The sequence below is a fragment of the Apium graveolens genome, chromosome 9, assembly GCF_009905375.1.
Source record: "Apium graveolens cultivar Ventura chromosome 9, ASM990537v1, whole genome shotgun sequence".
NCBI classification, from domain to species: domain Eukaryota; kingdom Viridiplantae; phylum Streptophyta; class Magnoliopsida; order Apiales; family Apiaceae; genus Apium; species Apium graveolens.
Genome location: NC_133655.1, coordinates 63572873 through 63644961, shown reverse-complemented (window position 1 = coordinate 63644961; position 72089 = coordinate 63572873).

Here is a 72089-nt window from a genome sequence, read left to right as displayed (position 1 = left end):
AGGGGCATGTCCTGAAGGACCTGCTTCATTAGCATCTGCATTTGGAGCAGCATCACCAGTATCTCCAACATTTGCAGCATCAGAACTTACAGAATCAGTATCTTCTGATAAAACAACAGTGTGAGTAGCAATGGAGGCTTCACCATCCTCTAATTGCTGATCTAGTTCCAAGTTCTGATCAACAGCCATATCCTGATGCTCACCTATATTCTGATCATCAGCATCTAGATGCAGAGAAGGTGTAGTAGATAATTCTGGATATGAGCAACATCAGAAATAGGTGTTGTTGATGGATTAGTTGCTGTTGGAGCTTCTAAGCAAAGGACTTCAGGTACAACTAAGGTCTGGATATTAATATCAGCACTTGTGCCTATATTAACAGGAGATACAGACTTTTGAACAGGAGACACATATGGTGTGTTGGCCTTTTCAGTAACAGCTTCCTGAGATGGAGTTGATGGAGAAGTAGTGACTTTAGCAAATTCCTTTTCTTGTGAGATCAGAGATTCCTGATCTCCTTCCTTAACTGCTGTTTCTTCATCATCTGAAACTGGCCTTTTTGCCCTCTGTTTTTTGTATCTTTTTGAAGATATGGATTCCTTGGGAGTTTCAGCAACAGTCATTCTTCTAAGCCTTTTGAGAAGCTTAGATCCCCCAATTTCAGAATCCTTCTGAGAAGAAACTTTCTCAGCTTCTTTGACAACAGGTTCTGATGTAGAAACCTGTTCCTCACTGTCTGACTCATCTCTTAAAGTAATCTTCCTTCTCTTTTGAGGTGTTTGAGGAACAGTCTTTGTCCTCTTAGGCTTGGAAGATGAAGGTTTCACAGTAGGTGCTGAGGATGAGGGTTGAACTGTCTGTGAAGCGGAGAGATATGATTTGATATATTGCCTGAGGGTTGGTTGAGTAGTATGAGTGGTATGTTCTGATGGTTGTTGTGGTGTTTTGGAGGTGGTTGTTGGTTGAACATCAGGATAAACAGATCTATAGGAATCAGGATCAGCATTTACTAAGATCTGTTTTACAGACTGAGGAATCTGTAAAGGTCTAATCATTTGTTTCTTAGTGTCAGCATTTACCAGGTCATTAAAGTAACGTTTTGCAACTTTGAAAGGTGGAGTTAAGGTACTGGTTAGTCGAGGTTCATCAATACAAAAACTATATATAAGTTGACAGAATCTAGCAAAGTAGACAACATTCCTATCCTCTGTCATCCTATCCCCAATAAAACCTATTATAGCAGTTGTAAAATCAAAATGAGTTTGGTTTATAATGGCATACCCGATGTGCTGACTCATTATGGGGATGGCATCAAAATTCGAACACTTGTTCCCAAAAGCTTTAGTGATGCAGTCGAAGAAGAAGCTCCATTCCCTTCTGATATGAGCCCGTTTTAACTGCCCAAGCTTTGCCAAACTCTGTTCATACCCCAAACTGACCATTAACTCCTGAAGAGCTGATTCCTCTGGAATTGAAAAAGTACATCCTTCTGGGAGATGTAGAGCCTTGCGTATTGTACCAGGAGTGACTGCATATGGAGAATCACCCACTTCGAAAATAATACTAGGAGTACCATTTTGACCACCATTATCAAATTTTTCAGTCCTCCAAAGTGTCAAAACTTGTTGGCTTGAGAAGACTGAAGGTTGGGTCAATGCATACCCGATGTCACTGTGTGCAAGAAGATCTTGCACAAAATACAATTCAGACGGAGCTTCAGCATTATCAAGAATTGCAGCATAGTTGTTTGGAACAAATTTAGCTCCATCAATGATTAAATCCTTAGGTGCCATGAAATTAATCGAGATTTATAAGTGCCTGTTAGGTGTTTGATAGAATGTCTATATGAAAAACCAACGTTAGAAGAAGAAAGAGAGTAAAAGGAAATAGAGAGAAAAAGTATGAAAGGAAATAAAAGATTAAAAAATCCTCTCTCTGTCTTACTTATACTTTTGAAAAAAAATGTAACCGTTGGACACCTGTCAGACATGCAGTAAAAACGAATAGTTAATGGGCATGAGAAAACAGTAATCATTACTTACCCACTTACAGTTTTTCAAGGAAAAACCGTTTCACTTACCCAGTTATTCCATTAATCAAGGTGAATCAGTTTTAATTCAAAATTGAAATTGTTCCCACTTATTTAATTATTTTTCACTGCAACATCAGTATTCTGAAAAAAAAATCTAGTGAAAATGACCATAATAAATCGGATTAGCAAGTACTGATAAAGTAAAATCAGAACTTAAGTTAAAATATAATTTATATGGTCATCAGAATATGAATATGTATCAGGATTTATCAATGCATTACAAAATATCTCAGAGACAAGATCTTGAAACAAAAACAAATTTCATTAATATATCAAGAGAATACATTCATGAAATTTAAATTACATCAGAACTTTTTACAAGATTGCCCTAAGCTGCTAAACCTAACGTCAACAGCCTTTGTCCTAGCTCAAGAAGCAGGGCAAGGCTGATGATGAAGAAAAACATGAAGAAGAAAATAAATCATTTCTTCTTCCTACTCTCGACAAACAGAATAGCGAGTTGAATGATTCGCTCTTGCTGGCGGAGAGCTTCCAGCCTTTCCTCCTCCAATCGCTCCAGATGGCGATGGTAGTCCATGTAGAAGAACAGAAGGTGGGTGAGTACCTCCTGGGGAACTGAGTCCCATATCTCATCAGGAATGGTAGTGACGTGCCATTCCTGCTGCCAATCGGCACATCTTAGCTCCATGTTGAATGTTTCGTAGTTCAAAAACATATTATAATTGACCATGGTGTTTTTGATATAAAGATTATGAAGGTGAGTTTATGATAAAAGATTTGATGGGAAGGCTGATGTGAAGTGGTTGCTAATATAGGCAAGAGAATGCCAGGAGACGCAAAGAAATTTAATGCTGACAGGTAGAATTAATTCTACCTCGTCTCCCCAGACTTGGAAAAAGAAAAACATTCATTGGAAAGGGAAAAACATGGTTTAATGCGCACAAGAAGCAAGTAAAAGTTGACTGTTCATGTACGAGTACCACTATCCCTAAATATAGTGACTATTAATCTTCCACTTCAACATATTCTGGTTTAAACTGAGACTGTTTTCAAATTTTATCCACAAATAAGTCAAGTAAAGAATCAGACTTTAATATCAGAACTTACACTTATATCAGAACTTAACGGTCATCAGAACATAATTTCTTAACTCGAAAAATGAATGCCTATCTTAGTAAGTCCTCACACAAATTCTGATTTATATTCTTCAGAACTTAATCATCAGAACATGCAATCAGAACTTGTCCTCAGAATTTGTGCAATGTGACACAATGACTGTTCATCTAAAACAACATAGATCACCACAGTGATTTTCATCATTCATATGGAGTGTTTAGTGTGTGCATTAAGCTAAATATCAGACAAGGAGTAAAGTCTAATTCACTTCAGTACATCTTAGAAATAAGGCATAACTAAAATTTTACTAAAAACCTGTCATTATTCTGAAACCTTCTATTGAATGAATTCATACCTGAGTCCACCTCAACTATTTTGTGCTAATTTTATGCATCTTTTTAAATTCTAGTTTACAGTGGCTTCTCAGTGTAAGTGAGTCACGACTGCTTATCAGAATTTATGCTATTATTAGAGTATTTCTCCAGTAATCATAGAGTGTCAAAAGTCACCAAGAAAATATTTTGCTTTTCTGATGCATATTTACTTAATACCTAGCAATGCACTTGGGTCGTTCCTTCCACATTTGTACTCTAGATCTCAAAGGAGTACCTGAATTTTAATCCTTGATTCTTTTGCTTTTTCTTTTGATAAGTGAGGTTTATCAGCACTTAGTACATTCAACAGATTTACTAGCATCAGAACTTAACAGATGAGAAGCAATATTCTAGTTTGTGACTTAGGAATAAGATAGACAAAGTAAACTCAACTAAGCTCAATTATCAGAATTTGCTTGTGTCAATAGATTTCCACAGAAATAATTACTTCTTACATGGGATCCCTTATTTATTGAAGACTACTAGGTCAGCATCTAGCACAATTATCCTCATAGGATTGAATAGTTACACAAACAGACATATCATTTTTAGAGTTTAGAAACATATATCAGACAACAGTCAGTACTTAAGCACTATTTTTCAATTAAGCACAGAATACACAAGGAGAGTAAATTCTGTAAATACTGATCATAAAGTCTGATGCATCAGAACAAAACTAAGCAGATTTAGAGAAAGAACCTGAAACCATTCCAAGTTCATTTACCAATCTTGTAAAAGTAGCTTCACACAATGGTTTTATGAAGATATCTGCTAGTTGTTGATCTATTGGAACAAAGTGCAATTCCACTGTACCTTCATCCACATGTTCCCTGATGAAGTGGTACCTGATGCTGATGTGCTTTGTCATAGAGTGTTGAACTAGATTACCTGTCATAGCAATAGCACTTTGATTATCACAGTAAATAGGGATTTTGAAATATGTTAACCCATAGTCCAGTAACTGATTCTTCATCCAAAGAATCTGTGCACAACAGCTTCCTGCAGCAATATACTCTGCTTCTACAGTTGATGTGGAAATTGACTTTTGTTTCTTGCTAAACCAAGAAACCAATCTGCCTCCAAGAAATTGGCAGCTTCCACTTGTGCTTTTCCTGTCAATTTTGCAACCTGCAAAATCTGCATCTGAGTAACCTATTAGTTTAAAATCTGATTCTCTGGGATACCACAATCCCAGATCAGCTGTTCCCTTAAGATACTTGAAAATTCTTTTCACAGCTGTTAAGTGAGGTTCTCTTGGATCTGCTTGAAATCTTGCACAAAGACAGGTAGCATACATGATATCAGGTCTACTAGCAGTTAGATAGAGTAGAGAGCCAATCATACCTCTGTAATCAGTAATATCTACTGATTTACCAGTATCCTTATCCAGTTTTGTTGCAGTAGCCATGAGAGTGGATGTACTTGAACAATCTTGCATTCCAAATTTCTTCAGCAAGTTTCTGGTGTAGTTAGTTTGACAAATAAAAGTGCCTTCTTCATTCTGCTTGACTTGAAGGCCCAGAAAATAGCTAAGTTCCCCCATCATACTCATCTGATACCTTGACTGCATCAGTTTGGCAAACTTCTTGCAAAGTCTGTCATTTGTAGATCCAAAAATGATATCATCAACATAAATCTGGACCAGAAGTAAGTCCTTTCCATGGTTGAGATAGAACAGTATTTTGTCTATAGTTCCTCTGTTAAATCCACATTCCAGAAGAAACTGAGCTAAAGTCTCATACCATGCTCTAGGAGCTTGCTTAAGTCCATAAAGTGCTTTATCAAGCCTGTAGACATAATCTGGATGTTTGGAATCTACAAATCCTGGAGGTTGTTCAACATATACTTCCTCCTCCAATTCTCCATTGAGAAAAGCACTTTTCACATCCATTTGAAAGACAGTAAACTTTTTGTGAGCAGCATAAGCCAAAAATATCCTTATGGCTTCTAACCTAGCAACTGGTGCAAATGTTTCATCATAATCAATTCCCTCCTGTTGAGAATATCCTTTTGCAACCAGCCTTGCCTTATTCCTTGTAATTATGCCATCACTGTCAGTTTTGTTTCTGAATACCCACTTTGTACCAACAACAGATCTATTCTTTGGTCTTGGCACTAGGGTCCAGACTTTGTTTCTTTCAAATTCATTTAACTCTTCCTGCATTGCTTGCACCCAATCAGCATCTTGAAGAGCTTCTTCCACTTTCTTTGGCTCAGTCTGAGAAAGAAAAGAATTGTAAAGACATTCGTTTGAAGTACCTGTTCTAGTTCTGACACCTGCATCAGGATTTCCAATTATCAAATCTGGTGTATGTGATTTAGTCCACTTCCTTGCAGATGGAAGGTTTTCTCTAGAACTGGATGCTCCCCCATGATCCATGCTGTCTTCAACTTCATTTTCTGATGCTCCCCCTGAAACTATGCTCTCTGAGTTGGATTCTTCAGAATTTAGATTTTCAGAACTATCAGAACTTGGCTTATCAGAACTTGACGAATCAGAACTTGAAGAGCCAGATGTATGTTCTGATGCTTCTTGAGATGTGGTAAGATCTTGAGTATGGCTCCCCCTGCATAGGTGGCATCTTTCTTTGACGTAGTCACCATAGTTTCAATAACATCAGAGTTTAATCCATCAGGAGTTGGCATTATCAGGACTTAGATTGTCAGGATTTTCAGTATCAGAATTTGAGTCTTCATTTTCAAATCTCAGCTGATTCATGATCAATAAAATCTTCAAGTCCAGTAATCTTCTTGTCATCAAAGGAGACATTGATAGATTCCATGACCACTCTTGTTCTCAAATTATAGACTCTGAAGGCTTTTGTGGAAATTGGATATCCAACAAAAATTCCTTCATCAGCTTTTAGATCAAATTTGGATAGCTGTTCAGGATGAGTCTTAAGAACAAAACACTTGCATCCAAATACATGAAAGTACTTCAGATTTGGCTTCTTTTTCTTCACCATCTCATATGGTGTTTTTCCTTGCTTGTTAATGAGTGTTGCATTTTGAGTAAAACAAGCAGTCTGCACAGCTTCAGCCCAGAAATAGGTTGGAAGCTTTGCTTCTTCAAGCATTGTACGTGCAGCTTCAATGAGAGTTCTATTCTTCCTTTCAACAACTCCATTTTGCTGTGGAGTTCCAGAAACAGAAAATTCCTGCTTAATTCCATGGTTTTTGCAGAACTCTTCCATTATCAAATTCTTGAACTCAGTGCCATTATCACTCCTTATAGTTTTCACAGAATCTTTGACCAATTTATCCAGATGTTTGACATGATCAATCAAGATAGATGCAGTTTCACTTTTTGTGTGTAAGAAATACATCCATGTATATCTGGTGAACTCATCCACTATGACCAACGCATATTTCTTCTTTGCAATAGACATGACATTCACTGGACCAAATAGATCAACATGTATTAGATGATAAGGCTCAAGAATTGATGATTTAGTCTTGCTCTTGAATGAAGATTTTCTTTGTTTGGCCTTCTGACAAGAATCACAAAGGCCATCAGGAGCAAATACTGACTTTGGCAGTCCTCTCACAAGATCTTTCTTGACTAGTTCATTTATATTGTTGAAATTTAAATGAGAGAGTTTCTTGTGCCAATTCCAGCTTTCTTCAATTGATGCTCTACTCATCAGACAGATTGCAGAAACATCAATACTTGTTGAAAGCTTAGCTTCATAAATGTTACCACGCCTGTATCCTTTCAGAACAACTTTGCCTTTACATTTACTCACAACTTCACACTGTTCTTCAAAGAAATCAACATGATAACCTTTGTCACAGATTTGACTTATACTCAGCAGATTGTGTTTAAGTCCTGAGACCAGAGCTACTTCATTAATGATGACATTCCCAAGATTGATATTTCAATATCCCAATGTTTTTCCAATGTTTCCATCTCCATAAGAAACACTTGGGCCAGCTTTCTCCACAAAGTCTGATAGCAGGGCTTTATTTCCAGTCATATGTCCTGAACATCCACTGTCCAGGACTAGGATATTTTTCCTGTTTCCCTGCAATCACAAAGACCACTAATGATTAGTTTTAAGGACCCAGACTTGCTTGGATCCTTTGGCCTTATCAAGTTTGTTAACATTTGCAGCGGATTTAGCATCAGAGTTTATGTTAACATTTTTCTTATTAGAATTTACACTATCAGACTTTGAATCAGAATTTACACTAGAAGGAACAATGGAAACTTTCTTTAAAGAAGGTTTTATTTGATAATAATTATAGTACAAACTATGATATTCCTTACAAGTATAAATGGAATGCCATAAACTACCACAATGAAAACAAGGATATTGTGGCTTATATCTAACAGACCGACTCTTAACCCCTGACTTTGAAGGTAAGGAGTTTATGTTCTTATTCTTCCTGCAAAAAGAAGCCAGATGGTTAGAACTTCCACAATTATGACACGTTTTCCTAGGAGCATCAGGAACAGGCTTATAATCATTGCTTTTATTCACACCTTCCTTTCCATTCCTATTTTTCCTAGGTGATTTTACCTTGTTTGCATTCTTAACATGTTTCAGCTAATGCTTAAGCTGCTTCTTTGTCATTAAGCCTATGTTTACTTCAGCTGTTTTTTCCTGTTTTAGTTTGTCAGAAGTTAATCCCTCTTTAACTTCTGATTGCTCATTATCAGACTTTACAGTTACAAACTTAACAGGTTTTAACTTTGGTTTTTGCTTAACAACAACAGGCTTAATTTCTACAGTTCCTTTATCATTCTTATCCTCTCCATAACCTAAGCCCTCTTTCCAATTTTCACTACTTAGCAAATTTTGAGTTGTTTTGCCAGAGTTAGTCCAAGTCCTGATAATCTCTCTTTCCTTTTCTAACTCAGTTTTTAGAGATTCATTCATTTTTAGCACTTCATCCCTAACATAAAAAGCATCATCTCTATCCTTCTGAGTTTGATGGAACATAACTAACTCTTTTTCTAAGAAATCATTTCTTTTCTTAAAAGCAAGATTTTCAGAAGTTAATCTTTCACATGTTAAAGTTTGATCTCTATAACTAACAAACATGGTTTTAAGATATCTTCTCAACTCATTAATATCATCAGTATGAAAAGCATAAGTAGTCTGAGGTACCTTTGTTTCAGCAGCTTCTGAACTGCTCTCAGCACTTTCTTTATCAGCATTTGCCATCAAATCATAGTTCTCCTCACTTTCAGAGTCTGAGGTGTCTGTCCAGCTTTTCTTCTTTGTGACAAGAGCCTTGCCTTTGTCACCCTTCACTTTCTTACAATCAGGAGATATGTGGCCTTTCTCACCACAGTTATAGCATTTGACATTGGTATAATCTCCTCTATCAGACTTTCCTCCTCTGCCCTCAGATCTTCTGAAATTCTTCTTATCAGAACTTATGCCTTTCCTGGAAAACTTCTTTCCCTTCCTGAACTTCCTGTATCAGTCTCAGGCAAGCTTTCAGAATCTGAGTCATCATCACTTTCAGAACTTGATGACTCAGTATCAGACTTTGTGAAAAGAGCTTTACCCTTGTCTTTCCTTGAGGTAGCTGCCTTGGGGGATTCTTCTTCAGCCTTAAGAGCAACTGTCCTTGACTTTCCTCTTGCTTCTTTGTTCCATCTCAAGTTCATGAGTCTTGAGCATTCCATAAATTTCATCAAGAGTTGTTTCATCAAGATTGTAGTTGTCTCTTATTATTGTTGCCTTCAAATCCCAGCATTCAGGAAGAGCTAACAGGAATTTAAGGTTTGAATCTTCAAGATCATACTCTTTATCAACTAATGACAAATCATTCAAGAGTTTGACAAATCTATCATATAAATCAGTCAATGACTCATTTGCCTTTGAGTCAAAGTGTTCATACTCTTGAGTGAGTATTGTCTTCTTGTTCTTCTTAATTGTATCAGTTCCCTAACACCTTGTTTCCAGAGCATCCCATATCTCCTTAGCAGTCTTGCAGTTAATTACCCTGTTTGACATTACATTATCAATGGCACTATGCAGTAAGTGTCGTACCTTAGCATCCTTAGCAATTGATGCAATATCTTCAGCAGTATAATCATTCTTCTCCTTTGGTACGGTCTTTGCTGCTTCACCTGCAACTGCAACAACGAGCTTGGTTGGTTTGTGAGGCCCTTCCTTGATTCTATCAAGATATTCTGGATCTGTTGCTTCCAGGAACATGGTCATCCTTACCTTCCATATGGGATATTCAGATGGTCTCAGTATGGGAACTCTGATGGTCTCATACCGACTTTGAATTTGTGTCTTTGGTGGTTCTTCAGTTTTGGTAGGCTTAGTTGGAGTTTCTGTGTCAGACATGATTGTGTTTGGATCTTAAACTGTATGTGCGTTAACAGATCGGCTCTGATACCACTTGTTAGGTCATACACACTGTAGAGGGGGTGAATACAGTGTAAAGTACAATTAAATCGAACTTTAATATCTCAAGTAACAGAAAACAAACTTTATTGAAACAATAAACTCTGTTACAGTATGGAACTGTTACCTCTCAGTGATGAACAAATATCACGAGAGCTGCTAGGGTTACAATGAATAATCTTCTCGAATATGATAACACTTATAGTGTAAACCCTATGTCTGTGTTTATATACTACACAGTTACAAGATAATCGCTAATTGATATGGAATATAATTCTGCTTCCTAAAATATATCAATCAGATATCTTTTCTTCCAAGTATTTTATTCTTCATAGAATTCCTTCTTCATGCATATCTCTTCTTATGTTTATCTCGATCTTCTTTCCTTTAATCAGCTATTGTCCTTATCTGAACATCCTTCAACACTTAAGTTCTGATATCCATCTTCTGATGATTATCTCCTGATAATATAAGTACTGATATCCTTAAGTCCTGACTTCCAGTAAATACTGATTTATCATGTTTAAGTAAGATCTGAAAACTAAACATAAATCATATTAACCATGACATTATCAAATATATCTAACAGAAGAAGATGAGTTCTACACCCTAGATGAACTTGATGAGCTTAATCAGTCAATGGCCTATATGGCAAGAAAGTTCTCTAACATTAGAGTAAAGAAGCCAAGATTCTTCAAGGGTAAAGGACAATCATTCAACAAAGAGAGCAGCTGGAAAGGAAAAGGGAATTACACATCTAATAGCAAAAATGGTTATAAAACTGGATTTGTTGAAAGATTAAAAAAAAGGTGCTTCAACTGTGATGAACTAGGTCATTTTTTTACAGAATGCAGGAACCTCAATAAAGCAAAGAAAGACAAAGCTTATCTTGAACTAGAAGCAAAGTATGAAGCTGTTCTGAAGAAATAGCAAACCAAATCTTATATTACAGAGGGAAAAAGTTGGGATGACTCTGATAATGATAAAGATGAAGAAGTTGGGAATTATGCACTAATATCCTTGGAGCAAGGAGAATCATCCTCATCAAAATTACAGGTACCAACTCTCACTACCATTGATTTAAATGTAAGTCAATATAAGGAAAATATAGAGAAGATGAGCACGAAAATGTTTCACATTCATACAAGTATGGTTGCTGCTAATGAAGAAGTTAGCAGACTGAAACAGATAAATGAGAAGCTTGAAAATGAAAAACAAGAAACTGAATTATTGCTGGTAGAACTTAAAGTTGTAAGACGAGAAAATGCATATCTGAAGAACAAGCTTAAGTGTGCAAGTAAAATTGAAGCAGTGTTAAGGGAGAAGCTGGAAATGAACGAAGTGAAGTTGAAGTCCTTCAAGAATGCATCTGAGTTGGTTAGACAATATCATGAGAAAAATAATGTAACACCCCCAGATCCGGGGTCGGGGATCCGGGTCGTCACGGTCTTTCTTTCCACAATATCACTTCACTTAATTAATAATAATAACCTTATGCTGTGACCCCACACTAACTCACACCACAACCGGTTATAGTCTCAGAGATGAAATTTAAATAAGTACAAGTCTTTGAATCCACAATTTAAAAGTTATTGCAACCCAAAATGATTTCTTGATAAATTTATAGTTAATTGCCATTATCTGCCACAAGTTATAATTATACATAATTGATTCTCAAAAGTAGATGGTCTGATCTACAATAGATCTACCTCTGCAGCTATAGCAGCTACAACATCAACGGGAAGACGCGGGACGCTTCCCACGCGCTTGCGCTGGGTCTGCTGGAGTCTGGCCATCTTTCCTAACTATTGTTGTGTGATGAAGAAATAAAGCAAGGGTGAGCAGCAAGCCCACCAAAATAATATGTATAATGATTTACAATATATGAGCCTTCTCATAGTACTCATGAAAGTCTTGATCAAAAGAAATGAACCAAGTTTGATATCTTAATGCGATGAAGTCGCAAAATATTCAGTATATATACATATATACTTTTCAAAATCTTGGAAGTCCTCTTCCATGCATAATATACACAGAGTTCTAGTGTATAACTGTATAAAAATATCGTTGCCAGGTGATCTCATATATCTACCCTTGTCTCAACGTTTTTCTGAAAATCTTTGTCATGCATAAGATAATCATTAACTAGATATAAGTTTAAAAGATGAAGTTACAAGATACCCCAAAATACTTATATCTTTCCCAAATACTACTTGAACTACCCCCGTTCAAGTTATAATCAGTTTCAAAGGTTCATCACATAGATGAGACTACAAGACAAGATTTGAATAGATTCAATCTTTGAATATCATTATAAATAATGAAGTTACGAGATACTTCATTAAGTCCCGATATATAATATATTCATATATATCTCCCATACATTTCCTGAAAACCTCTGTCATGTAAAGTATGAACAGAGTTGCAATATCCAATGAATTTGGAAGGAAAAGAATTTTGGCATAAACCAGATATCTTGCTGATCAGGCAAAGATACCAATAAGTAACCTTTTCTACTAGTAGATGGACGAATTCCCCACTGGTCATCACCCTGGTCATAATAGGACCTTATGCTGGACTGCCACTCAGCCACTTATACATTTGATGGACTCCCACTGAGCCACTTACACTATCATGGACGCCCACTGAGCCCATGTTGCTTATGCCGACTCAATAGATGGACTTACTTCCCGAACGTTGGGTAAGTAATCAATTCATTTACCAAAACTGCAACCTTGTTGCGAATATAAAATACACCACAGAGCCGGATCCCTCAGGTTTTGAGCGAGTATTTAAATCCCCTTAAAAAGGAAGATCTTAAATATAAAAATGAGTTTTGGGATCCGCTCTAACTTTTAAAAATCATTTTGAAGACTCGAAAACACTTTATAGAGTGTTTGGAGTAAAGCTGATTTAATGAAGTAAATCAGTCCCCAGAATATTTAGAAAATGACTGAATATTATTATTTAAATAATATTCCCATAAAGAATAATCTTTATAAAAATAATTGAAGTAGAAGTATTAAAACTTATACTTGAAACGAGTATTAAATAATCAAAGATATACTTATATGAAAGTACTATCTTTATTTGAATAATCGAAAATAAGTTTGATTATTGACACCTTATTCTTTAATAAAATAAAAAATATACCTCAGCAAATAATCGGAGTCATAGATCCTCAAATGAATATTCAAATAATATTCATTAAATAATATAAACTGAGTCATAAGCCCTCGAATGAATATTCAAATAATATTCAATAAATAATATAAAAGAGTCATAAGCCCTCGAATGAATATTCAAATAATATTCAGATAAATAAATAAAAGGGTCATAAGCCCTCGAATGAATATTCAAATAATATTCAGATAAATAAATAAAAGGAGTCATAAGTCCCCGAATGAATATTCAAAATAATATTCAATAAATAATATAAAAGAGTCATAAGCCCTCGAATGAATATTCAAATAATATTCAGATAAATAAATAAAAAGAGTCATAAGTCCCCGAATGAATATTCAAAATAATATTCATTTAATATAAATGAGTCATACGCCTTCGAATAATATTCGAAATAATATTCAATAATAAAATAAAGTTAAAGTTATCGAATAAACCTTATTCGATTAATAGTTTTGAAAACTATGACCATATATATATATATATAAGTATATATATATTTATATCCATATATACAAAATCTACTCGGGATCCTCGACTCCCGGTTTTAGAAAATATTTTCACCTTTGGGTCCCTGTACTAAAAGTATATGCAAATTACCGCTATCCTCTAGCATAGGTATTATCAACTGAATCAACAGATATATATGGAAAGAATGCGAAACAGGCATGCATATATATATACCATAGCAGCATGCTTCAATATATTACATCATTTGCTAATTAACCAACATGCCTCTATCGCAAGATAATGCAAATACATATATTCATCACAACAACAGTTATAACGGGTAGAAAACTTGCCTGAGCGACTTGGGGTGATAAAAGGCTCGGGACGAGTCTGGTAACCTATAAACAATAAGTAAGTTGGAATTAAACCAAAGTCACTTGTAAATCTATACTTTAACTAACTTAGACTCTAACGCTTATTTTGCGCTTATTGATTCTCTTAAGTCACTCGAGTACCCTCGGCTCCACCATTTTTAATAAATTAACCATTACGAGTTTTAAAGCGATTCCTTCGCGAGTGTCTTACCAACTGCCTAACACTCTTACCATAATTGTTTCATACATTAATTAACCCTTTTTGGTCTTTAACCTATGTTTCAAAGTAAGGCGAGGGGAAATGATTCGTTCGCGAAACGCCGTTACTTGAAACGGTCGTTTCTCCTAAACCGTACATCGGAATCAAACGAACTACATATCAAAACGAAGCTCGTAACATGAAATATCTAAACATGGCAATGGTCATAATCTAGCAGGGAGTTCTCGGGTCCAAATGTTATGAACAAAAGCAGTCTAAAGTAAATCGGACATTACGACGGCTATGTTTACGCGATTACCAATGTTTAAACTACTCCAATTAACCACCAACCAACTCATAACCATCAATACAACAAAACTTCAACGAAACCATACCACATCAGTCCATAATCTCCAAGGTTTTCAACTCAAACAACCACAATCAAGACCTATGAACTATAATCAAGCTTCAATTACCAAAACACTTCCAAATCAAACCAAACTACTAATAATCACAATCCATGCTTCTCATTTCACAAAACCAACCATTAAACTTACTAACAAATAAAGTAAAGGCTAGGGTTTGAAGTTTATACCTTCCTTGGGAGGTGTTAAGTTGCTAGGAAGCCTTAGGGAGCCTCCTACAAGCTTGATCTTTCCAAAGAAATCAAGAACACAAAGTTAGGCTTTGAAGTTTCTAAAAGTCCGATTTAAAGAACTGTAAAAATGAGGGTCTTAACATGATTATTTGGACGAGACTTGTGAACAAGAGTTGTAGGTCATCTCAATACCTTTCCAATGAGCTATAGAACACAATATTTGAGTGAGAAATGAAGGAGATACAGCAGTTTTAGTGTGCTGGTTCTGTTTTGGCCGAGAGCATGAAAAACAATGCCTTGGTTTCTTTTTGATTTTGATGAAAAATGATTTGCTTGGCTTGGTTGGTTTGATTTTTGTGTTTGTTTTAGTAAATTACCTAGTTGCCCTTGATTTTGTGTGGTTAAAAAGCCACCACATCTCCTTCCTTCCCATGTCATGCTTGTGTCATCCTCATGATGTCATCCTCCCCTCCTTGTCCTCTTCTCATTGGTTGGGTGACATCATCCTCTCTAATCCCTTTGATTAACTTCCTAATTGTTTGCCTAATGACCGCTGATCTGTTATACTGTTCGCTTAACTTTCGTTTTCGTTTATCGTTTGAGGGATCATACCCGGGATCTTATTATTTAGGTTCCCTTAACCTTTCTCAATACATTATATTCCTTTTTATGATCCTCTATTATAATCCTTTAATTTAAATCCTTTTATCCTGTTACCTTATACTCAATTCTTTCCGTATCTATTGGATTTCCGGGAAAAATCAAAGTGTTCAGATTTGAATTCTGACGATCTTTACATACACTTATATCTCATATAAAGTACTAATAAAATCTCAGAATATCCATATCAAAACCCCTATATAGTGTGGCATGAAAAGTTTTCTCATTCAGCAAAAACACTATTCATAAGGGTTTCAAAATTTCCCAAAAATTGGGGTTATTACAGTCTCCCCTCCTTAAAAGGATTCCGTCCCGGAATCAGATAGAAAATGAATTGGGATACTTTCTTAGCATTACACTTTCTAACTCTCAAATAAATTTTCCCACATTGTGGTTCTTCCATCAAACTCTGAATAGTTTGATAACCCTTCTCCTAAGCACTTGTTCCTTTTCACTCTATAACCCTTCCTGGTCGCTCCATATAGGTTACGTCTGGTTGCATGTCTATGCGCTCATATGCCCCTATTTATCTGGAATCCGAATTACACTTCCTTAACATTGATACGTGAAACACGTTATGACTTGCTACATATTCTGGGGTAAGGCTAGCTCATATGCTAACTTCCCAATACTTCTTAATATATCCAAGGGTCCAACAAATTGTAGACTTAGCTTTCCTTTCTTTCCGAACCTCATCAATCCTTTTCAAGGAAATACCTATAACAACACTAGGTCCCCTATTTCATACTCTTTTTCCTTTCGTGTCAAATCAACATACTTATCATGTCCATCTTGGGCTACTACCAGCCGTCCTCTGATTAGATCTATCATATCCTTGGTCCTTTGGACTACTGCGGGTCCGAGCATCTTGCGCTCTACAACTTCATCCTAACATAAGGGAGATCGACATTGTCTTCCCTCAAGGATCTCATAAGGCGATACCTCAATACTGGCATATGATCTATTGTCGTAAGAAAACTCAACCCGTGTTAAGTGATCATTCCAATTTCTTTCAAGTCTATTGCACAGACTCTCATTATAGCTTTTAGCATTAGAGCTTTTGCTTCTCACTACCCATCCTTTTTCCCAGTTTGTAGTCGCTACTATCTTCCGTTCCTAATATTATACTAGTTATACTTTTGCTCGTTAGCGTTCTATAACCTTTTAATAACCACGTCAACCTTAGTATCACGAATGTGTTTCCATTCCGAATACTACCACAACTTTATTACTCCTTTTTCAGCTGTTTCTATTTCCCAAAGTTTGATCAATCATATAGAAGTAAAGGAATTTGTTGAGAGATCACTATGATCATGAACACTTGTTATATTACATAGTTAGTACAGAAGGTGGCCAGCCTTTAGTACTTGACAAACAATTAAACAATAGATGGTATCCTACTAGGCTTCTATCACACAGATAGATAGTCATTCGGCAATACCTCCCCTTCTGGAAGGGTTGTTCTTCTCAGATTACATGAAATGAAAAGAAGAGAAAAGAACGAACTGAAGAGAATTGTATATATAAAAAAAATATATACTGCCACAAAATATCTGGCTTGGAACCTACCTCTGAATTATAGAGGTTTGTCATAGGAGAACAAAACATAAACGTATTTATATCAACATCAAGTATTATCGCATCGCATTTCACATGCTTAAATATTTTTGCTATTCCGTCCATCATTCTAAGGACCCATGCTCTTCCTCGAGCTTATACACAATCACCTTTGAAACTCCCTCGACATCGAAAATCGAATCTGGTATCTCATTCTAGACCTCATCGTTACTAGAACCCATTTCTATACCGCAACCTTCTTCGTATAATAATACGACTCTCTATTGATAAGAAAGAATAAATATTCACTAGGTAGATACTCTACTTAATTAGTCTATCAATGATAACTTATACACTACCACGACCCGATTAGTGGTACTCAATCTCAACATCCATTCCAATACAACTCTCACGGTTGTAATCAGCTCGTTACTCGCAGAATCATTGCTGCCTTACTATGGTCCACCACTGACCCACTGTCATCATTCACTTTCCATGAAATCTTAATAGCTAACCATACGGAGTCCATACATGTCGTATCAAATCCTTCTAAGGAGGTAACATAATCACCATTCATGATTCATGGAGTACACTCCTGATTCTGACATACATACATGACATGAAGCAGATAAAATTTGCAGAAGAGTTTCGCTCAAAGCAACGATAGCAGGTTAATACCATTCTTAATCATATGCCTTCAATAGAAGACTTAACTCAAAGGTTTGTTTAGTCCTTTTTGAACTATGGTCCTGGCTTATCTCAAGATAGTATCTTCTGAGATAGATAGCCCGCTCATGGCGATTACACGAATTAAACCTTTACTAACTACTATTACGGTTGGGTATTGCACAGTCATCAGAAGGAATGTCAATCTTCTAAACCATAATACAACCTTCACAGTTTTAACCATCATCACTGTATTCCTCTGGCACAAGCGCCTATAATTATCCTCTTACCTTTAAAGTGTCGGCCACCTCTTTGGCCTTTCCTGATATTAAAATTTCCTTATAGTCAATGTCATTTTAACCACTTCCAAATAAATTTTCTACCTTATTTCAATCACTGCTTTTGTGAAGATGTATTCCTTAAAATCTGATGAGTAAAAAAAAATCACCATTTTTCCATAAGTTATTGCCTCAGTCTTTAGAGGTTAATCACTGTCACGACTGACTCTCAATCATACTTAGAACATCTTTTATCTTAAGTCCTAATTGCCCTGAATAATTTCGACCATTACTGGTTCGATCCATACCTTCTCGTGGTTTAACACGTGCCTCACTTGGCATCAATATAATTACGTCATATTTCCTTTATCAACATTTCTATTCTTGAAAATTTTGAATATTACCTTTCTCCTTGTAAAACCTCTAGATTTATCCTTGAATCGTTCCTCCTGTATTCCCTATATACAGGGAATATCAAAATACCATTTACTAATACTATAACCATTGTCTATATACTTCTGAAAAATTTCTCCACTGATTCTTAAAGGTTGTTGTTACCTTAACCCTTTCCCAATCATACTGTCAAAACTCATACTGTCCCTATTAAGGGTGAAATGCCAACCTTTAGGCATTCCCCTAGGATTCGTTTTAAGTTACGGATGTTCTATCCTTAATTCCACCTTCCATGGATAAATCAAGTCATATATCCCTGATAAGGGTGTCTTATTCCATCATTCCCACCTCGATAGTATATGTCTAAGTTCACAATAACATCTGTATTCAAAATGGGGTCAATCAATATGGCCTCCAAAAGATAACAACGATTATCCGCTTTTCTTGCCTAATTTGGTAACGATAACAAGGATGTTCTGGAAGATATTGGTCGTGTTCAACGTGAACTTCTTCTTAATAAATCCTTATTTACTTTTGTTGTTTATCTCAATAGTCATCTCAATGTTGGGATATCTTTCATACCTGGCGTCTCCCTTCCTGGGTATCAAGCCACCGGTCTTACACTTCACATTCTTGAAGGTCACTTCCTTCATCCAATTTTCCTACTTTCTTACTTTCTTGTCTCCTTGGTCTATCCGCGTCTTATTATTTATCCTTCGAACTATCTCAAGGTTTCCTCGAATCCTCCCAACTCACAGGGGAAAAAATATATGTATCTCTTATGCCCTCAACCATCAATTTTTAACTCATGGTGAATCACCCTCATCCTGACGAATGCATACTTTTCTATTTCTATTGCTACGAGTCTTTAGGGTTTCCTCATACCCAACTCCCTTATCATTCCTCAAACTCTATTGCCTTTATATTCCTTTCCCCTTCAGTTTCTTTTTATTTTTCCTTTCTCTTATCATTATTTCATGAACCAACACAACATAAGCATTGATTTCAACATCCCGTCATTCTGGATTCGTGCCCTTAGAACGAATCTTGACAACTTTTACAACTTAAATTCACAATTCATCATACTCGTCTGCCTTTGTTCTGGCTCTAAAGCTTTTACACTCTCTCCATAACCTTGGGAATTACTTTCCCGAAAACAATTGGCTGAACTTTAATCAGTTTATCATAACCTCTGGCTCCGTGCCTTTCTTGGTCTTTCACCAGCGGGTGGTCTCTCTCTTAGGAGGGTAAGTGACAAAAACAGTCTTTTGTGATTCGTCAATCATTTAGAATCTCAAATAATTCCTATATTTCCTTTAGCCAGGCTCTTGCCTCGGCTGGGTCAGCTTGTTCCATGGAACTCTGAGAGCTTAGCGACTTAAAGGTCCTGAAAGAATTTCTCACCGCACTGTCTCCTCAGGGTGGTGGTTGGGGATAATAGTCTGAGTTCTTTTTAGATAGGTCCATGAATTGCCGTATAGGAGTACCGTCTCGGGTCTCCTTTCCTTACTCGACTTTCTGTTTCCTTAGTATGAAATGTTTCATCCTACTCCCCATAATTGGGGTCATCTTTTAATTTAAAATCCTCATTTTCCACTTCATTATGTTATTGGTTCCTTCTATCTTGATGGCGTCCTCCCTGACTATCACATTCAGGGTTTGCCCTAATTCTTATTCCTCAAACTAGCTTTCATCTAAGATCTCATCTTTAAGCTCTTGAACATTTGGAACCCAAATTCTGTAGGAATACCTCATTATTCCCTTATCATCTTTCTCGGTATTAATCTTTTATCTAATTGTTAGCTCTCTGCCTTCATTCATCACTTTTTCTGGAACAATATGTTCTCTTCCGATAATTCGGACTGTATTGCAATCTCAAATATCTTTTCGGTACCGGCTCCGGTTACCTTCACTTCTATTTCCATTTTCTCAAAATCTCTTATAAACTCTCCAAAAGACATTATCATCTTGAGTCTCTCCTTTTTACTAAGGGCATCAGCCACCATATTGGCTTTCCCCGAATGATAAAGAATCTCCCAATCATTATTCTTGATTAGCTCTAACTGCCTCCTCTGGCATACGTTGAGCTCTTTCTACGTGAAAATGTACTAGAGCACTTATGGCTTAGGTAATTCTCGCACTTCTCTCCATACAAGTAGTGCCTCCAATCCTTAGGGTAAAACTATTGCCACGAGCCTAAGCTCATGAGCGGGGATATCGAATTTCATATTACCTTAATTGTCTTGACATGTACGCGATTACCTTACCGTTCTGCATAAGCACGCACCCTAAGCCCTTGTGCGAAGCGTCACTATACTTCACAAAATCTCTTTTTCCATCTGGCAACGCCAGCATAAGGGCCATCACCAACCTCTGCTTCAGTTCTTGAAAGTTGTTCTCGCATTTCTCTGTCCATTCGAACTTCTCAGTCTTACGAGTAAGCCGCGTTAAAGGGGCTACTATCTTTACAACTTGAACGAACCTCCGGTAGTGACCGGCCAATCCTACCTCTGGTAGTCGACCAAACCATGGTCATCAATTCATCAGTGGTCCTTTATCCAATCCTGTCAGGATCCTCCATGGGATCCTCCTCAACAACTATCCCTTCTAGGACAACATCCTCAACCGCTAAATTCTCAATATCAACATCATCCGGTCCTGCATTAGGACACTCTATCGGATCCACAATCCGATCTCCAATTAGTAATAAAATATCATCGCGATGTTGCTCCTCAACCTCAGGGTTCGGAGTCCCGCTACCATATACGATAACGAACTACGCTCCTATCACGATATTTATAAGGGTTCCCATAAGGGTTTTAACTGTCAGTACTACGTTAGGTAGCCCGACTATGAACTTGGCAAGAGTTCTTATTATCTTTGTGAACTTATTATCTTAATGTCATATCATCTCTGAGGTTTATAACGCTTAGCTCTGATACCATTTCTGTAACACCCCCAGATCCGGGGTCGGGGATCCGGGTCGTCACGGTCTTTCTTTCCACAATATCACTTCACTTAATTAATAATAATAACCTTATGCTGTGACCCCACACTAACTCACACCACAACCCGTTATAGTCTCAGAGATGAAATTTAAATAAGTACAAGTCTTTGAATCCACAATTTAAAAGTTATTGCAACCCAAAATGATTTCTTGATAAATTTATAGTTAATTGCCATTATCTGCCACAAGTTATAATTATACATAATTGATTCTCAAAAGTAGATGGTCTGATCTACAATAGATCTACCTCTGCAGCTATAGCAGCTACAACATCAACGGGAAGACGCGGGACGCTTCCCACGCGCTTGCGCTGGGTCTGCTGGAGTCTGGCCATCTTTCCTAACTGTTGTTGTGTGATGAAGAAATAAAGCAAGGGTGAGCAGCAAGCCCACCAAAATAATATGTATAATGATTTACAATATATGAGCCTTCTCATAGTACTCATGAAAGTCTTGATCAAAAGAAATGAACCAAGTTTGATATCTTAATGCGATGAAGTCGCAAAATATTCAGTATATATACATATATACTTTTCAAAATCTTGGAAGTCCTCTTCCATGCATAATATACACAGAGTTCTAGTGTATAACTGTATAAAAATATCGTTGCAAGGTGATCTCATATATCTACCCTTGTCTCAACGTTTTTCTGAAAATCTTTGTCATGCATAAGATAATCATTAACTAGATATAAGTTTAAAAGATGAAGTTACAAGATACCCCAAAATACTTATATCTTTCCCAAATACTACTTGAACTACCCCCGTTCAAGTTATAATCAGTTTCAAAGGTTCATCACATAGATGAGACTACAAGACAAGATTTGAATAGATTCAATCTTTGAATATCATTATAAATAATGAAGTTACGAGATACTTCATTAAGTCCCGATATATAATATATTCATATATATCTCCCATACATTTCCTGAAAACCTCTGTCATGTAAAGTATGAACAGAGTTGCAATATCCAATGAATTTGGAAGGAAAAGAATTTTGGCATAAACCAGATATCTTGCTGATCAGGCAAAGATACCAATAAGTAACCTTTTCTACTAGTAGATGGACGAATTCCCCACTGGTCATCACCCTGGTCATAATAGGACCTTATGCTGGACTGCCACTCAGCCACTTATGCATTTGATGGACTCCTACTGAGCCACTTACACTATCATGGACGCCCACTGAGCCCATGTTGCTTATGCCGACTCAATAGATGGACTTACTTCCCGAACGTTGGGTAAGTAATCAATTCATTTACCAAAACTGCAACCTTGTTGCGAATATAAAATACACCACAGAGCCGGATCCCTCAGGTTTTGAGCGAGTATTTAAATCCCCTTAAAAAGGAAGATCTTAAATATAAAAATGAGTTTTGGGATCCGCTCTAACTTTTAAAAATCATTTTGAAGACTCGAAAACACTTTATAGAGTGTTTGGAGTAAAGCTGATTTAATGAAGTAAATCAGTCCCCAGAATATTTAGAAAATGACTGAATATTATTATTTAAATAATATTCCCATAAAGAATAATCTTTATAAAAATAATTGAAGTAGAAGTATTAAAACTTATACTTGAAACGAGTATTAAATAACCAAAGATATACTTATATGAAAGTACTATCTTTATTTGAATAATCGAAAATAAGTTTGATTATTGACACCTTATTCTTTAATAAAATAAAGAATATACCTCAGCAAATAATCGGAGTCATAGATCCTCAAATGAATATTCAAATAATATTCATTAAATAATATAAACTGAGTCATAAGCCCTCGAATGAATATTCAAATAATATTCAATAAATAATATAAAAGAGTCATAAGCCCTCGAATGAATATTCAAATAATATTCAGATAAATAAATAAAAGGGTCATAAGCCCTCGAATGAATATTCAAATAATATTCAGATAAATAAATAAAAGGAGTCATAAGTCCCCGAATGAATATTCAAAATAATATTCAATAAATAATATAAAAGAGTCATAAGCCCTCGAATGAATATTCAAATAATATTCAGATAAATAAATAAAAGGAGTCATAAGTCCCCGAATGAATATTCAAAATAATATTCATTTAATATAAAGGAGTCATACGCCTTCGAATAATATTCGAAATAATATTCAATAATAAAATAAAGTTAAAGTTATCGAATAAACCTTATTCGATTAATAGTTTTGAAAACTATGACCATATATATATATAAGTATATATATATATATATTTATATCCATATATACAAAATCTACCCGGGATCCTCGACTCTCGGTTTTAGAAAATATTTTCACCTTTGGGTCCCTGTACTAAGGGTATATGTAAATTACCGCTATCCTCTAGCATAGGTATTATCAACTGAATCAACAGATATATATGGAAAGAATGCGAAACAGGCATGCATATATATATACCATAGCAGCATGCTTCAATATATTGCATCATTTGCTAATTAACCAACATGCCTCTATCGCAAGATAATGCAAATACATATATTCATCACAACAACAGTTATAACGGGTAGAAAACTTGCCTGAGCGACTTGGGGTGATAAAAGGCTCGGGACGAGTCTGGTAACCTATAAACAATAAGTAAGTTGGAATTAAACCAAAGTCACTTGTAAATCTATACTTTAACTAACTTAGACTCTAACGCTTGTTTTGCGCTTATTGATTCTCTTAAGTCACTCGAGTACCCTCGGCTCCACCATTTTTAATAAATTAACCATTACGAGTTTTAAAGCGATTCCTTCGCGAGTGTCTTACCAACTGCCTAACACTCTTACCATATTGTTTCATACATTAATTAACCCTTTTTGGTCTTTAACCTATGTTTCAAAGTAAGGCGAGGGGAAATGATTCGTTCGCGAAACGCCGTTACTTGAAACGGTCGTTTCTCCTAAACCGTACATCGGAATTAAACGAACTACATATCAAAACGAAGCTCGTAACATGAACTATCTAAACATGGCAATGGTCATAATCTAGCAGGGAGTTCTCGGGTCCAAATGTTATGAACAAAAGCAGTCTAAAGTAAATCGGACATTACGACGGCTATGTTTACGCGATTACCAATGTTTAAACTACTCCAATTAACCACCAACCAACTCATAACCATCAATACAACAAAACTTCAACGAAACCATACCACATCAGTCCATAATCTCCAAGGTTTTCAACTCAAACAACCACAATCAAGACCTATGAACTATAATCAAGCTTCAATTACCAAAACACTTCCAAATCAAACCAAACTACTAATAATCACAATCCATGCTTCTCATTTCACAAAACCAACCATTAAACTTACTAACAAATAAAGTAAAGGCTAGGGTTTGAAGTTTATACCTTCCTTGGGAGGTGTTAAGTTGCTAGGAAGCCTTAGGGAGCCTCCTACAAGCTTGATCTTTCCAAAGAAATCAAGAACACAAAGTTAGGCTTTGAAGTTTCTAAAAGTCCGATTTAAAGAACTGTAAAAATGAGGGTCTTACCATGATTATTTGGACGAGACTTGTGAACAAGAGTTGTAGGTCATCTCAATACCTTTCCAATGAGCTATAGAACACAATATTTGAGTGAGAAATGAAGGAGATACAGCAGTTTTAGTGTGCTGGTTCTGTTTTGGCCGAGAGCATGAAGAACAATGCCTTGGTTTCTTTTTGATTTTGATGAAAAATGATTTGCTTGGCTTGGTTGGTTTGATTTTTGTGTTTGTTTTAGTAAATTACCTAGTTGCCCTTGATTTTGTGTGGTTAAAAAGCCACCACATCTCCTTCCTTCCCATGTCATGCTTGTGTCATCCTCATGATGTCATCCTCCCCTCCTTGTCCTCTTCTCATTGGTTGGGTGACATCATCCTCTCTAATCCCTTTGATTAACTTCCTAATTGTTTGCCTAATGACCGCTGATCTGTTATACTGTTCGCTTAACTTTCGTTTTCGTTTATCGTTTGAGGGATCATATCCGGGATCTTATTACTTAGGTTCCTTTAACCTTTCTCAATACATTATATTCCTTTTTATGATCCTCTATTATAATCCTTTAATTTAAATCCTTTTATCCTGTTACCTTATACTCAATTCTTTCCGTATCTATTGGATTTCCGGGAAAAATCAAAGTGTTCGGATTTGAATTCTGACGATCTTTACATACACTTATATCTCATATAAAGTACTAATAAAATCTCAGAATATCCATATCAAAACCCCTATATAGTGTGGCATGAAAAGTTTTCTCATTCAGCAAAAACACTATTCATAAGGGTTTCAAAATTTCCCAAAAATTGGGGTTATTACAAATAAGCCATGTGCAAATATTGCAATTGGTCTTGATTATGATGCCTTGAACAACAAGAAGAAAGATACAGGTGACAAAGAAAAATCAACAGAAAATGAAAATATTTTAGCTATGCTGAAAAAGGTTGTTTCACATATGTTCAAGGCATGTGAAGTTAACTTCGGTGAAGAAGAGTTGATTATAAAGCAAGAAATTGCTGATGGAGATAATGAAAAGAAAAATGCAGAAGCAACTCAATCTTTCAAAACTGAAGAGAAGATCGTGGAAAACCAAGGCTCCAAAACACCTGTCAAAGAAACCAAAACTGAAGATGCAAGAAAGAAGAAGAAAAATAGAAATGGGAAAATTGGGATAAACAAAAGCAACAACTTTTCTTATGTTGCAGATGCTCCAAGAAAGGAATGTGGAAAATGTGGCTCTGTGAATCATCTAACTCACCTTTGTAAAAAGGTTGTTAACAAGCCAGTTGAAGGAGCCTGCAAATACAATGAAGCAGATGCAAATGATGCCTACTCATTCTGTGACAAGTTTGATTACATCCCTTGCAACTTGAAAATAATGAAAAACTGCCACAAGTTGAGAGTAGACCTTAAAGAAAAAAAATTAGGTTTATAATAGATAGGGAAAATACACAACAGTCAATGAACTCTATTTTATTTGAAACAACTCATTCTACTTTTGCTAAATCAGTTAAAAAGAAGAAAGTACCCAACACTGCTTGGGTTGCTAAACATACTTAAAACTCATTGTGTGCAGGGAAAATGAAGAAGGTTATATGGATCATAGACAGTGGATGTTCCAGACATATGGCAGGTGATAAGGCCCTGTTATCACAATTTGAGGAGAAGGTTGTCCCTTTGGTGACCTTTGGAGATAACAGCAAAGGATTCACAATGGGATATGGCAAGATTATTTCTGGAAATATTGTCATTGATGATGTAGCACTGGTAGCTGGTCTTGAAGTGAATCTTCTCAGTGTTAGCCAGTTTGCAGATAAAGGCTTTGAAGTTTTATTCAGCAAAGAAGAATGCACTTTTATCAGCAAGAAAACTGGTCAAGTTGCTTTGAAAGGAGCAAGAAAATGAAGCTTATTTGTTGCAGACTTGGACTCGCAAATAAGGATGGAATTGTTGCATCTACACCAAGGCATCAGAAGAACAAAGTAAACTTTGGCATAAAAAGTTATCTCATTTGAATTTCAAGGCAATTAACACCTTGGTCAAAAAGGAGTTAGTGAGAGACATGCCTAATCTGGAGTTTGCCCAAATTGAAATTTGTGAAGCTTGTCAGAAAGGAAAAATGAAAAGATCAAGTCACAAGTTAAAAACTGTGAATTCTATAAGTGCAACATTGTAACTTATTCTCATGGACTTGTTTGGGCCGGTAAATGTCTTATCAATTTCAAGGAATAAATATGCACTTGTGATGGTGGATGATTTTTTAAGATACACTTGGGTAGAGTTCATGCACTCTAAAGATGAGACTCCACACATCATAATTGAGCACATCAAGAAGATTGAAAAATAGGCTGAAGATCATAATTTTGTAACGAGATTGAGAAGTGATAATGGAACAGAATTCAGGAATGCAATATTTAGTGAATTCTGCAAGAGCAAAGGTATTGTTCAAGAATTCCCAGCTGCTAGAACACCTCAACAAAATGGAGTAGTTGAAAGAAAGAACGAAACATTAGTTGAAGCTGCTAGAACAATACTGCAAGATGACCAAGTTGCCAACAAGTTTCCGGGAGGAAGCTATTAACACTGCATGTTATACTCAAAATAGATAATTTATTAGCAAGGCCCATGGAAAATCACCTTACTCAATCATGTTTAAGAGAAAGCCTACTATAAAGCATCTTCATGTGTTTGGAAGTAAGTGTTACATTTTAAAAGACAATTCTGAATATGTGGGAAAATTTGACTCAGAGGTTTTTGAAGCAATTTTTTTGGGATATTCATTGGAGAGAACTGCCTACAAGGTCTATATGATTGATCAAAAGAAGAGTATGGAAAGCACATATGTGACTTTTGATGATGACAAATGTCCAGGCTTGAAATGTCTTGATGATCATGAAGCTGAAGCCCTTGCATTTGAAAACCTCAATATTGATAGTGATTCTGATGGAGAAGATGAAGTTAATGCACAACATATGATGAATGAAGAGACTACTGGACAAGAAAATCATGGAAATAGAGACTCATCTCAAACACCTAAATTTGACAGCACAAACTCGTGGAGGGAAAGAGATGAAGGATCTACAAGTCATACCAATGATGAAGAAAATGATGAAGGCACAAGTCAACAAACTCACACAAGGAAGTGGGATAGAAGTCACACTAGAGAAGTAATTATTGGTGATCCTACTGCTGGTGTGAGAACTAAAAGTGCAACTGCTAATGAGTGCCTACATGCATGCTTTCTGTCTCAAGTAGAGCCTAAAAAAACTGAAGAAGCTCTAATGGATCCTGATTGGATATCTGTCTTGCAGGAAGAGTTTAATCAGTTTGAAAGGAACAAAGTTTGGGAGTTAGTTCCTGCACCAAAGAACAGAAGTATAATTGGAACAAAATGGGTGTTCAGGAACAAGATGGATGAAAATGGTATAGTTACCAGAAACAAGGCAAGGTTGGTTGCTAAAGGCTACTCACAGGAAGAAGGAATTGATTATGATGACACTTTTACTCCAGTTGCAAGACTTGAAGAATTAAGGATTTTTCTAGCATTTGTTGCACATTCAAATTTTAAAGTGTATCAAATGGATGTCAAGAGTGCATTCCTAAATGGTGAGCTAGAATAAGAGGTTTATGTGCGACAGCCACCTGGCTTTGAAGATCCAAAATTTCCAGATTTTGTGTATAAGTTACTCAAGGCTCTATATGGACTAAAGCAGGAACCTAGAGCTTGGTATGATACATTGTCAAAATTCCTACTTAAACATGGTTTTACTAGAGAAACTATAGACAAAACTCTCTTCTACAAGAAACATGGTGATGATATGATCCTAGTTTAAATTTATGTGGATGATATCATATTTGGCTCTACAAATAAAAAGCTTTGCCAAAGATTCTCCAAGCTTATGCATAGTGAATATGAAATGAGTATGATGGGGGAATTAAGTTATTTTCTTGGACTACAAGTCAGTCAAAGAAGTGATGGAATCTTTATCAGCCAAACTAAATATGTCAAGGATTTATTGAAGAAGTTTGGTATAGTTGATTGTTCACCTACATCTACATCTATGTCTATAGCAACAAAGTTGGATGAAGATAAAAAGGGTAAAACTGTAGATATTTCAAGCTATAGAGGGATGATTGGATCATTGCTTTACTTAACTGTAAGTAGACCAGACATTATATTTGCTACAAATCTGTGTGCAAGATTTTAAGCAAATCCAAAAGAATAACATTTGATAGATGTAAAGAGGATTTTCAGATACTTGAAGGGGACTCCAAACATGGGATTATGGTATTCTAAAGGAACTGGTTTTGAAGCTGTTGGTTACATAGATACAGATTTTGCTGGATACAGGGTTGGCAGAAGAGTACTAGTGGAAGCTGTCAATTTCTTGGACAAAGACTTGTATCCTGGTATAGCAAGAAACAACAATCTGTATCAACTTTTACAGCAGAGGTTGAATACATAGCTGCAGGAAGTTGTTATGCTCAAGTGCTTTGGATTAGAAATCGGCTAATAGATTATGGCCTGGTGTTACACAAAATTCCTATCATATGTGACAATACTATTGTTATATCTATAGTGGCTAATCCAGTTAATCATTCTAGAACAAAGCACATTGATGTAAGGTACCATTTTATTAGAGAACATGCTACAAATGGTACAATTGAGCTTATTTTTGTTCCAACAGAAAAACTATTAGCTGGCATTTTTACTAAACCTTTGGATGAAGCAACTTTCACTAGACTTGTAGGTGAAATTGGAATGCTTAATTCTTCATCCTAAGGCAAGAACTCAAATAATGTTTTACAGCAGATTAATTTTTAATAAATCATCATTTATTTGATTTAATTGGAAATTAACTGAAATATGAATTATAAATATTTCAGAAATCTCTGCATATTTATTTTTCAAAATTTAACTTAGAATATTTCAAATTTTAGGTAAACTGCCCAGTTGTTAATTTACATCTTTAATATGTAAAATTAACATAAGGCAGAATTAAAGTGATCAAAAGTATATAGAGAACTGAGTTCTCTGTAATAACCCCAAAAATTTTGGACTTTTTGTAACCCTTATGAATAGTGATTTTGCTGATTATGCTGAATAAGAAAACTTTTCATGCCACACTTTGTAGGGGTTCTTTTATTGATATTCTGAGATCTTATTAGTACTCTATATGGTATATAAGTGTATGTAAAGATTGTCAGAATCCAAATTCAAACACTTTGATTTTTCCCGAAAACCCACTAGATACAGAAAGAATTAAGTATAAGGTAACATGATTAAAAGGATTTTAATTCAAGGATTTTAACAGAGGACCATAAAAGGAATATAAAATATTGAGAAAGGTTTAAGGGAACCTAAGTAATGAGATCCCGGGTATGATCCCTCAAATGATAAACGAGAATGAAAGTTAAGTGAACCGTAAAATAAATAAACGACCAAGGGACAAGCACATATAAGTAGAATGGGAAGGGAGCTTCCAAAAGAAGGTAAAAAATGTGGTTAAAAGAGAAGGTGACATCATCAAACCATTAGGGGAAGACATGTGGCTTGGAGGTGAGGTCATCCAAGTGATGTCATCACTTTATCAAAGAAATCTCCACCAAGTATTCATTTCACAAACACAAAAATCAAAAGCAACCAAAACAAACACATTTTCTTCTTCCCCCATCTTTTTCCCTCGGCTTTTTGAAGAAAATCAAGGAAGAAAATTCCAAAAACCCAAGCTCCACTTAATCATAATTCAAGAGGTTTGTTTCTTTAGCTTTCATAATTCATAACTTAGATGAGCCATAAGTTTAAGCTCAAGATTCCATGTTTAACATAGCTAATCAATTCATCAAAGTTCTTGGTGAATAGTGTTTTCAAGAAACTAACTTTGTGTTTTCTTATGTTTTCTTCAAGATCCAAGCTTAGTAGGGATAGTTAGTGGTTATTTAAGGCTTCCTAAGTGATTCTCCACTCTCCAAGGAAGGTATAACTTCTAAAACCCTTAGTCTTAAGTTTTGTTGGTTTGGATTTCATAATGTTTAGATGATGGGTTAGTGTAATGGGTGTGTACCCATGTTTAGAGCTTTGTTTAGTAAGTGGTTTTGTTGATTTTGGAGTTAGGAGTGATACTTGTTGGATTTGATGTTCTTGGTCACATTTTGACTTGGTTTAGATGAATAAGTTGAGATCTTGAGTTATAGTTAAATGATCTTGTATTGTGGTTGAATGATGGTGGAATGGTGTTGATTGGTGGTGGTTTGGTGTTGAATTGATTTGGTAAAATTTTGGGAAATCGCGTAAACATAGCCGTCGTAATGCCCGATTTACCTTAGACTGTTTTTGTTCTTAACTTCAGGACCCGTGAACTCACTGTAAGAGTCTGACCATTGCCATGTTTAGATAGTTCATGTTACGAGATTCGTTTTGATATGTGGTTCGCTTGAATCCGATGTACGGTTTAGGAGAAACGACCATTTTAAGTAACGGCGTTTCGCGACCGAACCATTACCCCTCGCCTTACTTTGAAACCTTGGTTAAGGCCCTTAAATGACTAATTGGAGTATGAAACAATTATGCAAAGTGTATTAGGTAGTTGGTAGAGTACTCGCGAAAGAATCGCCTTAAAATTCTTAATGGTTAATTTATTAAAAATAGTGGAGCCGAGGGTACTCGAGCGACTTAAGTGAATCGTTAAGCGCAAAAGTAAGTGTTAGAGTCTAATTGGTTAAAGTCTAGATTCTTAAGCGACTTTGGTTTAATTCTAACTTATATGTTTTTTATAGGTTACCAGACTTGTCCTAGGCATTTTACCACCCCCAGTCGCTCAGGCAAGTTTTCTACCTGTTATACTGTGGTTGTGATGTATATATGTATATGCATTATCTTGTGATAAGTGCATGATTGTTATTAACAAAACTTGCGATATATTGGAGCATGCTGATATGGTATATATGCATGTCTGTTTCGTAATCTTGATATCTAATTGTTGATTCATATGCTTATAAGCTGTATAATACCTATGCTAGAGATAAGCAGTAGTTGTGTATACCCTTAGTATAGGGGACCCAAAGGTGAACATTTTCTAAACCGGGAGTCGATGTTCCCGAGTATAATATATATATATATATGGATATAGTTTTCAAAACTATTAATCGAATAAGGTTTATTCGATAACGTTATTTTATTTAATGAATATTATTTTGAATATTCATTCGAGGACTTATGACTCCGTTTATTTTATTTAATGAATATTATTTTGAATATTCATTCAAGGACTTAAGACTCCGTTTATTTTATTTAATGAATATTATTTTGAATATTCATTCGGGGACTTATGACTCCGCTTAATTATTAAATAATATTCTTTATTTTATTAAAGAATATGTTTCGATATTCAAACTTATTTTCGATTATTCAAATAAAGATCGTACTTTCGTATAAGTATATCTTCGATTATTTATTATTCATTTCAAGTATGAGTTTTAAAACTTCTACTTCAAATTATTTTTATAAAGATTATCCTTATGGGAATATTATTTAAGTAATAATATTCAGATATTTTCTCCAACCTATTGGGACTGATTTATTTTATTAAATCAGCATTACTCCAAATATTCTTTAAAATGTTTTCGAGTCTTCAAAATGATTTTTAAAAGCTAGAGCGGATCCCAAAACTCATTTTTATATTTAAGATCTTCCTTTCGAAGGGGATTTAAATACTCGCTCAAAACCTGAGGGATCCGACTCTGTGGTGTATTTTATATTCGCAACAAGGTTGATTTTTTGAGAAAACATCTTGATTACTTGCCCAACATTCGGGAAGTAAGTCCATCTATTTGAGTCGGCATAAGCAACATGGGCTCTGTGGGCGTCCATGAAAGTGTAAGTGGCTCAGTGGGAGTCCATCAAATGCGTAAGTGGCTGAGTGGCAGTCCAGCATAAGGTCCTAATACGGCCAGGGTGATGACCAGTGGGGAATTCGTCCATCTACTAGTAGAAAAGGTTACTTATTGATATCTTTGTCTGATCAGCAAGATATCAGGTTTATGCCAAGGTTTTCTCCTTTCCAAATTCATTGGATATTACAACTCTGTTTATAATTTTCATAACAGAGGTTTTCAAGGAGTGTATGAAATGTATATATATATATAGGTGTATATATATATCGGGACTTAATGAAGTATCTCGTAACTTCATTATTTATAATGATATTTCAAGGATTGAATCTATTCAAATCTTATCATGTAGTCTCATCTATGTGATGAACTTTTGAAATGGATTATACCTTGAATGGTGGTAGTTCAAGTAGTATTCGGAAAAGATATAAGTATATTGGAGTATCTCGTAACTTCACCTTTTCAACTTATATCTGGTTAATGATTATCTTATACATGACAAAGATTTTCAGAAAAACGTTGAGACAAGGTTAGATATATGAGATCACCTTACAACGATATTTTTATACAGTTATAAACTGGAGCTCTGTGTATATTATGCATGGCAGAGGATTTCAAAGATTTTGAAAAGTATATATACATATATACTAAATATTTTGCGACTTGGTCGCATTAAGAGGTCAAACTTGGTTCATTTCTTCTTGACCAAGACTTTCATGAGTACTGTGAGAATGCTCATATATTGTTAATTATTATACATACTATTTCGGTGGACTTGTTGCTCACCCTTGCTTTCTTCTTTCATCACACAACAACAGATAGACAAGATGAACAGGATCAAGCTCCCAATTCGCGAGCGGATAGGAAACGTTTCGCAGTTTTCTGTAGGCATTGATGCCGCCGTAGCTGAGGTAGGAACTACCAATAGGCTAGGTTTTCAACTATTGATATACCAGACTTATGTATATTATGAATTGTAATAATGGCAAAGAATATGTAAATTTATTCAGAAACCCTTTTGAGGTGTAATGACTTATAATTATGGAATAAAATGACTTGTGTTATTTTTGGTATTCATCTCTGAGACTATAACTTATGGTGTGTGTGTGTGTATATTGTGGGGTCACAGTACGCAGTAGTTGGTTGACTGTTAAGATTAAGTATTGATAAGGGAAATGGAACTCGTGACAACCCGAATCCCCGACCCCGGATTTGGGGGTTTTACATTCTCGATAAAGTCTAACTGACTTATTGACAAGTCATTTTTATGACTTCTCGATTGAGTTCTTGTAGAGTTCTCTAGTAGTGTTAGCTCACAGAGTTCTCTACAAGTACAACTTTTTGACTTATCAATAACTCAGAACTGAAATAATTTAATTTAATAAATTATTTTGGTAAAATACTTTTGGCAAATTTATTCTGATTTTATTTTAATTTATTCAAATAAAAGTTGGAATTAATTATGTCCATTCTGGAAAAACTGGGTATTTATTTGAAATCTCGATAAGTTATTTTTTAGTTCTCTACATAAATTAATAAAATGACTTATCGATATGTTTTTCACTTCTTAAATTGACTTCTCGATAAGTATACTCCAAATGTTTATTTTTGACTTCTTGACAAGTCATTTGATTTTACTATAAATACCCAGACATCTCGATACATATATATACTTACAACTTTCGAGATCTCAAGTGACCTAGCTTTTCAATCCAAAACCAATTTCTCTCTCATTTTCACTCCTTTTTCACTAATTTTTCTTACCCATTCACTCTTATTAAACAACAATGGCACTCAATTTTGTTAGAGCAACTATCCCAAAGAAAGGAATAAACTACTTAGCTTTTACTGATGCTAAACAAGCCCCTGATAATTTCAAGGGGTTTGTAAAATTCTTTTCTGAATCCTACCTTGCAGGAGCTTTAACTGCTAACCCAGTGTTGTACTTGGATGTTCTGCATGAGTTTTGGACAACAGCTGTGGTAAGGACTGTTATGAATGACAACTCAGTATCTCTGGTGGTAACTTGCTCAGTTAGAGGCCAACAGATAGAGTTTAATGAACAAGATGTGACCATAGCCTTGGGTCTTCCCATTGCAAACTTAATGGAGGTTCCAACCTAGGATGAATTGACTGAGTTTATGGACTTCATCAACTATGGTGGGAGAATCAACTTGTCAAGCTTGAACATGACAAACTTAAGGAAAGAATGGCCCTTTATGTTTGATTCTGTAGTGAGGGCCTTCACATGCACGAAGACAAGATATGACAACATTTCAAGTATGGTGCATAAACTGGTGTACTCTATAGCCCATAACAGACACTTGAATGTTGGTCTACTGACCATGCCCCAATCTGCTAGAGGTAAGGAAATTTTCTTTCCTAGATTTATTATGTCTACTTTAAATCATAAAGTAACATACATACATTTGTTGAATGGTATAGATAGCACCAAAATAGGCAATTGTAAGCAAGTATCCAAAATAATATTTGGTTCACTTACTACAAAGAATAAGGTAAATGTGAGTCTGAAAATCACTCCATTTATGATGGAGATATTTAGGACTTACCCTTACCCAATACCTGACATGAGATCTAATGCACAATCTAGCACAGCTATGGTTCCTGAACCTGTGAAAGTACAAACACGGGAACACCCACATGGAGCTTCCCAAGATGAAACCAATTCTTCAAACCAACCAATAGCAGCTAGGAAACCAACCACCTCATCTTCCCAAAAGGATGAGGTGAGTAAAAAGAAGAGAAGGGAGATCACCTTAACTGTTTTAACTGAGAGTGGTGAGGACCAAACAGAAGCTGAGTCACCCTTGGTCAAGAGAACGAAGAAGAGTAAGAAATCTGAGCTGACAATTCAAACTACCTCTGTGTCCTCCCAAAAGAATTTAGTTATAAATATGGGGATTAAATATACTCTAGATACATCCTCTCAACAGGGTGTGTCTATTGAAAAGAGCATTCACCCCAATGCATCATGTATAGAGTCTGCACAACCTGCACTTGATCAAATCCAAGTGTATGGTAGAAGAAATAAGGATGATACACAAAGTGAGGGTACATCTATTGAAGCTCCCTCATCCATTCAGGGGGAGCTGCCAACACTCACTTCTGAGCAACAATTTCTAATCTCACAAATTTCTTCTTCACTTACAGCACTTGAATCCATTTCTCAAGTGCAAGCTAAATCAAGTAATTTGGTTCAAGAAACCTTGCTCACCACCCAGACACTTCAATCAGATGGTGAGAGGCTACTAGTTGGGGTAGACCTTGATGACACCATCAAAACCATGAGGGCTTCATCAGTTTTTACTGAAGACCCCATGGATGTCACAAATGCACCTTCATGTGCAAATCAGCCTTCACATGTTGTTAGGTTTGAGGGTAGTACTCCTGAGGGGGAGCTATCTAAATTCTCTCCAATTCAATTGGAGGTTCCTGTACGAGGAACAACTCGCCTCAAAACCCTAGCAGAAATTGCGTTAACAGTTGATGCTAGGAGTATAATTGCCAATGACCCTGCTATGGGAGAGGCAAGTTTATCACATTTATGTGACAGTTCTTTGCACAAGGGTTTGAGATTGGTGCACATAACGGTAACCCAGTCAAATCCCCTCCAAATTAATTGGAGGTTCCCACTACATGTGAGGAACAACAACTTGTCATAACCACAGAGCAATCTATGAGTAAAACTGTGGCTTCTGTCATAGGTCATTCTAATCAACCCTCAACTTCACAACCTCAACAACAACACTTAATCTCCCAGTGGCTTCAAGAAACCACACATCAACCATCCACCATTGAAGATCTTAGAGTTAATCAACTTGGATGCCTTGCACAGATATCCCAACAGCTACTCACATCCAACATGTCCAACCAGGACTACCAAGCTATCATGCTCACCTACCAGGCTGATGTTGAAGAGAACTAAGCTAAAATTATTGATGAAGCTGTTCAGGATGCTAACTGTGATGCTTGGCTGGATAAGAACTTCACCATTAAAATGGATGTTGTGCTAGCTAAGTTCAGGGAAGAGTACATTACCATTTTGGGCAGCAATGCTAGATCTTTAACTCCCCAAGAGGTGTATGATGCCATCAATGATGACTACAAAGCTCAAATCAAGGATTTCCATAATTTTGGAAAAGTACTTCAAATCATATTGAATGGACATCAAGATGAGATTATGAAGATGGTAAGGGAAAAGATGGATCAAATTATCCCCTCTCAGACTGAGATCAAAAATCAATACAAAACCTTCTCAGACCAAATGTCAAGGTATGATCTTAGTGGGATTGACAGGAGTGTTATACATCTAAAAGACTCATTTATTACTTTGCACAAGGTGGTTCAAGATCACATCATCAATTCAAATGACACAAGGTGAAAGTTGGATCAAATACATACTGCAAGATACACTCATTCTCCTTTTGTGATGGATGAGATTTAAAAACATGTGCAAGCTTCACTTGGCCCATCTTCTGCTGTCTCTTCTTTACACTCCTCTTAACAAGACCTTCAAGCTCTCAAGACACAAGTGGCTTCTCTAGAAACCTCTAATGCATCTCTCACTGCTCAAGTTCAAGCTTTGACTACTCTGGTTTAAAGTCAATAATCTGACATTCAGACATTGGTGGACTCCCACAAGCATCTCCAAATACAGAACTCTATTGCTTTGGGAGCCATCATGGGCAAACTCAATATTCCACTGCCCTCACTACCTGAAGAAATAAGGCCTGAACTACCAACTCCTCTACTCATGCCTGTCACCAAGACTAAGGGGGAGATTGAGACTAGGATACAACAATCCAGGGATGCTCAAGCTAAATCCAAAGAGCCTGTTCAGGTTGGCCAAGGCTCTTCAAATGCTCAAGTTGATATTGGAAAAAAAAGACTTATCAAGGCTACAGAAGGACCCAATCAAGATCAAGAATTCAGTGAACTTCTTGCAGTCTTGAGAATATCTCTTTAAAATAACTTCATCACAAACAAAAGAGCATTGGCTAAAACTATCAATCAAGTCAGGGCAGTAGTGGTGAATGTTGAAAATTATCTACAAAAGAGGATTGTGGTCAATATCAATGATAGTGGTGTAGAAAGATGCCTTCAAGTCTCTATCTCAGAACTCTAAGGGCATCTGAGCTAGATGTTATGATTGACAAGGTTCATAGAGTCATCACAGAGGACACTAAGCTTCTCAATAAACTCAAAAATACACAGATAGTAGCTTTTCCTGAAGCCTATCTATATCCAAGCAAAGGAGTGTCCTATATATGCCCACATACCAAGAAAACAAAATCCTTAATGAGCCCAAGAATTGTGTGTGAGGGAACATGAGACTGATCATGACTATTCAATCTGACTTGAAGTATAAAACGATTAAGAAAATTGAAGATGAAGAAATGATCATTATTCTTGAAAGGTATCTGAGAAATGCTGACACCATGTTGCCAACCACTCAGTTTAATCTAAGAAGTGACAAGGATGGTGATGAGCAGAAGCATGATGAACAAAAACCTTCTGGCTCAAATCCTAGTCAACCTTCAAGGGCAACTGATAGTAACAATGAGAAGAAGGAAGGAGATGAGAAAAGGGGAGAAGAGAGAAGAAGCAAGAGAAGGCATGATGGCTCGTAACCACACCAAACCCTAAAAATCCAAACAACTCCAGCTCAACCCTCAAAGTCAACAACCTCAATCATCAAACCTCCTCTAACCTCTAAGCCAAAGTTTCTATATAAAGAAACTGCAAACACCTTCCTAAAAACTCCAATCATATCAAACCAAACATCTCTTAAGAAAATCACAAGCTTACCTTTAGACAAACCTTCACTCAAAATTCACTACAAAACTGTTGGCAGGAAACCTAAGAAGACTAAGGATGCTGAAAAAGTAAAAGTTATTAAAAAGGCCATCTGGAACTGCTTCAAGCAAAATGACTTTCTACCTTTAAATTGGTGCATCTCAAATGAAGATTATTTTCAACAGCTAGCTGAAACAATAGTTAGAGTCTGGGTTGTTACTCTAAAGGAAGTGAGAATCTACTTTCAAGATGGGTCCTTCACTTTCCTTGGCAGCAATTTGATGGACACTCTCTCTACAACAGAAATTAAGAGAGTGATAAGTTTATTGAAGGACAAGGACACTGCTACAAGAGCATGTAGATCAGTTCTAGCTGAATGGTTGATTGCAAGGGAGGAAAGAAGAGCAAGAAGTAAAGCAGAATATAAGGAGAACAGGAGGAAATATGATGAAGAGATTGAAATATACATCAAAAGATCAGAAGAACTCAATGCAAACGGGATGAGTAGAATCTCCAAAGATGGAAGATTTCTGAATGTAAAAGCTGGCTCATTTTTAAAATTCAAAATTGAGATGTTAGATGGTTATCAAAAACAAGACAGACTCAAACTGATAGAAGCTCTAACAGGGACTCCAATCATAGAGGAACTTGAAATTTTTGTATATTTAAAGGATCTCATTATAGAAGAATCAAAAGTTCCAGTCTTTGTCTGATGCTTGTATTTACCCAACTCAAAATCATCTAATATACATTGCTATAATTATGTCAACTTCTATATTAGTTTTATTTTCCATTAACTTGGAATTAGTCTTGTTAACATGCATGAATTTGTGTTAAGCAATCCTCTCACAAATTGGGGGAGATTGTTGTGCAAGACATGCCTGTACTTTAACAAGACTAAGTCAAATTGATAACCCTAAGTAAGTTATATTGTAATCTTAGTTTGCATTTTGTATTGTAATATTTAAAGTATGTAAAAAACTCAAAAGAGCATACTGGAGTCTTTTTCTTTAAACAGTATCAAGCCTAAGAATTCTATCTGAAGGAAGATCAAGAAGATCATGTCTCAGAAGAATTATGAAGAAGCTTGGAGTTGAATGAATCTATTTTGGGAAAAATGTTCTAAGTCAAGATCTCTACAAGTCACAGATTTAGTGTTATAGAGAAGTCATTCGAGAACTCCAGAATGACTTATAGAGAACTCAGGATAGCTACAAGAGAACTCAGAGATATCGATAAGCCAAATTGAAGACATGAAGATTGGAGATATCATCTTGTTAATAGGCATGGATTTGTGTTAAGCAATCTTCTCACAAATTGGGGGAGATTGTTGTGCAAGACATGCCTGTACTTTAACAAGACTAAGTCAAATTGATAACCCTAAGGTAGTTGTATTGTAATCTTAGTTTGTATTTTGTATTGTAACATTTAAAGTCTGTAAAAATGTCAAATGAGCAGAATGGAGTCTTTTTCTTTAAACAGTATCAAGCCTAAGAATTCTATCTGAAGGAAGATCAAGAAGATCATGTCTCAGAAGAATTATGAAGAAGCTTGGAGTTTAATAAATCTATTTTGGGAAAAATGTTCTAAGTCAAGATCTCTACAAGTCACAGATTTAGTGTTATAAAGAAGTCATTCGAGAACTCCAGAATGACTTATAGAGAACTCAGGATATCTACAAGAGAACTCAGAGATATCTACAAGCCAAATTGAAGACATGAAGTTTGGAGATTTCGACAAGTCATTTCTTCACTAGAGAACTCAGAGTTATCGACAAGTCAAATATTACTAGAGAACTCTGAGTTATCGACAAGTCAAATTTTACTAGAGAACTCAAAGATATCGACAAGTCTAAATTTACTAGAGAACTCTGAGTTATCGACAAATTAAATTTGACTAGAGAACTCTGAGTTATCGATAAGTCAACAAGTCACTAGAGAACTCAGAGATATCGATAAGCTAAAGTGAATACATGAAGTGAAGAAATCTCGATAAGCTAAATTCTCTTATAGAGAACTCTGAGACCTCTACAAGTCTGATCACCTCTGGAGGATTAGAGATCTTGATAAGCCATTATACTTATCGAGATGTCAAGTTCTCTATATGCCTAACTGGAGATCTCGAGGTAAAATCTCAAACTACAAATTGCAGACCAGTTCAATATCCAAGATTAACAATCAACAAATAATTCAATCAGTTGGATTGACAAGTCTACAAAAAGCAGCTTGAAGAGTGTGCAAGATCAAGGGTGTAACGCCCTCCAGACCCGGGGTAAGTCTGGGGGTTACTTGCTAATCTCCAAACCTGTATAATCTGAATAACAATAATAATGAAATATATCTAAACCCCTTTAACACTAACCAGGATCTTTTTAGGTTAAAGTATGAAAACAAGAACCACTAACTACTTTATTACAAACCAAATTCAAAATCTTACAAACTCTTTTTATTAGAAACCATTATTTAACCAGTTTTAAACTAAGTTCATCTTTATTCAAACATACACACTAACTATCTACATTCCACCTGTTCGGGCAACTCAAAACTTTCTTCCTGGATTAGAATCAACACCTTGGGTATGAGAGGGTCCCGTGGCTTGACCCGCTTCTTTATTAACTCGAGTCCTGATAGGTTTCATATTCCTTTTTAACTAAAAATAATAAGGTGAATAACAACAAAAAGGGGTGAGCCAATAATTGCTCAACAAGTCCGCAAAATATCAACAATGTTAAAGCAATTTAAATGAATCGGTAATCTGGGTACATCTGCAAAGATATAACCCTGCGAGAATAGAAAGAAGTTCATTACTGGTGAATACAAATGAACTAAACTGGACACAAGTTCGCACCTATACCTTGCTGATCAGCCAGGATACAGTGCAAATATATATCTCACTATATAGATCCAGTCGGGTACCCAGGCTCTACAGCCCATATCAAGGATCCGGTTATGTCCCGGTCCTTAGGATCAAGTAAAACTTATCCCAAACATCATTATCCAGTCCATGGAGTAGCAACCAGAACAATAAGTATGCTTTGATATATTCTAATCACTAGAATATACCAATGTATATGTGTAACAATTGAAATACGAATAGAGAATTCAAGGAAAAGAAGAAATCAAGAATCAAAATGAAATATGAACAAGAGAATAGCAATTGTGTATCAGTGTTTGTGAATAAGAATCAAAAGAGTGCAAGTGTGATAAGAATCTGAAGAAACGTCACTATTCTAAAGTTAGAATAGGGAAAAACTTGCCTTCCACGCAATTTACTCCAAGTATTTCACCTTCGTCTATCACCGGATCAATCCGCCTTGCTGGCTTGGCTTCTATCAAGGAAATTGAATGATTTAGCCATCTCGTATCTCAACCGCATCTCAAACCGACTTCACGTAGCTCATATTGTCTACCCATACGCGTATTATTGACTCGTATATTATTTATCAACAAACAAAACTCGATTAACCACATAAGACACATAAGCACATATGCCACATAATCATTTTTAGGTTTAAAATATTTTTTAGAATCAAAGTTGACTCGCAGTTCGCTTTACTGGTCATTATCTGGCTCGTTTTCTATTTTTCTGGATTTTTTAGACTCGCCTCTACACGCGATTCGGCTCACAATCAAATAAATATCAAAAATCAACTAATTTCTAGAAAAAATTAGGATTTAATATTATTTTTAATGAAAATAATTCATTTTTCTGAGTAAAAGGGCTTTCGTTTCGCTCGAATCGGACAAACGGTCTAATTAATATCAATTAAACACGGATAATTCAATTTATTATTCAATATAAATAAATATTACAAATTATTAAACCCTAAAAATATTTTTAAATAATTATTTGGGAAAAATCAGAATTAAAAATGATTTTTTTTATAATTTTTGGAATTAAAATGAATTTATTATGATTTATTGAAAATTATTTGATTAATTATCAAAATAATTAATCATTTTTAAATAATAATTAAATAATAAATAATTAAGAAAATAATTAAATCTGAGTTTTATAAAAATATTTTAGAATTATTTATAATATAAATCATTTAATTAAATAATTAATTAATCAATTTATAAAATAAATAAAACTGATTATTATAATTAATAAAAATTAAAATAATAGTAATTAAATTACAGAAACATTTGTCAGAATCAGAACATCTGACAATTCAGATCAAAACCGGGTAATCTGAACGGGTCAAACGGGTCAAAATCCGGCGTCAAAATCCGGGTCGTGAAGAACACGTCGGATTTTGCCCAGAATCCGGCCACCGGGGTAACTTCCGGCTAGCCGTTTTCAGGCCAAAAATGGAACAGTTTGGTTCGATTTTAAGCTGGGATCAGTTCTAAATTGTTTTAGCAATCTAATTCCGATAACAACATCACGGAATAACCCTCCCATCAATTTCTCCGATCAAAACCAACATTAACTCCGGTCAAATATCGACGTCATTCGCCTGTACATGAAACTCAACGTTCTATAGTGCAAATCAAAGCTAAGAACACATACAATCAAACCCCTTAACCTTTCAAGAACCAAATATTCACCAAAATCATGAAGGTATAATTTAAAAATCGAACATAAACCCTAATAATCAAATATACTTATCCAGGAATCGTTTGTTCAATTATACACCATGAATCGACTATAAATCATCTAGCAAAACTATATCAATCATCAAAACATCAAAATAACCCTAGAATCAAAAATTCCTAATTCAACATCTTTTAAAATTAATTGGCCCCTAATTTTATAATTTTTGAGTATTAAAATTTAATTTTTAAATATTTTATATATACAATATATATGCCAAAATTTCCCAAAAAATTGTGAATAATGCAAAAATACAAAGAAATGGTATAAATGGAAGTCCTATAATTTTATAAAAATTAAAATGTTATTTTTGTGGGGTTCTTGACACCCAATGGGGCCCAAAAAAGTCATTTTTCGCGAAACGAGAAAATTTATAACATACCTAGATGTTCAGAATAACGCGATGGTACAAGTCGTTTGATGAAAAATAAAGTCCATTATTTTATTCGAAATATCAGCTATAAAATCATAATTTGGGTCGTATAACTTTTGATACGAAAGCTATAAATACAAAATAAAATATCTGAAAAATACCCTGAAAATACACGGATAATACCAAATGCACGTAACACGTAGCAGTTAGGGTTTTACTACTAATTACACATAAATGACATATTAACACACATAATTTATTATAAATATGATATAATACAAGCGTAATTTTCCCAGACGTTACATCCTTCCCCCTTAATAGGATTCTGTCCTCAGAATCTCGCTAATAAAACAAATGGGGATACTTTTCTAACATTTCACTCTCAAGTTCCCAGGTTGATTCTTTAACTATAGGATTCTCCATAAAACTCGCACTAAAGATACAGACTTATTCCTCAACACTCTCTCTTGCCGATCTAGTATTCTTACCGGCTGTTCTACAAAAGATTAATCAGGTTGGATATCTATCGGTTCATATTCTATTACATGTCTAGAATCAGGATTATATCGCTTAAGCATTGACACGTGAAACATATTATGAATATGTTGCATGTGAGGCGGTAAAGCTAACTCATAAGCAACTTTTCCCACTTTCTTCAAGATTTCGAATTGTCCAACGTATCATGGCTTCAATTTACCCTTGTTGCCAAATATGGTCAATCTTTTCCACGGCGATATTTTGAGTAACACATGCTCTCCCTCTTGGTAGTCCATATCTTTTCTCGCTTGATCTGCATAATTGTGTTGTCGATTCTACGCTGCATCTAATCGTTTTCGAATAAGTTCTATCTATTCTTTAGTCTGTTGAATCAATTCTGGATCCAAAATCTTGCGTTCTCCAACTTTATCCCAATACACCAGTGATCCGCATTTTCTCCCATATAAAGCTTCATAAGGCGGAATTCCAATGCTCGCGTGATAGCTATTGTTGTAAGAAAATTCGACTAAAGGTAAATGCTCATCCCAACTTCCCTCAAAATCAATCGCACAAACTCGTAACATGTCTTCGATTGTCTGGATAGTTCTTTCACTTTGCCCATCAGTTTGCGGATGATAAGCGGTACTCATATTTAATTTGGTTCCAAGACATTCTTGAAATTGTCTCCAAAATCTTGAATTAAATCGGGGATCTCGATCAGACACGATAGATATTGGAACTCCATGTCGCATCACAATTTCCTTGAGATATAAGTACACTAGCTTGTTGAGTGAAAATCTTTCATTAATCGGTAGAAAATGTGCTGACTTTATTAGTCTATCAATGATTACCCATATCGCGTCATGATTTGCTCTGGTCCTTGGAAGTCCTACCACAAAATCCATTGCTAGATGTTCCCATTTCCATTCTGGAATATACAATGGTTGCAGTAATCCACTTGGACATTGATGTTCCGCTTTAACTCGTTGGCATGTGTAGCATTTATTTACCCATTCTGCTATTTCTTTCTTCATATTTGGCCACCAAAATTTTTCTTTCAGATCACGGTACATTTTTGTAATTCCCGGATGTATGGAATATTTTGAACTGTGCGCATCTCGTAATATCTCTTCCTTCAGCTCGGCCACATTAGGGATCCAGACTCTTGATGCAAAGCATAGAATTCCTTCGTTATCCTTCTTAGTGGTGATTTATTCCCCCATTAAGTTGTCATCTTGACCCATCACTTCTTCTTGACATCGTCGAATCTTTTCCAATAATTCTGGTTCAAAAGTCATCACGTAAATAACTTTAGTAGATTTATTGGGAATACGAATCTCAATTTCCAACTTGTCAAATTCCTTGGCTAATTCTTCGGATGAAGTTAACAAATTTAATCTTTCTTTTCGGCTTAGTGCATCTGCCTTAACATTTGCTTTTTGTTAGGCACAAAACACGCGCTAATAATTCACGCAAGTATACGCGTTCGCAAGTAATATAGAATGATTTCAAGTTCGTTCCCACAGAGACTCAGACTAATTATATTTAATTAACGCTCACTCACCAATGTATGATTACTTCTCAATGTCAAGACAATAACACTTAAGGTTGATTAACTAATTATTAACTACAACTATCTACAAGAATAAAGCATTTAAATTATTACTTGAATTAACAATATTAAACACACATGAGATCATAACGTCATTACTACTCCATTCAACAGTTATTGTTATTACCCTTAACATGTAACGGTGATGATATTAATCGAACAACACAAAACTGATAAAACCCAACTTTCGTTGTACTAGTACCATTCTACCAACCATCCACAATTAAGATAGAAGTTGCATAGGCATCAATTATGTTGAGACCCTATATGTCTACAGAATTTGACAACATAACGATTTAAGCGCAAGTTATTTATTATGATTACACAGGGCAAGTAAAACAGTTAGAGTTACCCACTAATCATGCATACAATACATGAACCTATGCTAGCATGGTAAGTTCTAAATCTCAAGATTCACTGTCGCTTCACAAGAGATTAACAGGCTATCTTACATGTTCGCGACGTACATAAGACGAATAAGCACAACCTATACTAGATATCATACAATCATCACGCACCAAGGTATTAAACAATTAATTAACAAAATCTATAGTAAATCCACTACGACCCCATGATCACGATTAGCCCATGATAGAACTCATCGTCACCATGGGTTCATATGAAAACATGATAATAACACGACAATATAAACTAAATAACTATTTATTAAAACCAGAGTACGTCACAAGCATATATAGGTTCAATGTAAAGAAAACTAGCATCCACGGTTATAATGAATAAAAGAATCACAAATTATCGTATGCTTCATCTTCTTCATTTTGGTGTGCTAAAACGGCCTTCTTTTCTTCTCCCCTTGCTCCTCGCTTGATGAATACTTCGTGTTGTGAAACGTCTTTGAAGATTACTTATATAAAGCCCACAAGAATCAGCCGTCTCAGAAGTCCATTAGAATAAGGATTATAAGAACTTAATAACTCGAATACCAAAGAGCTCACTCGTGATCAATCATGTATTAAACCATATTTTTTCTCTTTTTTTTCTTTTTTTTCTCTTTTTTTTTCAAATTTCTGAGCAAGTGCGTTTTGCTCCATCTTGCTCAACCCTAGACTACTCGCATAAAATACGAGCCGTCTACTAGCCATTTGACGCCTAGCCATACTTAACAATGATTTCCAATTTTTTACTCCAATTTTATCTTTTCATGCCTTTTATCATTAAGAGCCTATTATAAATTCTAAACATAATCAATAGATTAACCTCAAAAACCATCAAACCATGACAATAATCTAGTCCTTAAGCATACTCTAAGACTTAGTGAAATTACAATTGTTTTTAGCATGCATGTCAACCTACAAGATTCAACATCACTCTAACGCTATCACTACACTCGCATCAATATCAAATATTAATCAATAAAGCAACACAAAAGGGATCATGGTATATGCATGAGCTAAATGACATGAGAAATAAAGCTATAAAATAAATAAAAAATAAATAATAAAAAAAAACTATATGGCAAAAATATGCAACAATATGAACTAAATTATCATGAATATGCACCTACATGACACACACAAATATGCTCCTTAACTACCACCCCCAAACTTAAAATCTTCACCGTCCCCAGTGAAGGTAGTAGAAAGGAACACAGGGTATACCTACTCAGAGAAATCATCATCATCACCATCAGAGGGTGGAGTGTCAGGAGGTGGATAAGCAGAGTCCTCACCAAAAACGGGCCACTAGATATCAGCTCCAAGGCCTCTAAAAGTAGTCCCAAGTACTAGGGTGAGCTCCCGAGCAAACCTACTCTGCGACTCATACATCGCATCCATCCTCCTCGATAGCCTCCTCTACAGCCTCCTATACTGGGCATCAGCACCTCCCTGGGCCCTAGAAGAACCTGCCTCGTCATGAGCCTGACTGGGCCTAGCCATCGTAGCACCAGCTGCTGGACGTCCCCCTGGGAGATGATATCCCAAACCATGCTCCTCGGCCTCACCACTAGTCCACTCTTGCATCGCGTTCAGCGTCGATGAATCAATAGGAGCGGCCGGCATCTGCAGCTGCTCATAAGGCCAGTGGACTCCAATTGCCTTGCACAGCCTCGTGACAGTAGAGGCATAAGGGATGTTGTTTTGCGTCCTCCCCCTCAAAAACTTCAAAATCCCTTGGTAGATGAACTCACCAAGGTCCACATAATACTCCTCATTCAAAATACCCCACAACAACCTGGCTCTCTCAACTGTAACCTCATGTGCATGCGAAGAAGGCAAAATATTAGCACAAATAAAGGCATTCAATGCACGGGCATACCTGTTCATCGCAACAGCTGGAAAAGAACGATACTCGTTAGATCCCGTCTTAAACTTCCACACCGTGCCCGGCTGACATAGAGTAGCCACAATCAAATCCAAATCAAAATCCTCGAGGGTCTTCTCATTCCAATTCTCCTCCTCGGGCTTCCTTTGTCGCTGCCCAATAACACGGCGAATCGCCTCGGGCTGGTAATCCACTGTAAGCCCCCTAACAACAGTATACCCATTCTTGTCAGCCTTTGCGTTCACATAAAACTCGCGAACCACACTCATCGGGACCGCCTCCGGCGACTCACAAAAAGAAATCCACCCTTTCTCAGCAATCATCGGTAATAACTTACCATCCCTCCCCGATGGAAAAAATCCCCTCTCCTTCAAAATCGGCTTAGTCAGTAGCCTAGTATACTCCTCCTCAGCAGCCCTATCCACCAATCGGGGCCTCGCAGCAGTACCCCTCGAAGAATCAGCAGTAGGAATGGTGCTGCTGCTATCAACAGTTCGAGATCTCTTTGGGGCCATTGAAACTGAGAATAAGTGTTTAAGATTTTTGTTTTGTGTGTAGGAGAGAGTCTTTAAGTTAAAAGTATGTGGGAGATGTATACGGGAGGATGTGTGTATATATAGGGTAGGATTTAGGTTTAGAATTAGAATAAGAGTGGGGTTGTGGCTTGTTTATGGGGGAAAATTCGTGGGTAATGGGGTTATGGTCGTGGGTTTTTGTTTTTGTGTGTTTTTCTGTTTTTTTATAAGGCCTAAAAAAATTCCAGCAGAAGGGTTCCAGGCGGCCGCCCGGGCTTTCTAGGCGGGCGCCCCAGCTTCCAGGCGGGCGCCCGGGATTGCCAGGCAGGCGCCCGGGGGGTCTCTGGAATTTTTTTTTCTGCCCATATTTTTCTGATTGTTTTGGGTTTTTGGATAACGTACCAAATTCTAAGGGTTCTTATAGTGTCAAATCTTGGGTTGCCTCCCAGAAAGCGCTTCTTTTACGTCATTAGCTTGACGTAGAGTAGCTCGATCTAGTTGACAATAAAACGGCACTAACCACTTCCTGGTTTGCCGTGTCCCCATAATAATGCTTCAATCTCTGACCATTAACCTTGACTGCTTGGCCCGGATCATTCTCAAAAATCTCCACCGCTCCATGTGGAAACACAGTTTTGACGATAAATGGTCCAGACCACCTTGATTTCAACTTTCCAGGAAAAAGTCGGAGTTGAGAGTTGAATAAAAGAACTTGTTGCCCCGGCACAAATGACTTAGGAGATAACTTCCTATCGTGCCACCTTTTAACTTTTTCCTAGTACATTTTATTATTCTCGTACGCTTGCAGTCAAAATTCATCGAGTTCATTTAACTGAAGCATTCGCTTCTTCCCAGCTGCATCTAGATCAAGATTTAACTTCTTTAAGGCCCAATAAGCCTTATGCTTAAGCTCCGCAGGTAAATGACATCCCTTACCATAGACAAGTTGAAACGGGGACATCCCAAGTAGAGTCTTGAATGCTGTTCTATAAGCCCAAACATCTTCATCGAGCTTCAAAGACCAATCTTTCCTTGACAGACAAACAACTTTCTCTAGAATGCGCTTGATCTCTCTATTAGACACTTCAGTTTGACCATTAGTTTGCTGATGATAGGCAGTAGCAATACGATGATTTATATTGTAGCGCTGCATCATAGAAGTGAACTTATGGTTGCAGAAATGCGACCCCTCATCACTTATGATTACTCGTGGTGTTCCAAACCTTGTGAATATCTGCTTATGAAGAAAATTCAACACTACATTTGCATCATTCGTCGGCAGAGCATTGACTTCTACCCATTTCGAGACATAATCGACTGCCAGCAAGATGTACTGATTATTGTAGGATGAGATAAATTGTCCCATGAAATCGATTCCCCAAACATCAAAGACCTCAACTTCAAGCATCATATTTAAAGGCATCTCATCCTTTCTAGTAAGATTCCCAACTCTTTGGAAACGATAACACCTTAAAATGAACTGATGTACATCCTTAAACAACGTAGGCCAGAAAAAACCTTCTTGCAGAATATGAGCTGATGTATTTTCACCACCATAATGTCCACTATAAACTGTGGAATGGCAGTCTCGTAATATCCCCTCTGTCTCACAGAATGGGATACATCTCCTGATGATCTGGTCAGCTCCTTATCTAAACAAATATGGTTCATCCCACATATACCACTTCACCTCATGCAGAAACTTCTTCTTTTGAGCTGTATTCATATTAGGAGGCATTATATTGCTGACAAGATAATTCACAATATCTGCAAACCATGGTTCTTCCTCCTGAACTGCGAACAACTGCTCATCCGGAAAAGATTCGTTGATCAAAGTCTTATCATGTGAAGTAGAATCGGGATTCTCCAATCTAGAGAGATGGTCAGCTACTTGATTCTCAGTACCTTTTCGATCCTTGATCTCTAACTCAAATTCATGTAGCAATATCACCCAACAAATAAGTCTAGGCTTCAAATCCTTCTTTGAGACTAGAAAGCGAATGGCAGCATGATCAGTGAATATTGTCACCTTTGTCCCAAGTAGATAAGATCGAAATTTTTCGAAACCAAAAACTATAGCCAAAAGCTCCTTCTCAGTAGTGGTGTAGTTCAATTGAGCTCCATTAAGCATCTTACTAGCATAGTAGACCACATGAAAGATATTATTCTTGCATTGTCTAAGAACTACTCCCACTGCATAATCACTTGCATCGCATATCATCTCAAAAGGTTCTGTCCAATCAGGTGTCGTTATAACTGGTGCAGTTATTAAACTCTTCTTGAGAGTCTCGAATGCTGCCAAGCATTTATCATCAAATTTGAAAGGCACATCTTTCTCGAGCAAGTTGCACAACGGCTTAGATATCTTACAGAAGTCCTTAATGAAACGCCGATAAAAACCCGCATGACCAAGGAAACTACGGATTCCTTTCACAGAAATATGTGGCGGAAAATTTTCAATGACCCCCACCTTGGCCTTATCAACCTCAAGGCCCTTACTAGAGACTTTATGCCCAAGAATGATGCCTTGTTGCACCATGAAGTGACATTTTTCCCAATTGAGCACTAAATTAGTTTCTACACACCTTTTGAGCACCGAACGAAGATTATTCAAACATTCATCAAACGAATGTCCATAGACAGAGAAGTCGTCCATGAACACTTCGATATTATTTCCAATCATATCAGAGAATATAGCCATCATACATCTCTGAAAAGTGGCAGGTGCACCACATAAGCCAAACGAAACTCTGCGAAAAGCAAACGTGCCAAATGGACAAGTGAAAGTAGTCTTTTCTTGGTCTTCTGGTGCAATGCAAATCTGATTATAACCCGAATATCCATCCAGAAGATAATAATACTCATGACCAGCCAACCTGTCAAACATCTGATCAATAAATGGAAGAGGGAAGTGATCCTTCCTCGTGGATTTGTTCAACTTTCTATAATCCATGCATACCCTCCATCCTGTGACTATTCGAGTGGGGAACAACTCGTTCTTCTCATTTGCTACCACAGTGATCCCTCCTTTCTTAGGTACACATTGCATGGGGCTCACCCAAGAACTGTCAGAAATAGGATATATAATTCTTGCATCCAGCCACTTTAGAATTTCTTTCTTCACCACTTCTTTCATGATAGGATTAAGTCTTCGCTGTTGCTCAACAGTCGGCTTACTACCTTCCTCTAACAGAATTTTTATGAATACAGTACGAAGGGCTGATCCCTTTTATATCTGATATAGTCCATCCGATGGCCGATTTGAATTCTCTCAAGATCCTCAAGAGCTTGTCCTCCTCACTACCTGAAAGGTCAGATGCAATAATAACAGGCAAAGTAGATGCATCACCTAAAAAAGCATACCTCAAGTGTTCAGGCAATGATTTAAGCTCCAAAGTAGGTGCTTCCTCAATAGATGGTTTGTGCTTTCCCTCAGCATTCTTGAGATCAGTATTACCCAGAGATTCAAATGGCATGTCTAACTTTCACCTCCAAGGAGAAGCATTTAGATATTGTAATTGCTCATTGCCTTCCTCATCTTCACTGTCAAATTCCCCCACTAAGGCTTTCTCTAAGGCATCAGACATTAGCATATGATCAAGTTCTGAAGTTACCGCGGAATCAATCAAATCCACCTTTAAGCACTCCTCGTCTTCTGTAGGGAATTTCATCGCCTTGAATACATTGAATGTCACATCCTGATCCTGCACCCTCATAGTAAGTTCACCTTTCTGCACATCTATCAAGGTACGGCCTGTAGCTAAGAAAGGTCTTCCCAAGATTATGGGAATCTTCTTATCTTTCTCGAAATCCAGAATGATAAATTATGCAGGAAAAAAGAGCTTATCCACCTTTACTAACACGTCTTCCACGATGCCTCTTGGGTATGTAATAGAACGATCAGCCAATTATAGAGACATGAAGGTGGGATTTGGATCAGGCATATTCAGCTTTTTGAAGATAGACAACGGCATCAGATTGATGCTTGCTCCCAAATCGCAAAGGCACTTGTCGAAAGACAACTTGCCAATGGTGTAAGGAATGGTGAAGCTACTTGGATCTTTAAGCTTTGGAGTAATTTTTGTTGCATCACAACACTGCACTCTTCCATTAGAGCAATGGTATCAAGGTCATCCAGTTTCACCTTCCTCGAAAGAATACTTTTCATAAATCTCGCATAACTAGGCATTTGCTCCAGAGCCTCAGTAAAAGGTATGTTGATGTGAAGTTTCTTGAACACCATCAGAAACTTACCAAATTGCTTATCCAGCTTTTATTTCTGCAATCTCTTAGGAAAAGGTGGTGGAGGATAGAGTTGTTTCTCCCCTGTATTACCCTCAGGCAGAGTGTGTTCAATAGTAGTCTTCCTTAGTTCCGCCACTTTTCCTTTTGCTTCTCTTCTTCATCTACAACTTCAGCTCCTTCATCTTTTGCTTTTTCAGCATCAGCAACTTTTCCAGACCTTAAGGTAATAGCTTTGACTTGCTCTCTAGCTTCCTTTCTGCCTGGCACTTCAGTATCACTGGGAAGTGTGCCAAGTTGACGATTGAGCACGACATTGGCTATTTGACCGATTTGATTTTCTAGGGTCTTGATGGAAACAGCCTGACTTTTGCACAACAGCTTTAGCTCCTCGAAATCAGCGCTAGAAGGTGGAGCCGCACCTCCTTGTTGAGGATATGATTGCCTTTGAGCATATTGCTGAGGTTGCGTGAATCCAGGTGGATTAAACTGTTTACTTACACCTTGCTGATATGGTTGCTGAACAGTATTTTGACTATTGCTCCAGCTGAAATTGGGATAATTTCTGTTATTAGGATGATAAGTAGCTGGCACAGGCTGCTGCGGTCACTGATAATTGTTCACATACTGAATAGATTCATTAATGAGAGAACATTGATCCATGGCATGAGAGCCTGCATAAAGCTCACAGACCATAGCTATCTGATTGACTCCATAGTTGGCTAAAGAATCGACCTTCATAGACAGCACTTAGAGCTGCGCTGTAATAGCTGTGGCTGCATCTACTTCTAGAATACCTGCTACCTTCCCAGGCATCATCCTTTGAGTTGGGTTTTGATGCTCATTTGCATCCATAGTTTCATTAAGATTATAGTCTTTAGTATAGCTTTTTGCCCACAAGGCGCCTCCAGCTGCTGCATCGAGCATGGGCCGAGATTGAGCCCCCAAACCATTATAAAACCCAGTGATCACCATCCAGTCAGGCATACCATGATGTGGACACTTTCTCAATATCTCTTTCTAGCAGTCCCAAGCTTTGCACATAGATTCTGTTGGTTGTTGCGCAAACTGAGTAAGAGCACTCCTCATAGCTATAGTCTTGGCCATTGGATAGAACTTCACCGGAAACTTTTGCGCAAGATCTTGCCAAGTAGTGATGGACCCGACTGGTTCAGAATGTAACCAGTCCTTAGCTTTATCCCTCAGAGAGAATGGGAAAAGCCTCAGCTTGATAGCCTCATCAGTAACACCATTATATTTGAAAGTACTACAGATCTCAACAAAATTCCTGATATGCATATTGGGGTCTTCAGTGGCAGCACCTCCGAAAGAAACACAATTCTGCACCATCTGAATAGTGCCCGGCTTGATTTCAAAAGTATTAGCCTGAATAGCCGGATGAAGGATGCTTGACTGAATGTCATCAATTTTAGGCCGAGAAAAGTCCATAAGAGCTGGATCTACTGCTGGAACTATACGATCACCCATGATTATCGGTTCTTTCTGCTCACTCTCTTTATCCGAATCTTCAAAATCTATCTTCTCCGGAATATCAAGAACTGAGTCTGTCTCCTCAGTCGTATCTAAAGTCCTCTTGTGAGTGCGAGAACGTGTTTGCATAAACGCTCGCTAGAGTACCAGAAACATAACCGGAAATAATAAGTAACAAGTCTTAATCAATGAGTCCTAATGACCACTGATGGCAAGTACATAAACTAAACAACTTAACACCGAGTCCCCGGCAGCGGCGCCAAAAACTTGTTAGGCAAAAAACACGCGCTAATAATTCATGCAAGTATACACGTTCGTAAGTAATATAAAATGATTTCTAGTTCGTTCCCACAGAGACTCAGACTAATTATATTTAATTAACGCTCACTCACCAATGTATGATTACTTCTCAATGTCAAGACAATAACACTTAAGGTTGATTAACTAATTATTAACTACAACTATCTACAAGAATAAAGCATTTAAATTATTACTTGAATTAACAATATTAAACACACATGAGATCATAACGTCATTACTACTCCATTCAACAGTTATTGTTATTACCCTTAACATGTAACGGTGATGATATTAATCGAACAACACAAAACTGATAAAAGCCAACTTTCGTTGTACTAGTACCATTCTACCAACCATCCAAAATTAAGATAGAAGTTGCATAGGCATCAATAATGTTGAGACCCTATATGTCTACAGAATTTGACAACATAACGATTTAAGTGCAATTTATTTATTATGATTACACAGGGCAAGTAAAACAGTTAGAGTTACCCACTAATCATGCATACAATACATGAATCTATGCTAGCATGCTAAGTTCTAAATCTCAAGATTCACTGTCGCTTCACAAGAGATTAACAGGCTATCTTACATGTTCGCGACGTACATAAGATGAATAAGCACAACCTATACTAGATATCATACAATCATCACGCACCAAGGTATTAAACAATTAGCTAACAAAATCCATAGTAAATCCACTATGACCCCATGATCACGATTAGCCCATGATAGAACTCATCGTCACCATGGGTTCATATGAAAACATGATAATAACACGACAATATAAACTAAATAACTATTTATTAAAACCAGAGTACGTCACAAGAGTATATAGGTTCAAAGTAAAGAAAACTAGCATCCACGATTACAACGAATAAAAGAATCACAAATTATCGTATGCTTCCTCTTCTTCGTTTTGGTGTGCTAAAATGGTCTTCTTTTCTTCTCTCCTTGCTCCTTGCTTGATGAATACTTTGTGTTGTGAAACGTCTTTGAAGATTACTTATATAGAGCCCACAAGAATCAGCCGTCTCAGAAGTCCATTAGAATAAGGATTATAAAAATCAGAATTTAATTTGTCGACTCCGGGAGGCCGCCCCAGCTTCCTGGGCGGGCGCCCCAGATCCCACTCCCCGAGTGGGGGGCCCAGCACTTTCTAGAAAAATCCTGCATTCTGCTCCTGATTTTGCTGCATTCTGCTCCTAACTTCCCACAACCAGTTCCAAGTACTTTCCTAGGCTTATTATGATGAATTCTTCCTACATACGCAAGTTATACCCTGAAATGCAAAAACACTAGAAAAACGCATCAGATACACAAAATACTTGATTTCAAAACATCAATTCAATCCATTATAAGACGTTCTAAGTGGTATAAAATGCCACTTATCACACCCCCAAACTTAAATCGATGCCCGTCCTCAAGCGTCACAGAATCAAAAACAAAATAAAAACATGCATGAATACAAACTACATGAAATACAGCGATCCCCCTTTGCAATGACTGAACCAACCAACACATGTCATCTCAACAAATGCAATTAGGAGACTAAAGGTGAATCAAATCACGCAAGCTAACATACAACTAGAAACGTGGAGTGTGCGGATGCTTAACAGATATACTTCGAAACTAGATCAATTATCATGACTCAGTTATCCTCAAGGCAATCACATGATTATACAAAGAATAATATTCTAGACACAAAATGACTTATAACACTTCAAGATCACTGGAGCTTATTATAAAATCATGCTTTTATTCAACACAATACACAAATGCTTATTTGATCGTGCAATGACTGAAGTCAACAAAAGACTTAGGCAATGGCATCCATTTAGCGAGCGTTAGGTTAGCGGATCCCAGACTATAAAAGCCTTAGGTCACTAGGCACAAAGTCCCCTAAGAACTTAATAACTCGAATACCAAAGAGCTCACTCGTGATCAATCATCCATTAAACCATATTTTTTCTCTTTTTTTTCTTTTTTTTTCTCTTTTTTTTTTCAAATTTCTGAGCAAGTGCGTTTTGCTCCATCTTGCTCAACCCTAGACTACTCGCATAAAATACGAGCCGTCTACTAGCCATTTGACGCCTAGCCATACTTAGCAATGATTTCCAATTTTTTACTCCAATTTTATCTTTTCATGCCTTTTATCATTAAGAGCTTATTATAAATTCTAAACATAATCAATAGATTAACCTCAAAAACCATCAAACCATGACAACAATCTAGTCCTTAAGCATACTCTAAGACTTAGTGAAATTACAATTATTTCTAGCATGCATGTCAACCTACAAGATTCAACATCACTCTAACGCTATCACTACACTCGCATGAATATCAAATATTAATCAATAAAGCAACACAAAAGGGATCATGGTATATGCATGAGCTAAATGACATGATAAATAAAGCAATAAAATAAATAAAAAATAAATAATAAAAAAAAACTATATGGAAAAAATATGCAACAATATGAACTAAATTATCATGAATATGCACCTACATGACACACACAGATATGCTCCTTAACTACCACCCCCAAACTTAAAATCTTCACTGTCCCCAGTGAAGGTAGTAGAAAGGAACACAGGGTATACCTACTCAGAGAAATCATCATCATCACCATCAGAGGGTGGAGTGTCAGGAGGTGGATAAGCAGAGTCCTCACCAAAAATGGGCCACTAGATATCAGCTCCAAGGCCTCTAAAAGCAGTCCCAAGTGCTAGGGTGAGCTCCCGAGCAAACCTACTCTGCGACTCGTACATTGCATCCATCCTCCTCGATAGCCTCCTCTACAGCCTCCTATACTGGGCATCAGCACCTCCCTGGGCCCTAGAAGAACCTGCCTCGTCATGAGCCTGACTGGGCCTAGCCATCGTAGCACCAGCTGCTGGACGTCCCCCTGGGAGATGATATCCCAAACCATGCTCCCCGGCCTCACCACTAGTCCACTCCTGCATCGCGTTCAGCGTCGATGAATTAATAGGAGCGGCCGGCATCTGCAACTGCTCATAAGAAGGCTAGTGGACTCGAACTGCCTTGCACAGCCTCATGACAGTAGAGGCATAAGGGATGTTGTTTTGCGTCCTCCCCCTCAAAAACTTCAAAATCCCTTGGTAGATGAACTCACCAAGGTCCACATAATACTCCACATTCAAAATACCCCACAACAACCTGGCTCTCTCAACTGTAACCTCATGTGCATGCGAAGAAGGCAAAATATTAGCACAAATAAAGGCATTCCATGCACGGGCATACCTGTTCATCGCAACAGCTGGAAAAGAACGATACTCGTTAGATCCCGTCTTAAACTTCCACACCGTGCCCGGCTGACAGAGAGTAGCCACAATCAAATCCAAATCAAAATCCTTGAGGGTCTTCTCATTCCAATTCTCCTCCTCGGGCTTCCTTTATCGCTGCCCAATAACACGGCGAATCGTCTCGGGCTGGTAATCCACTGTAAGCCCCCTAACAACAGTATACCCATTCTTGTCAGCCTTTGCGTTCACATAAAACTCGTGAACCACACTCATCGGGACCGCCTCCGGTGACTCACAAAAAGAAATCCACCCTTTCTCAGCAATCATCGGTAATAACTTACAATCCCTCCCCGATGGAAAAAATCCCCTCTCCTTCAAAATCGGCTTAGTCAGTAGCCTAGTATACTCCTCCTCAGCAGCCCTATCCACCAATCGGGGCCTCGCAGCAGTACCCCTCGAAGAATCAGCAGTAGGAATGGTGCTGCTGCTATCAACAGTTCGAGATCTCTTTGGGGCCATTGAAACTGAGAATAAGTGTTTAAGATTTTTGTTTTGTGTGTAGGAGAGAGTCTTTAAGTTAAAAATATGTGGGAGATGTATACGGGAGGATGTATGTATATATAGGGTAGGATTTAGGTTTAGAATTAGAATAAGAGTGGGGTTGTGGCTTGTTTATGGGGGAAAATTCGTGGGTAATGGGGTTATGGTCGTGGGTTTTTGTTTTTGTGTGTTTTTCTGTTTTTTTATAAGGCCTAAAAAAATTCCAGCAGAAGGGTTCCAGGCGGCCGCCCGGGCTTTCTAGGCGGGCGCCCCAGCTTCCAGGCGGGCGCCCGGGATTGCCAGGCGGGCGCCCGGGGGGTCTCTGGAATTTTTTTTTTCTGCCCATATTTTTCTGATTATTTTGGGTTTTTGGATAACGTACCAACTTCTAAGGGTTCTTATAGTGTCAAATCTTGGGTTGCCTCCCAAGAAGCACTTCTTTTACGTCATTAGCTTGACGTAGAGTAGCTCGATCTAGTTGACAATAAAACGGCACTAACCACTTCCTGGTTTGCCGTGTCCCCATAATAATGCTTCAATCTCTGACCATTAACCTTGACTGCTTGCCCCGGATCGTTTTCAAAAATCTCCACCGCTCCATGTGGAAACACAGTTTTGACGATAAATGGTCCAGACCACCTTGATTTTAACTTTCCAGGAAAAAGTCGGAGTTGAGAGTTGAATAAAAGAACTTGTTGCCCCGGCACAAATGACTTAGGAGATAACTTCCTATCTTGCCACCTTTTAACTTTTTCCTAGTACATTTTATTATTCTCGTACGTCACAAGAGTATATAGGTTCAAAGTAAAGAAAACTAGCATCCACGGTTACAACGAATAAAAGAATCATAAATTATCGTATGCTTCCTCTTCTTCATTTTGGTGTGCTAAAATGGTCTTCTTTTCTTCTCTCCTTGCTCCTTGCTTGATGAATACTTCGTGTTATGAAACGTCTTTGAAGATTACTTATATAGAGCCCACAAGAATCAGTCATCTCAGAAGTCAATTAGAATAAGGATTATAAAAATCAGAATTTAATTTGTCGACTCCGGGCGGCCGCCCCAGCTTCCTGGGCGGGCGCCCCAGATCCCACTCCCCGGGTGGGGGCCCCAGCACTTTCTAGAAAAATCCTGCATTCTGCTCCTGATTTTGCTGCATTCTGCTCCTAACTTCCCACAACCAGTTCCAAGTACTTTCCTAGGCTTATTATGATGAATTCTTCGTACATACGCAAGTTATACCCTGAAATGCAAAAACACTAGAAAAACGCATCAAATACACAAAATACTTGATTTCAAAACATCAATTCAAGCCATTATAAGACGTTCTAAGTGGTATAAAATCCCACTTATCACTTTTCCTGGATGATAGCTAATCGTAACATCGTAATCTTTAATCAATTCTAACCATCGCCGTTGCCTCATGTTAAGTTCCTTCTGCGTAAAGATGTACTTCAAACTTTTATGATCTGTGTAGATTTTGCATTTTTCACCGTAAAGATAGTGGTTCCAAAGTTTCAATGCAAATACGATCGCTTCTAATTCCAGATCATGTGTAGGATATGTGGCTCCCTCCAAACCCGGGTCAGAAGTTTGGGGTCCACAACACATACACAATATATAAATCTGTATAAGAAATATTATTTGCAATGACCTTTCTTTACATAACCATGGATCGTAATAGGTTAAAGTATGAAAACAAGCCACAACCTTAACTTTTATTACAACATACCAAATCCCAACTAAGTTAACTTTCGACTGATAATAAAATTGTTCTTACAATCTTACTATCTCTCTACCGTATGAAGCTCCTTGCTAGCTCGATCCAACTCAAACTGGAACCTTAGCTCGCACTTTGGACTGAGGAACTTTACTATCATCCATATCCTTTTCAACTGTAAAATAAATAAAAAGAATCGCAAGGGTGAGCTAACTAGCTCAGCAAGTCATAACAGTGATAACTGAGGTTAAGCAATATTCAAATGGAATGATTCAGAAGAATCAAGTTTATTGTTAAATAATCGTTAGAATTGGATATTAATTTTAAGTTTTAAAACCAAGGTTAGGCTGCTGATCAGTCACGCACTAACCCCGAGCATGCATATAACACTGCTCTAATTACTGGATCCAAGGCACACATTGGCCTAACTTGACCATTGATATGGTCTGACCACGAATCTGGTCCACATATATAAAAACTATCCAATTCTAAAGCAATGCAATATGATAAACAATATAATTCGATAAAACAAGATCATAATCAATGATGGTTAAACACTTGAATAAAAACGTAAGGAAACTCATGGATATCTCAAGGATATATCAAGGTATTGTTATGGATTAAAAACTAAGATATATAATTGTTGTATTTATTACTAAGGAACGTGAGCTTCGAGGCTCGATTTGACTGCTCTTGTGTTTCGTGACTCGATCTGCCTTAACAAGATGCCTACGTACCTTGCTGATTGCCAAGGATCAAGTCAAAAAACGTAGTTCTTGGTGATACTTGCCCTCGGGGCTATGGCGGTGAGGGCTCACCAAGGACGTAGTGACTTTCATGTCCTCTAAGGACAAAGTCTAAAACGTAGTTCTGATTGGTGGGGTGAGGCCCCTTATATAGATGTTGGGAGTCCTTGAATTGGACTTGGGTTAGGAGACTTGGTGGGCAAGTCTCATAATTATAATGGACTTTGGAGTCCTACGTGGTAGGAAACTGATTCCTTATCCTTTTAGGTCCCTTGGAGGCTAACCTACTAGGATTTATATCCTTATTGGGACTCTTTTTAACAGCTGATTTTTCCCTTATTAATTAATTACGAAATTAATTAATAATTAGGGTCTTGGGCCTCTTCTAATGGGCTTAACTGTCAGCCCAATGTCAATACAATTAATGCGATATTAATTATGCAATCAGGGTTTATTTTATTCCCTATCATTTTCCCCCCAACTTCTGGGAAACCGTAAAAGATTTCGCAGAAGTTAAGTTCATTCGTTCCCTTACAGGGTATCGTTTTGGCGTAAAGTGTGGAGCGACCTACACATTTACAATGATTTGCCTTGCACACGGCTTCAGGATTGTTTTTTAGAATTTCCCTATCATTTTCTTACCTTTTTCCCTTTCTTTAGGAATTTTCTGGTATTTTTAAGGAATTTTCCCTTAATTTTTGGGATTTTTTTCCTAATTTTCAAGAATATTTTGATACTCACAAATATTACTTCTTTAATATTTCAAGAATATTTTATCAAAAATAATTTTTGATATTATTTTCAAATTTTCCCTAATTTTTCTAGGATTTTTCTGAAATTTTCAGCCCTTTTTCGACCAGGATTCTAGTCGAAATTTCGACCTGAATCCTAGTCGAATTTTGGGGCAGCATTTCAATTCTGGTCGAAGGATTTCGACTAGGATCCACGACCTGGATTTCGACCAGGATCCTAGTCGAACCTTCGACCTGGATTTTGGTCGAAATCTATATCCTTCTTTATTTCCTGGTCATAAGGTTTCGACTAGGATTGACGACCTGGATTTCGACCAGGATCCTAGTCGAACCCTCGACCTGGATTTTAGTCGAAATTTATGTGCTTATTTGTTTCCTGGTCGTAAGGTTTCGACTAGGATTTACGACCTGGATTTTGACCTGGATCCTAGTCGGACCCTTATCCCGGATTTTGGTCGAAATTTCTGGCCTTGTTCTCGAAAAATATTGTGCTTGATTCAGGAATTCAACCTCAATCCTGATCTTATTTACCTGGACTTCGACCTTAATCCTGGTCTGGACTTTGACCTCAATCCTGAACTGGACTTCGACCTCAATCCTGGTCTGGACTTCGACCTCAATCCTGGTCTGGACTTCGACCTCAATCCTGGTCTTTTTTAACCGTAATTTTTAGGTGTCTGTTCGAAAGAATTTGAATAGAATTCACGACCTCAAATTCGACCTCAATCCTGATCTATGGTCTTTGGATTGGGCTTATTTTTGGGCTAATTTTTCCAAATCCTATTTGGATTCGGGCCTCGTTTCTGGCCTTTACTTTTCCAAATCCTTTTTGGATTTGGGCCTCATTTTGGGCCTCTATATTTCCAAATCCATTAAGGATAAAAAAATTGTTAAGAATCTTCGAGGACATTCCGGAAGGTTCTGGAATGTGGGCATTTTCTTATCATGGTGATTAACATAATCTTCCCTTAAGACTATCGATTTGTGTTTAGCTTCAGCCAGACTTTTCTGATTATTTTCGTTCTATTCTTTATGAAACTTGTTTTCGTGGATGTCCTAGTCTTCACGAAATTTGTTCTTATGGACTCTTTAGCCTTCGCGGAACTTGTTCTCATGGATGTTCTTCTCTTCACGAAACTTATTCTCATGGACTCTTGGTAGGCCAGAATCTCACCTCCGTGAGCGTCTTACTCTTCATGAAGCTTATTTCCCTCCGTAAGGGTTCTAGTCTTCATGAAACTTATTTCCGTGGAAGTTCTTGTCTTCACTAGGAGCATCTCTTGGCTCTAGTTCATGGTTTTCTTGAAACCTTCTCTTAGGGGCCGTCCCTATTAGTTCCGGACGTCTGTAGACGTTCCTTCGAGGACGTCCTAGTCGGCCTAACCCTCCATGTGGAGGAGTCAGCTTCAAGGACTCTTGGTCGGCCATAGAGACCAAGCCCTTGAGGCCCTGGTCGGCCGTAACCTTAATGTCTAGAGCTTCTTGGCCCTTCGGGATCCTATTTTGTGGAAGTTCTTGAAATTCAATATTCTCAATGGCTACTCGGCCTCCTCTGGTCGGTCAAGGGGAAACATTTTTTCTTTCTTGGACAACATGTCTCGATGGACCTAGAACATAAACTATCACGTTCATGTTCTTGATGGGTCCTCATAATTCAAAGGAACCTTGTTAAAGCTGGCCTAACCCCTCTTATTTTTCCATCGGTTAAGTTTGTTTCAATTAGGCGAACAGCTTTCTGAGGCGGGGATATGCGGGGGTCATGCCTTGTATTTTGTATATTTATTCTTTTTAGAACTTTTAATACTTCACAAATTAAAGGAGGAGCCTGGCTGGCTTAAGGCATCTCTTGGAGGCCGGTCTGCTGGAGTTTGTAATGTAGACTTCAATTGACCATATACATTTCGTGAAGTTAGCTTTCTAATATCTTTTTCTTATTTGGCCAATGCCTACTTCGCAGCTTCTTTCACCATGAGTGCAAAATGAAGGAGGGAGCACATGGCCTTGGAGGCATTTGATGAAGAAACTTGAGAGAAAGCTTCAGAACTTGGATTCTAGAGCTCTCTTAGCGTTTATCGACGGTCGAAAGACTTATTCAAGATGATGGACACCCATGATGATGAGGTGCGCTCCGTTAATATGTCCCTTGACTCTGTTCATAGCTCTTACCCGGATATGGTAAATTTGCAGGGCTTTCCTAGCCTTTGGGTTGTTTCTTAGGTTGCCATTATTGGCCAATCATCTGATTTTGGACTATAGATTGTTCTTCAGTGTTTAGGCCTTGCATGGCTTTGTTTGTCGTGTGTGGCTTTTATCTACTTGCGGTCCTTCATGGACTTGAACATCTTCAGTGTTTACGCCTTGCATGGCTTTGTTTGCTTTTTTTTACTATTTCTTTCAAGTACTTGTACTATTTTATGAGAGTTAGTTTGCTAGCCTTTTCATAGCTTTCCCTTATTTTTCCTCGTACTTGTACTAAAATAGATAAGCAAACTCAACCATATATGGTATGAACCAAACAGTTCTAAAACAAGTTTATGAAAACTCTTGAGATTCATCCCTTACACAATTCTTAATAATCCTCAAACTTAAACATGTAAATTCTAAGCAAGCAAAGCTTCAAGGTGATTTTCAACCTACTTGTCATCTTGACAAGTGAGAATCGTACTTGATCATTTCACACGTAGTAAACCTTCAAGTTTTGTTCATGCCAAATTCTCGGGATTTCAAAACCATCCCTAGTCTCTAGCTTGCAGGTTCCTCTTCCCTGAACACTTTTGACCTTGTATGGCCCTTCCCAATTTGGGGCAAGCTTCCCTTTCTGCCCTACACCAAAAGCTTCCACCTTTCTTAAGACTAAGTCACCCTGTTTGAAGAACCTTTCTTTAACCCTCCGGTTGTAGTAGAATGAAGCCTTTTTCTGATATTCCACTATCTTCGCATGTGCCTCATTTCGCACTTCATCAATTAGATCCAGGGCTAACCTTTGCCTTTCCTCATTTTCCTCAGCATTGAAAGCTTGAATCCTGGGGGAGGAATATGATATCTCTACAGGAACAACTGCTTCTGCACCATATGCTAACATGAAGGGAGTTGCTCCAGTCGTGACTCTACAGGTAGTCCTATAGGCCCATAGTATTGGGAGTATTTCATCCATCCAGTTATTCCTTGACTTCTCGATCCTCTTCTTTAGTCCATCCAGGATTATTCGATTCGCCACTTCTGCTTGCCCATTGGCTTGCGGTGAGCCACAGAGGTGAATCGCAACTCAAATTCATTCTCCTCACAATACTTCTTGAATTCCTCATTGTTGAATTGTGTTCCATTGTCAGTGACTAGGATGCGGGGAATTCTATACTGGCACATGATATTTTCCCACATGAATCGTGCAACTTGCTTAGTTGTGATTTTGGCCAAAGGCTTGGCTTCAATCCACTTAGTAAAATAATCAATGGCTACAATCAGGAACTTTCTTTGTGCCGTGACCATGGGGAAAGGCCCCAGTATATCCATTCCCCACATAGCTAAGGGGATGGGCGAGTTGATGGAGGTCAGCATCTCGGGCGGTTGTCTAACGACTGGTGCGTGCTTCTGACAGCGGTCTCACTTTTTCACATATTCTTTGGCATCAACCATCATTTATGGCCAATAGAAGCCTAAACGAGTTATCTTATGAGCTAAGGCCCTGCCCCCTAAGTGTTGCCCACATATGCCTTCATGTACTTCTTTAAGAGCCAACCGTGCCTCATCGGGCCTGAGACACCTTAAGTAGGGAACCACGAAAGATCTTTTATACATAATTCCATCTATCAAAGAGTATCTTAGTGCTCGAACAGCCAATTTTCGTGCTTCAGTAGCATTGTTTGGCAACCAACCGGTTTGAATGTGAGCCTTAATGGGATCTATCCATGATGTCCCCAGGCCTATAGGAGCCACAAGCTTAACATTAATGCTCCGTGTTTTCAAAACGCGAAAGTATACTCTTCCAGAACTTTCTTCTATCTCAGATGAAGCAAACTTTGATAATGCAGCTGCCTTAGCATTTTCCTCCCTTGAAATGTGCTCAACATGGCATTCATCGAATTGGGTCATCACAGCCCTTACTAGGCGGACATACTTAGCCATCGTATCATCCCTTGCCTCAAACTCTCCCTTTACCTGGGATATGACCAGCTTCGAGTCTCCACGGACTTTTAAGCTCTTGACTCTAAGTGTCCCTGCTAAGCCAAGACCAGCTATCAGAGCTTCATATTCTGCCTCATTATTTGTGGTTGGAAAGTCTAACTTCATGGCATACACAATCAAGAACCCATCAGGGCTTTGTAAAACCAAACCTGCCCCACTTGAATTTGTTTTTGATGCTCCATCAAAATAGAGAACCCAATATTCCAAGTTGTGTACCGTCCGGTTTACAACCCCTACTACTTTCTTTGTCCCCCTTATCAACTTCCTTGTCCTGAGGTATGGTATCTTTCTGCCCCCCGACTTCTTGGGGTATGGTACATTCCACCACGAAGTCAGCCAATGCTTGGGCTTTTATTGCCGTTCATGGCTTATACTTGATATCAAATTCTCCCAGCTCTATTGCCCATTTGATCAGTCTCCCACTTGCCTTAGGACTATGGATTATATTTCTCAAGGGTTGATTTGTTAGAACCTCAATTTGATGAGCCTGAAAGTAAGGACGGAGCTTTCTGGAAGCCATTACCAGAGCTAAAGCAAACTTCTCAATGGTTGAATAATTCAACTCAGCTTCATGCAGAATTTTGCTGACATAGTATACGGGTTTCTGGATTTTCAGTTCCTCCTTAACCAACACAGCGCTCAAGGCACTCTCTGAAACGTCCAAGAACAAGTATAAGACTTCATTCAAAGATGGCTTGGCCAATAACGAGGCCTGGGCCATATATTTCTTTAATTTCTCGAATGCCTTCTGGTTTTCCTCATTCCATACAAAGTCCTTAATGTTCTTTAGTGACTTGAAGAATGACAAACACTTGTCTCCTGACTTGGAGATGAATCATCCCAGCGCAGCAACCCTTCCTGTGAGCTTCTGAACATCCTTGACAGTTTTTGGTTGTTCCATGTCCAGGATTGCCTTTATTTTATCGGGGTTAGCCTCGATCCCTCTCTTGGAGACCATCAATCCCAAAAATTTTCCAAACCCTACTCCGAAAGCACACTTAGTAGTATTTAACATCATCTTGTGGTATCTCGGCACCTCAAAAGCTTCCCTCAAATGGGTTATATGGTCAGTCTTTACTAGATTCTTGACTAACATATCATCGACATAAACTTCCATAGTCTTTCCAATAAGATTCTTAAAAATTTTATTTACCAACCTTTGATAAGTGGCTCCTGCATTCTTAAGACCAGATGTCATAACTAGATAACAATAAACACCAAAGTCAATGATGAATGATACCTTTGGAATGTCATCCCTGTGCATCTTGATCTGATTGTATCCACTAAATCCATCCATGAAGCTCAGCATTTCATGCCCGGAAGTGGCTTCTATCAAAGTATCGATCCTTGGTAACGGGAAACAATCCTTAGGACAGGCATCATGTAGATCAGTGAAGTCCACACACATCCTCCATTTTCTATTCGCCTTCTTCACCATTACAGGGTTTGCTAACCACTCTGAAAACTGAATCTCCTCAATGAAACCATCCTCCAAGAGCTTCTCCACTTCCTGTTTTATAGCTTCTTGCCTTTCTGGAGCAAAACTTCTTTTCTTTTGTTTCACTGTCTTCCGATTTGGGTCGACATTCAGCTTGTGAGTAATCAGTTCCGGGTCTATGCCTGGCATATCAGCTGTTGACCATGCAAAAATGTCACTATTTTCTTGCAAAAATTTCACCAACTTCCCTCTAAGGGGCTCCTCGAGCGTTGCTCCAATAAAAGTCACATTCCCAGGATCTTCGGGGGCTAAAGGAATTAAAACCAAGTCTTCTGTGGCTTTCCTCTTTTCTCATCATTCTCTCGGCTATCCAGATCTTCAATAGGAAGAACCTGCACCCCAACTCTATCTGCCCTCAAAGAGGCCACATAACATATAACACCCTCCAAATTCGGGGTATAGATTTGGGGCATTATTAACAACAATTACCAACTATACCTGCACAAGCGGAATATAAATATAATAATTACCCCGAACTATCACTACTCAGGATCTTTTAAGGTCTGAGTTTGAAAACAAGAATCACGCACTACACTTTATTACAAACCCAACTAAATAAAACCTGTCTCAAGAACTATCTTTGATACAAAACTTTATTCTATCTACAGTTTCACTACACAACTTTTATTCAAACTACACAAGACTTTTATTCAACCCAACATTACTACTTATCTTGCTACACCTGATCTGGCAATTCAAATCTCTCTTCGGGAATAGGAAGGAACACTCTTGGTATAAGAGGGTCCCACTGCTTGACTCGCTTCTTGACTATGCGGGTCCTGATGGGTTTCATTCTCTACCTTAACTGTAAAACAATAGGAGTAACAATAAAAAAGGATGAGCCAAAATTGCTCAACAAGCCTGCAAAAATATATATATGGTATAGAGAAAGAGAAATGAGAGAAACAATAAGCTGCTGGTTGTAACAACCATCTGTATCTGTATCGAATAGTAATTTTCCAATGATGGCGAGTGCCAAATGAACAAGACTGGAAACAAGAACCAACATATGCACTATAATCTGCTGATCAGTCAGAATATAGTGCGGATCTATACCCAACTGCATAGACCCAACCAACATAAGGAGTACTCAGGTAACTATGGCCTATTGATTAATGGTCTGGGAAAAACCCAGCCTTTATAGTAACCATCCAGTCCAAGGCTGAGCATCCGGAACAATTGGTATGCTATTGATATATCCCAACACCAGGATATACCAGAGTATATGTAGGGTAAAGGAATTGAAATATGAACAGGGAATTCAATAAATTGGGTAAATCAAGAATTGAAATGAAACTGGAACAAGCAATAATAAATGGGTAACAGTGTATATGAACAATGATTATCAAAGAGAATTGATACGATAGAAAAGAAATATAAATCACTATTCTGAATTTAGAATAGGGGAAAAACTTGCCTTGCGCGTACTTAACCTGGTTTAACTCACTGCCTTCTGACCCTAGCTTGCTCTGCCTTGCTAACACTGAACAAATCATGGAAAGATAGGTGTTTAGATAACTTACTATATACGTGTATCTTGAATTGATATCACGCAACCTTATCAGTCTACCAATGCGTTTCTATCTGACTCGCATATATATACATACATTTATACATCACATCTATTCACATAATCACATAAAGCACGTAGCACGTAAAGCACATAATTAATTTCTAGATTTATAATTATTTTTAGAATCAATTCTAGGCTTATACCTGCATTACTAGTCTAATCTGATTTTATTATAATTTTTCGGGATTTATTCGGCTCAATTATACCCCTATTAGGACTTACGAACTATCAATTATCACCAAACCACTCTTTTTCGGAAGAAATTATAACTTACAACTATTTTTATTGGATTCGTCTCATTTTTCTGAGTCTAGGTGTCTTCGTTTCACTTAAATCGGACTAACGGTTGAATTGTTATGAATTAAACACTGATGATTCAATTTATTATTCAATATAAATAATTATTACAACCTTTTAAATCCTAAAATAATTTTTAAATAATTATTTAAGAAAAATCAAAGTCAAAAATAATTTTTTTATAATTTTTGGAGTTAAAATGAAGAAGTTATGATTTATTGAAAATCATGTGATTAATTATCGAAATAATTAATCACTTTTTAAATATTTAATAAATAAATAACTAATAAATAATTAATAAATACTTATTTAATAATTTAAAATAATAAATCCCTAATTATTAGGATTAATCACAATTCATTATAATATTTATAACTTATCGATATTTATTCGATTAGATCGATTATTTACAAATAATCAATCAACTTAATTAACCGATACGCTATTTATCGAATAACTACGAATTATTCAAACTATAGATCACTTAACGATTAATTACTTGTATAACTACGAATTACTCGCAATTCCCGCATAATTATCGAATATTAAATTACTATCGAGACTTATACGATTCGCTAATCAATTAGTTACTAATATCTAATTATACGATACGAATAATTATTATAATATTAATCGAATAACTAGCGCTCGAATAATAATTCTAATTATCGAATCATTATTTGCACTATTAACTAATTATTAGATTATTAATCACATTTCTTAATTATTTCTAATCCTTATTTATTAATTAATTACCTAATTACTAATTAATTATCCAATTATTAATTAATTAAATAATTAATAAATAATTAGATAGATAATTAAATAAATAAATAAATAAATAAATTTGAATTTATAATTTAATAAAATAATTTAGAAATTAATAATACTATTTTCAGAATTCAAAATTAATTTTTTAATTGATTTTTAGAATTAATAAATCTAGTTTCTGTTTTTATAAAATAGAATTAAATAATAAAAATTCAGAAACAGAAATCAGAAAAACAGATTGGGGGTTTTTGGATCGAAACCGGGTCGAAACCGGGTTGCAATCGGGTCGTCTTCGACCCGATCGGGTCACGAAGAACACCGGCCACTGCCCAGAATCCGACGCCGACGGAGATTTTCCGGCGAGACGAAAACGTTCGATTCCATTCGTTCCTTCTGCGTTTTCGACGCACAGCAACACAACGACGCTCCCCTTCTGTTCCTCCTTCGTCCTCGTCGACTTAACAGCCGGAAACCTGAGAAACGCGGCGGCGGCGGAACTCCGGCGAGCTCAAAACGTACACCAACCTCGACGAAACCGGTGCCAATCGACTCACAAAACAATGATCTACACGCTCGTAATCATCAAAACATCAAACAACAACCAGAAAATCAAACCCGAGTTCGTGATTAAAAACCCGAAAATATAAACTTTCAGTTCGATCAATCAAACATCAAAAACACTTACATAATCGAAAACTATAGATCATAAGCTTCAAAACGAGTACTTACACTAACGATTTGGACTCCGGAATCACGATGAAAATCAGCTTTGATTCTGTTGCCCTGTTCTTCACCAAACCCTAACCCTAATTCCTTTTCTTTTTCTTTTTCTTTTTTTCCTGATTTTTAATTGTAATTAACTGATTTAATTAATAATAATTCAGGTATTTATATTTATGAAGATAATACCCCTAAGTAAAATTAAGGGTCTAATTACACTCCTATTAAAAATATTTGGCCCCAATTTTTATAATTTTTGGGTATTATTATTAAATTTTTAAATGTCCAATATATACAAAATAAATACTAAAAATTCCCAAAAATTGTGAAAAATACAAAAATACAAAGAAAAATGATATATGATAATTTCATGATCATATAAAAATAAAAATATAATTTTTGTGGGGTTTTTGGTACCCGAAGGGATCCGGAAAAGTCGTTTTTCGCGAAAAAGGTCAATTGGTAAAACGTCTAGGGGTTCAGAATAGCGATATGGTATAGGGCATTTTTGGCAAAATAGGGCCAATGATTTTGTTTGAAATACGGGCTTTTAAAACATAGTTTTGAGTTGTACAGGTTTTGATATAATATATATAACTGACGATAAAACGTTCAATAAATATCCAAAACACATTTGGATCAAAACAGCCAACACATAACACATAGCAGTTAGGGTTTAACAACTTACACATTTAATCACATCATAATACACATAATTTATCATTATTATAATATAATACCAGCGTAATTCCTCGGTCGTTACATTCTCCCCCCCTTTAACAAGATTCTGTCCTCAGAATCACATTATGCAAATAACTGAGGATACCTTTCTAACATTTCACTCTCAAGCTCCCAAGTTGATTCTTCAACCACTGGGTTTCTCCATAAAACTCTCACTAATGACACAGACTTATTTCTTAATACCCTCTCTTGCCTATCTAGAATTCTTATTGGCTGTTCTATATACGACAAATCTGCCTGAAATTCTACTGGTTCATATTCTATTACATGCCTTGTATCAGGATTATACTTCTTAAGCATAGATACATGAAATACGTTGTGAATGTGTTGCATATGGGGTGGTAGATCTAACTCGTACGCAACCTTCCTAATTTTCTTCAAAATCTCAAATGGTCCAACGTATCGTGGCTTCAATTTCCCTTTATTGCCAAATCTGGTCAATCCTTTCCATGGCGATATTTTGAGCAATACGTGTTCTCCTTCCTGATAGTCCATATCCTTCCTTGCTTGGTCTGCATATCTGCTTTGTCTGTTTTGTGCTGCCTCAATTCGTTTTCGAATAAGTTTAATCTTTTCTTTTGTCTTCTGAATTAATTCTGGACCCAAAATCTTGCGTTCTCCAACTTCATCCCAATGCACTGGTGATCTGCATTTCCTTCCATATAATGCTTCATACGGTGGCATTCCAATACTGGCGTGATAGCTGTTATTATAAGAAAATTACACTAGGGGTAAATGTTCATCCCAACTACCTTCAAAATCGATCGCATAAACTCGTAGCATGTCTTCAATCGTTTGAATTGTCCTTTCACTTTGACCGTCAGTTTGCGGATGATAGGCTGTACTCATATTCAACTTCGTTCCTAGACATTCTTGGAATTGTCTCCAAAATCTTGAATTGAAACGATGATCTCGATCCGATACAATTGATACTGG